The sequence below is a fragment of the Colletotrichum aenigma genome, assembly GCF_013390185.1.
Source record: "Colletotrichum aenigma strain Cg56 chromosome Unknown KSG_Cg56_contig08, whole genome shotgun sequence".
NCBI classification, from domain to species: Eukaryota; Fungi; Ascomycota; class Sordariomycetes; order Glomerellales; family Glomerellaceae; genus Colletotrichum; species Colletotrichum aenigma.
The window spans coordinates 988,376-1,058,364 of record NW_023500914.1 but is presented as its reverse complement, the minus strand read 5'-3'; the positions used below and the strand labels follow the sequence as shown (position 1 = coordinate 1,058,364).

The 69,989-nt window shown below is 51.2% G+C and overlaps 10 protein-coding genes across 10 annotated transcripts in view; 8 read left to right on the top strand and 2 right to left on the bottom strand.

Moving 5' to 3' along the window:
* Positions 1-13,322: 13,322 nt before the first annotated feature.
* On the top strand, positions 13,323-14,152 carry radR-0 (Transcription factor radR; the record flags this gene model as incomplete). The annotated part of the gene is made up of 3 exons (XM_037327075.1): positions 13,323-13,476; positions 13,543-14,054; positions 14,114-14,152. The coding sequence occupies 3 exons, from the start codon at positions 13,323-13,325 to the stop codon at positions 14,150-14,152; spliced, it is 705 nt and encodes a 234-aa protein (XP_037173960.1).
* Positions 14,153-26,385: 12,233 nt separating this feature from the next.
* On the bottom strand, positions 26,386-28,823 carry aclQ-0 (ABC transporter aclQ; the record flags this gene model as incomplete). Its single annotated transcript, XM_037327074.1, has 4 exons — positions 26,386-26,536; positions 26,582-26,752; positions 26,799-26,990; positions 27,040-28,823. 4 exons carry the CDS (start codon positions 28,821-28,823, stop codon positions 26,386-26,388), a joined length of 2,298 nt encoding a protein of 765 aa, XP_037173959.1.
* Positions 28,824-35,494: 6,671 nt separating this feature from the next.
* Positions 35,495-36,000, top strand: CGCA056_v011829 (uncharacterized protein; the record flags this gene model as incomplete). The annotated part of the gene is made up of 2 exons (XM_037327073.1): positions 35,495-35,785; positions 35,833-36,000. 2 exons carry the CDS (start codon positions 35,495-35,497, stop codon positions 35,998-36,000), a joined length of 459 nt encoding a protein of 152 aa, XP_037174549.1.
* A 7,035-nt stretch (positions 36,001-43,035) lies between these two features.
* CGCA056_v011828 (Uridylate kinase) lies at positions 43,036-44,418 on the top strand (the record flags this gene model as incomplete). The annotated part of the gene is made up of 5 exons (XM_037327072.1): positions 43,036-43,191; positions 43,244-43,346; positions 43,392-43,736; positions 43,783-44,066; positions 44,347-44,418. 5 exons carry the CDS (start codon positions 43,036-43,038, stop codon positions 44,416-44,418), a joined length of 960 nt encoding a protein of 319 aa, XP_037174217.1.
* A 4,825-nt stretch (positions 44,419-49,243) lies between these two features.
* ESL1 (EST/SMG-like protein 1) lies at positions 49,244-51,076 on the top strand (the record flags this gene model as incomplete). Its single annotated transcript, XM_037327071.1, has 2 exons — positions 49,244-50,004; positions 50,050-51,076. The coding sequence occupies 2 exons, from the start codon at positions 49,244-49,246 to the stop codon at positions 51,074-51,076; spliced, it is 1,788 nt and encodes a 595-aa protein (XP_037174323.1).
* Positions 51,077-53,184: 2,108 nt separating this feature from the next.
* CGCA056_v011826 (uncharacterized protein) lies at positions 53,185-53,865 on the top strand (the record flags this gene model as incomplete). The annotated part of the gene is made up of 3 exons (XM_037327070.1): positions 53,185-53,260; positions 53,311-53,537; positions 53,587-53,865. 3 exons carry the CDS (start codon positions 53,185-53,187, stop codon positions 53,863-53,865), a joined length of 582 nt encoding a protein of 193 aa, XP_037174334.1.
* Positions 53,866-61,465: 7,600 nt separating this feature from the next.
* Klc-0-0 (Kinesin light chain) lies at positions 61,466-63,456 on the bottom strand (the record flags this gene model as incomplete). Its single annotated transcript, XM_037327069.1, has 4 exons — positions 61,466-61,989; positions 62,047-62,187; positions 62,221-63,137; positions 63,194-63,456. The coding sequence occupies 4 exons, from the start codon at positions 63,454-63,456 to the stop codon at positions 61,466-61,468; spliced, it is 1,845 nt and encodes a 614-aa protein (XP_037174098.1).
* Positions 63,457-63,704: 248 nt separating this feature from the next.
* CGCA056_v011824 (uncharacterized protein) lies at positions 63,705-64,811 on the top strand (the record flags this gene model as incomplete). The annotated part of the gene is made up of 1 exon (XM_037327068.1): positions 63,705-64,811. One exon carries the CDS (start codon positions 63,705-63,707, stop codon positions 64,809-64,811), a length of 1,107 nt encoding a protein of 368 aa, XP_037173857.1.
* Positions 64,812-66,779: 1,968 nt separating this feature from the next.
* Positions 66,780-67,321, top strand: CGCA056_v011823 (uncharacterized protein; the record flags this gene model as incomplete). The annotated part of the gene is made up of 2 exons (XM_037327067.1): positions 66,780-67,260; positions 67,314-67,321. The coding sequence occupies 2 exons, from the start codon at positions 66,780-66,782 to the stop codon at positions 67,319-67,321; spliced, it is 489 nt and encodes a 162-aa protein (XP_037174091.1).
* Positions 67,322-69,142: 1,821 nt separating this feature from the next.
* CGCA056_v011822 (Serine/threonine-protein phosphatase 6 regulatory ankyrin repeat subunit B) overlaps positions 69,143-69,989 on the top strand; it is a gene marked incomplete at both ends in the record, with an annotated part of 6,203 nt that continues 5,356 nt past the window's right edge. Inside the window, one exon of the mRNA XM_037327066.1 lies at positions 69,143-69,989. This exon is cut by the window's right edge and continues 369 nt beyond it. Coding sequence (XP_037174314.1) covers positions 69,143-69,989 — 847 coding nt within the window.

Here is a 69,989-nt window from a genome sequence, read left to right as displayed (position 1 = left end):
GCTGCCAGGAGCGTGCTGCGCATCGCTAGTAGTGTTGTCGTCCTGACTGGCAAGGCTTACTTCAGCCCCTCCATTCTGACGATAGATTATGGCATTGTGTTCTGCCAATTTCTGTCCGAGTTTTGGTGTGGGGTCTTCGGAATCATGTCTGCACTCTGCAACCAGCAACGAGATGCCAGCGGCGGACGCCGGTATAGACCTCAACTGAATTTCGCGAGCCTGAACGTCGTTGTGAGCCAATTTGTAGGACACAGGCGACGTTCGCCCGCTCGTCGTGAGGATTGGCAATGTCATCTAGTGTTGAGGTAGGCTTTGACGAGGTGATGGTCTTCTTGCCCATATCTGAGAGCGAGGTACAGCCTTCCGAATAAGCCGCTGCAGGCACTTCAGCTACGCTGCTGTCTCCTGATGGCGAGAACAAGTTATTGACAATCGGACAGGCTGCCTTGAGACTACGCACCACTCAGCTGATGCACAGCATCATGGTCGCCGGCGGCTGATGGTTCTCCGTTTCCCGGCGCCTTTCTGGAGCCTCCCATCCTTGTTTTCGCATCAACCTCGTCGCAGCCAGGCGTTTCAACTTCGCACCTCGCGGTTCCGACGTCGTCAGTCTCGTTGGCATCGGCGCTCGTGTTGGAGGTCTTCATAGCGAGGCTCCTGCTACAAGGTCGTTTTCTCGAAATTTCGGGCTCCTCTTCAGCTGGTCTCTTCCGTGATGAGACGGCAAGAGATCCGGGCTGCACAGAGCGGTCGCTCAGCGGATCGGCCCCATCTTCGCGCGAGGCTGGAGAGTACTGGGCGGCAGGAGGCGGTGCTGGCGATCCACGCCTCGATGAACTTGACACCCACGTATGCACAAAATCAACCTCCTAGGTCAGCGCTAATTTCCAAACCGGCACGGACGTTGCCTACCAGCTTTTGAGTATCAGGCAAAGCCGACACTTCATGCCTTTCCTGAACAGCGGCATCGTAGCCACTCTCAAGTTCTGCCAGTCTTTTGGAAGCGGCTTCCTGCTCCTGTTCCCATTTGTGCATAAGGTCTCTCAGCAGCTTCAAACGTGCTCGATTTATTGAGATGTTTGTTTGCAAAGCAGGCTTCTCTGTGTCAAGGACACTCTTGGCAGCGGTTTCTCGTTCTGTGGCACTCCGGCGAATGTCATTCAGAGCAGAGCCGAGACGCTCGACGCAGGCTTTGATTTCGGAGGTAGGCTGCATGGTAAATTCGTAAAGATGACATGCTCCTGGCCCCTCCCGCCGTGCTGGTCACAAGAAAGGGACGAAGCTGAATGATGGAAAGTAAAATCGACTTGAAGAAATCGAGCAGCCCTCTGCGAGTGCTGCATGCGTTGTGAGCTTGTACAGAGCCACCGCCATTTTGAGCAGGTAATTCTGCCATTTGTGTTGGTGTCAGGTGGTGTTATCAGTGGGTTGAATGTAATACCAATTACCACCCCATTTGGACGACGCCCCACCCACAAGATTGCATTTGATAACGATCAACAGCTTCACTTGTATCCCACCTGCACAAATATTCAATGCTCACCAGTAATGCTTTTTTTTTTTTTTTTTTTTTTTTCTTTTTTCATAAACGCTGCTCCTGCCTTCTCCCCTTGTCTGTTGGTGCTGTGTCGTGATTCTTCGCTTAAAAGACTGACATCCAAGGGACAGTTGCGCTCCCGCAACGACACGGCCGAGTGCGTATGATGTGGGCTAGGAGGTGTTCGAAGGTGTGGGTGGACGTGGAGGGTTCACCGCACCCAACTTGCATCGAGCACAGCTATCCATGGAGAGGGCGTCCGTCGAATTGTGTGCACGGCCAGAGAGTGGCCCGATTCTGAATATTTCAACGTAACCCTCCGAGTCCTGGACTTGTTGGTCCGAAGTTTACGCATAGTGATACGCCCTCCATGGTAATTGAGCGAGAGCTTCTCGCCATTTCTCACCCCTGCCTCGTTTCTTATCCTTGGCAACAGCTGCTGCCCCTCTTATCCCTGTCTGTCTGTGGTTCGAGAACCGCTTGTTTGGACATGCCTGACATCCCGCCAAGGCCGCATCACGACTCTAAGATGTGGGCATGGCGGCCGCCTAGATTGCCGGGGGCTAACGAGAACAGCGGCCGCCAGCCAGGGTCCTAAAAGTCCAGGGCTAACTGTTACTGCTTCCCAGGCTCCGGAAGGAGATTGAGAGTTCCGCGCCGGAGCCCTTCCCCGGCTGCACCCACATCCTGGCGACCCCAAATTCCTGATGGTTTGCGACCGAGTGCGGCGCGATAACACTAGTACCTGATGGCGTGATTATTGATTGTGGCCTGATTTACGGCTCTGCTAATACCAGCAACCAATACATCTCAACAAATATAGAGATGCTGTTGGCGCCCGTCTGGCATTTAAGGCTTGCAATGACGGGAGGTATATCACAAAGTTATTTGGGGGTACAGAGAGTGCTCCAGATATGATCAGCCGAGCTGGAGTGACTTACGGTTACATTGCGTGACCAAGATGCGAATCTCGCCGCCTCAGCCATCTCGCAGTCTTGGTCGTGTCTAAACCCTCTCTTAGATTAGGTGGTTCCAGACTTGTCTCTCCTCTTCGTGAGCCTGTGTTGGCCTGCAGGCTCCATGCCTGGTTCTGTCTAGTAACATGGCCCGAGAACTTGCTCACTCAACCGTCGTCGTCGCTCAACGGCGAGACCAAAGCAGTTTCAACGTCGAGAGAATCGAATGGACTTGCCGGACAGCCGTTTTCCTAACAAGTCGACTCCTGGACACCTTGCCAATCCAAACCAGTCTTCTCTGCACCCACACTTGAACGTGTCGTACATGGACGATAACGAACTTAGGCGCGGCGATTTTTATTCGCGACGGCGGAATGGGGGCAATTGTCTGTCTCAGGCTTAGCTACGTCAAAGATGCAGTCAAATCTCGAGATGTGTTTCATATATCGGCTAGCTAAGGGTTCAGTCTCCTTGCCGAACATTGTGTCTTTTGGCCTGCTTTCTCTGCCACAGTCAACCTAACCATTTCCAATCCGTTACTCGTGCTCATTGAGCTGAAAAAGCCACTGTTCTACCACTGCCCCTGGCCCAAAGCCTGAAGCAACAAAGCAGCATGCTTCTTTTCATCGTACTCGCCAGCGTCGATTGCATTGCTTTCATCAACTGGACCAGGTCCGCTGGCTGCTTGCCATTCTGCGTTCTCGCTTCGTGGGATCTTCGATTCCAGGGCTGTAAAACTCTCCAGACCCTCAGCCCCGTCCTGATTCTCTCGTGACGAGCCCGCTAGGAACTGGCTTGCCCATTTTTCCGAGTTGCCTCGACCTAGTACTGACGCTAAGGACGATCCAACGTAGAGGGGATTCAACGGGTCTACCGAATAGTCTTCCACAAAACGGGTCATCTCATGGCCCGCTTGCCAGTCGTTGTACTGTTTGATCGTTAACGAGGACAACCCTTCTGAGGCTCCACATTGTAGGCTCACCTCGGACAGTGCAAGCGACTCGGGTTGTGGCGCCCCGGATCTTACGAATAAGGACGGGGTGACCTCTTCCGTAGACCTTGGCTGGTGGATGACAGTCGACAGGTCCTCGGCATCGTCACTCTGCAGAGCATACATGAACGTCTCTTGGTCTCCTTCCCCACAGTATGAAGATGAGGTCAGCCTGTCAGACCATTCCGGCTCAGATCCAAGCAAATTCCCTGATGCCTCACAGCAATCGCTAGCTGAACATCGTAACTCTGGGGATAAAACCACCATACTTTCCACCAGAATCGATCCTAGCGTAGTCGGTTGTCTACTAACATTCCTTTGCATCACCGTAACGACCTTCTCACACCAAGCCACCCCGTTCTGCTTGTACTCGTCCTTGTGTCGTGGTAGACCGTACAACAGTCGGAATGCCACCACACCAAGAGACCAGATATCAACAGCCTCGGTATAGCCAGCGTGTGAGCGCATGTCTGAGTAGACCTCCGGGGCGAGATAGAGGTATGTGCCACAGAAAGTCATCAACTCAGAACTATGCCGCGACAGTCCGAAGTCGGCCAACTTGACCGAGATGCTACCGTTAGATCGACTCTCAACGAGGATGTTGGCCGGCTTGATGTCTCGGTGCGCAATTGGCGTCTCCAAGCCATGCAGGTATGCCAGAGCCGATGAGCATTGATGAACAATCATCAGGGTTTCTTCATATGTTATGTCCTTGTGCTCATCTAGGGACCCCAGAGGCACATACTCGAGGTGTATCTCGGGGTGGGGTGCAGAGAATGACTCGATGAATCGCACAATCCGCTCCTGTTGGGCTATCAGATGGGTGTGGCAAATGAATGGATGGTGTACAAACATGCGAAACCAGGCCCATGATGTAAGCCTCCCGCTCCCACGCGCGATGATTCAGCTGTCCGTTTGCAATTGCCTTGGGGCTAGGCGTTTTCACGACGCGCTCCTCCCCTGTGCTGACGTTCCAGAGATGAGTCACGACACCGTAAGCCCCCTCTCCAAGTCTCTTTCGCAGGTTGATCTCTCCAGTACCGGGTGTCTGGGCTCCTCTCGTCGGCGGATATGAGAGACCTAGATCCTCGAGGAGATCCTCAGTGGTCGCGGCTCCCTGACGAAACCTGTTGACGCTATCAACGTACTCTGAAGATCGTATGTCGTGAGGTAGAATGACGATCTGGAAGGACACAGCGTTCGGCACCGTGATAATGATGCTTTTCTTCTCCTGAGGGATATGATGGCCGCCGACGATCCAGCGGAAATCCCTACGGACGCCCTTGCCCTTCTCATTGTAAGTAACTTCAGTACCTCTAAGTGAGTTCAAGTCCTGAATGATGGGGCGGTTGAAAACGTCAAAGGTCAGGCTAAAATGGATGTTCGAGACACCTTGAGCGCTCAGAACAACGTCGCAATTGGGGTTTGAACCGAAAATGAGGCCTTTATCAGTTCTGGGAATTTCACCGAATCTGGCCGCAAGGCTTGGGAGATAGTCGAGGGCTGATGCGCCGGAATTCTGCAATGGTTCAGTTGACTGTCGCTCGCGACGATCGCGATGTCTAGGCCGAATACGAGAGGGCTGCGGAAGCCGGGGAGGCACGTAACGGGGGTTTCCTTCGACTGCCGTTGATGCCCTTTCGCCAGCAGTCCCAGCTCCATGAGGGTAAATCAGGGCGAAAGTGTTTGCGTGTTCCATTTTGAGAGATACCAGGAGGAAGAAACATATAACCCAGGCCGTTTTACACTAAGGACTGGAATCGGCTTATATGATAAATGGGTTTGGTAACGTGATACCTGCCTGCTACAACCTTCAGCCAAACTGTAGCATAATATCCAATAAAGCACTACCCCGCACTTTTACCAGGCGCTTGTGGCTGTATGTGAGATCTGATTGGTCTGTGGGCTACTCGAGGCCTTTCACCCAGGGTACGACTGTATCCCTTGCATTTCCGCAGGCCTCGATGTACATATGTGCAAGCCCCTCTTTGCCCCACCGAAGAGCGTTTCTCCATCTGGATGCCTGAGGTTTCAATCTAGCCGCGCGCTAACGTCAACACCAACTCCCCATCATACTCTTCGTCCCCTCTGCATTGAACAACTGGTCATCTTGTTCGCGATTGCCGATAACATGGATTCTTCAGAAGCGGAAACAACGAGAGTGTCTGTGGGTGATGTTGCCGTCATGAGCGATGCAGAGCTCGCTCATTTCATGCGGAAACACCGCCTACCCAATGGTGATTACGATCTACCTGTCGACGGATGGGACAAGCTGTCCAGAGACGATCGCAGCCGTCTCGCCGGAAGGTTAGAGTGAGTTTTTGCTAGCATACTCTTTGCGCACTCTCACCGGTTTCGACTGACAACACCATAGAACCCAAAAACGCAGCCTGAGCTTGAGCCCTACGGCGTGCTCTCGACCACTTGATCTCGATGACCTCGATGCACGCCTACGTCGAGTTTCGCCTAACGAAAGTTTCTCACCGCGACGACAAACCGGAACCAGGGCTCAATCCAGGTCTCCTACACCACCTTATGACCCGACGGAACTCGAAACCGAAACTTACCACGAGCTAATACGAACCGGCGGCCGCCCATTGTACCCTATCGAACTCATTCAGGATGTACAAAGACAGCCAGATAACTACGCTGAGATGCTACGGCCTTGGCAGTCATGTCTTGATCAAGTGTGGGCTGAGGACATATTCCAAAGACAGCTGCAAAGATGGCAGGACTTCCGCAAGTGGCAAAATGATAATCGAGGTCGCGAAGATCAGGACGGCGGTTTCCCAGCCTATGTTGAGCGGCAGAAATACATCGTACAGCGGGACTGGTTGCGCAAAACACGGGCCAAACGTTTAGCCGAGATCGAAGCAGACCCGTCATGCCTGAAGTCGGGGTGGAATATGCAACAATCACTACGTGAGCGACAGCGACGCCTCTGCAGAGAACACGGGTGCAGAGGGTTTCGCCATTATGTGGACGCGGTGAAGCGCCGGCTTGCATCACACGACTTCACGCGACCGTTCGACCTTGACGAAGATCCTAAGAAGCAGGATACGCTGACAACATGGATCGAGTACCTCAACTACGAGTATTGGTGGCTTGACAAGTATACCAGCGACATCGAACGCTTAGAACCGGAGCATGACAAGTTGTGGCAAGAGCTTGTTGAGAAGAGAATACTCAGACCTCACGAGACGAAGGAGTTTGTGCGGACGATGGCGTCGCCGATGGAGCGTCAGTCAGAAGAGGATCAAGCCGAGAAGGTTGTTCGGGGGACAGAGTCAGAAGCGAAAAGGATTTTTACTTTAACCCAGAAGCATTCGAAACGCACGCGAATTCCCCAGGCAAAGCGGATATCGATGTTAAAAGTGTGCACAGAGAGACTGCTTGCTGCAAAACGACGGTTCGAGCAGGTCCAAAGCCGAAACAATCAGATTGGGGATTTCATACGAGCCACCTTCGATTATGATGAAGCTCAGAGAGAAGCCGCTCGTCAACGCATCCTTGTGCAATGGGTTCTGAACCAGGTCGCTTTGATTGAGGCTGAGACGAAACCGTCCAAGTCGAACAGAGCTAAGCCTGGCGCAAGGAAAGGAACGAAAAGGCAACGCACCATCGACGACGTAACCCCAGAGACGCAGGCGTCAAAAAGAGTGAAGTTCGATCTTCTCGAAACAACGCCGGTCAACACAATGGCTTCATCAGGGGCTACCGATATGCAGCCAGGATCCGGTACGCTGTGCCAAGCGGCTCAAGATGCACAATCTGACAGTTTCATCGCTCGCGGTTTTCAGCAGGGGAACAATGCAGTGCAGCGAGGTGTCCGGCGGAGCGCGCGTATTGCCGCGCATCAAGACGCTTTGGTGAAAGCCCTTAACCCTAAAGCTCCCGAACACATGTCGCGCTCAAAGACGGAAGTAATAGCCGCTCAATCTTCGAGGCAAGTCCCAATAGTTGGACATGTGGAGGCCCGTTTGTCAAAGACACAATCGCGGCGGCAGAATCAAGACAGTGTGGCCAAGCCCGGTAGGAGGTCGCAGAGGCTTCGATAAGGCAGGGTAGCCGATGAAGGAAGGGCTTTCAACCATACAACTTATTAGTTGCCTGCTAATAGAGCACTACCCATACCTGGACTCCAAGCCTGTCGTGTTTTGTATCCTAGTTTGCGGCAGCCTGTTTTTTCTTCCTTCACAGTCTCCTCAACGCGTCATAACAAGGCTAGATCTTCTGCATCCGTCTGCCACCTGATGAAACGAATAACGATGCCCAATCCGTCTGGAAGCAATATCGAGTATTTATGCCAGCGTTACCAAATTGCTGAGCCGGATTCTTATACTCAGCTGTGAGGATTCTCGGCACATTCAGCATTGCGAAGGGGTGCAACGGGGCCAGAGACTGACGGTGGTCTGCCGCCGAGTCTCCAAACGTACTGGCAAATGACAGATAAGTCTATGGATGGGGCTAGGTCCAACATAAATGTGAATGACCATTCTCGAGCCATCCCACTCTTGAACCCTATGAAACGTAATAGGTATAACCTGATAGCATCGTTTGGGGCCCCCTCTCCCACTGGAGGTCATTTTCAGCGGACATGCGCTGGGCTCTGGGTGATGAAGGTTCTTCGTATTGAAGCGCGCCACTCTTGGTGGGTGCAGTGGCTTCTGCGAGTTGACACAATTCCTAATCGCTCCAGTACATAGCATATAGACACAGTAGTTCACTACGATAAGGTGACCTTGGAGGCTTGGAGGCAGTTTGGTCTTGATGGGCAGTGAGGATTGCGACCGCTAGGTCGGCAAGAAGTTGGGGCTACATAAATAAGTTGTAAGAGGGCAGTGAGCAGCGGAAACAGATAAGTTATTTCTAGAGAGGTGATGCTGTTTTATCATGGTTCTCTGGGAACGATGCGCTGTGGTGGATGTTGTTGACATAGTGCGGTCTGACTCATCCTGTCCTTCTCGAGATGTTCTGCAAAAAGCACGAAGTCAACTGTCATCTAATCAATAGCTTACGCGTGTATGTGACTATCGCGTGAAGACTCATCAGTCCAAGACAAATCGAAAAGCTGTTTGCGCGTTTCACCCATCATAATTCGTTTCTAGCGACAAAGGACCTACTACAGGAGGCTTACCACTGACCACTGACCAAGCTGGACTTCAGTTTCATGATCACATTTGAAATAATGTCAAATAAACTGCAAGAATGACTTTGAATATCATATGGTGTGTGTTTCCAGGTATTAAGACGTCCCGTTCTGCATCGTTGCTTTAAACCCGTGAAAACTCGGAATCGAATGTAATGGGTCTGATATAATATAGTAGACCTATCTCAGGCAGCCTTATGAAGGGGAACCTATTCAAATACTACGGTACTTGCTGCCAAAGTACCAAAGACACGGAAAAGAACAAACTTATAGTCCTGACTCCTCAAAGATCAGTTTCCAACCAGCGCTGTCCTGTCGGCCTTGAGGGTCTTACGCCTCTTCTTCTTCTGGAGGAACATCTCATCGTAACACTTTGCAGCTTTCCCGTCGTAAGGCGTTCTTGTGGATTTTGCTTGTATGTGGAGAAGAAGGTGAGACTTGAAGTTATCGCGACGCCCTTTGAACGTGCGGCTACATCTTGCTGCGGGACATTCATAGATTTCGGAATCCTGCTTGTGGGACCTAAAAAAGCGATATCAGAGCAATTTTTATGGAGAGATAACATCATGAAAACCTACACTCGAACATGGCGATTGAGATGATCCTTATGCATGAAGGCTTTGGTGCACTCTGGGTAAGTGCACCTCTCTTGTCTGGACGGCACCTCTACAAGCCCGGCCGTTTCACAGTCACGCTCCAGATAGTTTCCTATCAAAGGAATCGATGCCGCTGTGCAATGTTGGATATCCTGAGCGGGCAGGGTTTTGCGATAAGACTCATGCGAACTACACTGAGGACCAATTTGAGTCTGGAACGTAAGTGAGCTTGGCTGGGAATGGGGGGCCGTATAGGGAAGAGGCCCATGCAACCCACATGGCGTATGAGGAGAGGATCCGCAACATTGGTGTGATATCGCCACGTAAGGGGATGACATAGCCCCCTGAGAAATGAAGGTATCCTGATACAGTAGTTGGTCGTGGCTGCGTGGAGGGGGTGATGATAGTGCCGCCGGACAGTGAAAGTCTGGAATCATATGGAAGATGCTGTCGTCACCATGATGTGTAGCATCTTTATCCATGATCTGTCTATCTGACAGAGAGAAAAGGCCGTTTCCAGAAACTGAATCGTCGTTCGTGTCGAATGTCCCATTCGACTGAAATGATGCGTCGAAATCGGCAGTCACTAGTGATAGTGGACTTTGGTAGCGAGGATTGTAGGAGCTTGAAGGAAGAATGAACGGTCTGATAGGTTCGCGAGTGAAGGAAGTGAGCGGGAAGTCTCGGATTTCAAATGAAACGAGATCGCTGTCTTGTATCACTTGCTCCGATTCAATAAGCGCCGTCATTTCGGATGTTGAGTGATGCGATGGACTGGGAATTTTGCAGCTTCCAGTGGTAATCGTGAAGACAACTATGGCAAGAAGTGGTAGGAAGCGGAGGGAAGAGTTGAGAAATGAGAGCGGCGGCGTTCGACCTCATGAGTGCAAATATTTGCTGTTTGTGACTTCAGCGTGACTCGCTAACACCAGTCTCATCCATATTCATGCCATCCAAGAGCAGACCTCCACAACGATTGAAACGTGAATGAGGGAGGCATTTGACCTGCTACCTTCGTGGAGTTGCCGCCTCTGCATTATAGAGCAGCAAACCCCCAATCAGCGGGTTGTTTTTGTCACTGACGCTGTCAACTCGCGCAACGTCCTATCATCCCAGTGATTCGGCCCCGTCTCCTGCATCGTAACTAGGTCAACGCGTGGGGGAGGGGCAACGCCAGTCGATGCAATAGACCCGATCCGTGTTTCGATGCGCTGTGGTAGACGTCCGTTGTATCGCCCATGGCAACCTCGATGGTCAAGACAGCCAAGCGCAAGGCACCATGTTCTGTGACGTCCGCTCCTGCTGCTCCGGCTCAAGTGGATGCAAACCCCGCCTATGTGAATAGCAAGATGTTTGCGGAGGATGGGAAAGCGTCAAGAATGGACATCACAAACCTAGTGCTACGGATAACGTTAGTATCTAGCCCTTTGGTGTTGGAGCGCTGCACCTGATAGCGGGGATCACCATCTGGCGGAGCTTGCAAGAGCTTGTACCAGTGACTTGAACGACGCACGGTACCTGCAAAGTCGTGCGGGCTAACAGATAGTTGTGGGACCCACATGAACCAGAAACCCGACTCAAGGTGCTTATTACGACTGCATCGCGCTAGCGCGAGTGTCAAAGACGTGTCGCCGGAGATTCTCTTTTGGTCGAGGCTTTCCCTGCACCAATACTTTGCTGACATGGGGTGACAGAAACGCCACCTCGCCCGTGACATACCACATACAGCTTGAATGATAGGTTGTTAGATCCTAGAAATGACCAAGAAAATTGGCAAGTCGTTGAGTGGCGCGCTTTCTCCGCTTCGAGATTACAACTGCTTTTGGTGTTGTGGGGTGGTGCCCGGACAGTATTATCAGTCGTCCATCCGGACGGAAAGGCGTATTGCAACCAATGATACATGAACATGGCAAAAAGTGGGATACGTCCCGGTTCATCATATTGGTTGTATCACAGCAGAGGCAGCCCATCAACTTATCGTTGCGCCGCTCTCACTTGCATCAGGCACTGCGCCCATTGAAGAAATCCACAAATGCTAGTCAAAACGCTGCCTCTCTTTCTCGAAAGACACCAATAACTCAGATACCTTCCTTGGTCCACCCTTCTGAGCCATTAGATACACAAGCGAGTAGACATCCAACTCCTAATCCCACAACTTTGCTAATCTTCGCTTAAGTGGCAGAAGCGCGGCATCAAAGGCCTGTATTCAGAGAAGTCCGCCATTTGCTCCGAGATGAGATACCTAGGAATTGCGAAACAGAGTTATTCGACAACGTTCGCGAGATGCTTCAGGAAGAGGTCAGGAGTTCATCGCAGGAAGTGCCCAAGACTTCTCTGATGAGAAGACTAGCTGACGTAAGACGTCAAATGTGTTTGAAAGCCATCGAAAAGTTCAAAGCAAAGCGCGCGAGCAGACGGGGTCTCCATCATTACCTACAACCAGAAGATAGTTGTAGTGAAAAGTGACATTTCATACTTGAGCGATCCCTTTTTGTTATCTTCTGCTGCGCAACTGCGGAGCGTGCGGCAAGAGTCCAATTAATACTCTGTCCAGCTGAAGGAGGAGGGCATTGTCGGAAATCGAGAGCTGATGTGTGAGAGCAGTCATGGCCGGGCATCTCAAAAGAAGGGTGAGGAAAACGTCGTGTAGAGAGGGAGCCTTCTCGATGTGGATCGTGATATCGGTAAACTCGGTTGCCTGACTGTGTTCGGTAATAACGTCTCGTCGGTTGCTAATGTAGGCGAGGCTCAGATCAAGTTGAACATCCCGGAAATATTCTAGAAGCAGGATGTATTTATCATTTCTCCGCATCAAAAGTTCGCTTTCGAAAAGACTGCTCTTCTCCACAAGATCAACTCGGTCAGGTTGGCTGTTATGTCGTTCCTGAGGTGAGTCCTGTTATGGAGCATTCTGGGGTGTAAGAATTGACGACGAAGTCAAAGTGGAGATTGGTATGTACTGAGCTGAGTATGAAGGCGGCAGTAAAGGGAAGGGCGTCTGTAAATGATGGCTGCGTTCCTGAGGATATCTTGGCACGTCTCTCATGACCTGCTGTGCTCGCCTCAAATGAAAAGAATAGCCTGCTAGCCAAGCGCTTCCGTCCGTCTACTGCCATTTGCGTGGAAACGGCACTAGCGATAGGTACCGCGAACTTTGCATGGATAAGGTGTAAAGGTGAGAGACAATTGGGGATGGTGGTCTAGTCATGCCACCTAAGAGGGCTTCCGACGCCACCCAGATGTATGCGCCGGCCACGACATCCACCGCTCAGTCAAGGGGCCCTGCTTCCGCAAACATACCTGCCCTACCGATATAACAGTCGTCAAGCTCGGTCGTTATGCCAATTTTGGTACAAAATCTCCGTTCCGCGCTGGTCAGGTCCGTCCGTAGGTGAACATATGAAGTCTGGCATCTACGTACATCCACACCACACCCACCAGCAAGCAAGCCGTGACTGCCAGGCGTGGTGGCTGGCAGCACCCAGGATACCTTCTCTCTGCATATGCATGAGGCATTGCCACCTAGTTCTCTTGCTTGTCACTACGTTTCAGTCGCTGCGGGCGCCTCAACACAACGGACACGCTCTAATCCGTCTAGGAATACACCCCAGATACACATTGAGGTGAATTTCCCCCGGTGCTGTCTGGACGAATCGTTTTCTTGGTGTGTACTGCAACAGAAACAGATGTGCAGCCAACCTCTTCATTTTCAGAGCAGGTAAGTATAGTTCAGCGCACCAGGTAGCATGAGATGCACATCCTATTGTCCCAGGTTGGCCAGGGAATGTCAGATAACTCAGTGATAGCCACATAAACAAAGCCTTCTCCATTCCTAGAAGGGTGCGTATCCCGCCCCGCCTATCTCCTCGAAACCCCATTCGCACGAGTGAAGGCTTTGGCCGGCTTCATTTAACCCCTCTCCTTCCCACCACCCTCGCTAGGTCCTCTATTTCGTCTATCGTGTCCTCACCTATTCTATCTTCTGATTATGTTATTGCTCTCTTCCAACCTGAAAAACTTCCGAAGACCTTTCAATTAGCCTCAGTCGAGCAACTTGTTACTTGGCGGCCAGCTCCCTTCGTCAACGTTTGCCATGTCTGAACATCAGCATACCTGCCCAGAAACTGCTCCAGCCAGCGAAAGCAGGGCTTTCCGAAACTCTATTAACCTGGAAGAGGACTGGACCAAGATTACCGACCTCGCTGGACGCCGGAGAATTCAAAACCGCATAGCCCAACGCAAACACCGTACGTCAAGCTCATGACGAGCCTCTTTGTATGTCACCAAGATTGCATCATAACAAATACTCGTAGGCAATAAGCTCAAGAGACGCCTCGAGGATCTCGAGAGACGCGTCTCACAGAAGGACTCAACAGCCGCCGCTCAGAAGCAGACGCCAGCAGAAAGTGGCAAGTACCAGTCGCAATCCTCAGTCCAGACACATATAATGCCAGCCTCAACGGAGACCCTGCACCGGGGCCTATCCATTTGTCCAAAACACGCCGATAAGGAGCTTCACTTCTCACAGACCTATAACGACGGTTATGGAAGGTCAAACGCTGATTCACAGTTGGATTATTTGACGTACCCTCTACTGCAAGAGATGCTCCTGGCTCCGTTACAAAACACTCAGCCATGCCCAATAACCACGGAGATCTACCCGACGCAACCAACGGCAGCCGTACCGGTGACACTATTCCCGGTGAATCACTTGAATGGTGCTACGAATGATGTCAGCAAGCTTCACTCCGGTGGCGATGATCGCTGCGCTTACATAAACTACAACTATGTTTCTGCTCCTGGCTTCTGCTCCCCGAAATCCTGCGTAGGTCATTTGCGAAAGTCAGACTTCCTACGTCTCCATTGCTAATGATCAATGACCAGAATCTTTCACCATCACTCTTTCAGCCACTCGAAAGATGATTACAACGTTGGCTACGAGTACACCATTGTCCATGCTGGCATCTCCTGGCATAATTCTGGGGTAAAATGCCGTTTGGCGGAGAGTGTTAGCGGGGAAGCAAGAATAGCAGAAAAGCCCTATCCATGGGCAGTTTTCGTCATATTCTTTCAAGCTGCGTTGGCACTGGCTCAACTTCTGCAAGGAAACTTTGGCTGGGCACTCGAGAGCATTGTGAAAAGTATGAGATGGTCGTCGGACTTGAACTTACGTGAAGATGGCGATGGAACAAGCGGCGGCGTTTCCAGTTTGCGAACATTTTCAGTGTTCTTTTTTTTTTCTCTTTTTACGTAGTCAGCAGGTCGAATAATTAGCGAACTTCTTTGTTGTCCCAAAATAGATCGGAACCTCGTTACGGGTAATGCGTACGTATTTCCATGAAGTAGGATTTGCGGTCTGATGCCTGTAATTCCTACTAAAACATCACAGCCTGTTGGACTATCTAGCGGATAGGAAATGGCTGCCATTGGTGCGGAGCTCTGACCATTGTATTTGAGATCAGGCATATATAGCAGTTTTGTTTCCAATGGTGCCTCGCTACCCGCCGCCAGTGAAACAAGTCCTGGCGACCATTGATGACCTTGCAGATAATCCCAGAGAGTTTGATAGGGTACAAAGACCCCATCCATACAACTGTGGGGATTTGCGTCGTTTCTAGGGCAATGAGCAGTCGGCATGCCGGCCAGGCGTGGTGAACCTAGAGGATATTGTTGACAGAATTCATGCAGACCCTAGCCCGATCGCTTACATGCTCATGTCAGCCTCGTCTAAGCGACAAGGGTAAGTCGATGACAATATAAGAACATTCTGGTAGCTACTTAATTTCCCATTCTGCTTCTACGAGTTCATTACGCAACTGAATCTGTCGCCGGTCAAATGAGTAGGTTACTTCCACCTATCACAGTACTTAGGTTGATTCAAAACGCTAGGTTCATCTCAGGACGAACAGTACGCTTTGCAGCCGCAGACCACCAGAGACACAGGTAAATGGTACCAGTATCACAAGGAAAAATTTGCTTAATGCTGTACAGGACAACCCTTGGCGGAGGTGCCACAAGAAGAAGTATTAAAGCGACCGTGTCTCTCAGGAGATGGTGCGACCATAGATGGACAAACTGTTGGATTTCTTCCAGCTAATTTAAACAAACGCAGTGCGCTGCTTGACATTATGCGTCTGTGGAATAACAGTGTTGGCGGGGGATGCAGCGGGAACATGCTATCTCTTCTTCAGGCCGCGCTCAGATTCTTCGGAACATTAGGCCCTGCGTAGGACGTGAGAAATCAATTTAAAAGGTCGCAGATGGATTTATCTGTTGTTTGGTTGCTCCTGTCTTTGCTCCTTTCCGTTCTCCAGTGACTAGAGTGTGGAGTTCAACCGTCTCCTCATATGCTGTACCTGGTGATGTTATTTGTAACACGCTTCTTAAACGGGGTCGGTCGAACCTAGGAAAATTCCGGAAACCCTTACGCAAAAGATTGAGAGACTACGGCTACCGCAAGATGCACATTTGGCGCTCCGATGCATGGATACATCAAGGCAAGCCGGGTCAAGAGTCCAACCATCTCGCACCTCTGAGCCTCAGAATTCAAGTTTTCGCATCCCGAATACAGGGCTTACAGTGAACAAAAATCAAACGCGGAATCCCTGGATGCTACTCAGATAGTTGACAAAAATAAGGGGCTGAAACTACAAAACAGGAGGTCGTCATTGCGAGAACTCTGCCACGCGGTCTAGACCAAATCCCGCCGCACCTTTTATTGCGACGTCCAAGAAAATGACATTTTACTTCGTACAAAAGGTAGTTCTGATCATGTCAGCTCGATTTACCCGCCTGCGCGAAATATGCTCGGTTGTCTCGAGCCACTTGGAGGTCATCTCAACATGATTCGATCCTTTATCCGGCCGCCCCCACGCTGGCAGCGAAGATGCTCCAGACTCGCTAGACTCCAATGTTCCATCATAAGTCGAGCTTGTCATCGTATGAGGCGCCAACAGGTCTCTGGGGTCTTGTGCCACAAATGCGTCGAGAGGATTGTAGGGCATGTGGGATTTAAGGAATTTCCCCAGTGGCTCCTTCTTTGCCCATGTGTATCGCTCAAGCTCTTTGTTGCCATGGTTGGTTAGTTCGTCGTCTGAGTATCTGACGCCAAGGAGTTCCGCGGCCTTTGCAAGGTGGTCATCGACAGTAACGTAGACCCCGCCACAATGGCCTCTCACTTCGAAGCAATCTTCGAGGAGACCACGAATCGAGGTCGTCAAGTCCAAAGGGCCTAGCAGTCGAAGACTCGAAAGATTGATCCACCCGAATTGGGTCTGATACGGTATCTTGAAGTTGATGGTAGCCACGAAGAAGAGAGACGTGCTCCTCAGCGTATAATGTTCTCGCCTCAACGAAGGCTGTAGGAAGATACTCAAGTTGTGATGCCGAGTCATGTGCAAAGAGAACGCGTCGAAATCGTTTTGTGACAAGTGGTCCCGAACGCCCTTTTCTTTGATGAATCGCCGCAGAACAGAAATGGCAGTCTGCATGTTTCTCTGCGCACTCGCGGGTTCCGCTATAGTGCTTGTCATGGCTGCCAGGGCGGCGAAGTCTTGGATGTCATCAGCCCGGTAACGCAAGATTCTGCCCTCGCGTTGATATCTGATCATGACATCTTTCGATACGGTGATTCGTTTCCAGCGTGCGTCGTCAGCGTCGTAAGTCAAGTCAAGCAGATTACAGACCTGCGTAACAGAATAGGGCCAAGCTCTTCCGCTGCGAAGCAGTCTCGACTGGTCCCAGAGAGAATCGAGCAACTCTATGGCAAGCCAGCCTTGGTGAGGGCCCTCTCCCAGGAAGTCCGCGACCATGTTGAAAATCGCGAGGCAGTCTGCTTTAGCACGGGTGGGGGTGAGCGAGGCTGCCTCGGAGAAACCGGCAACGTAGAGTTGTTCGCAGTCGTAAAGAGACCCGGAAAACACAGTCCGTAGACTCAAGTCGCCATGTGAGACCATGTAGCGTGTATGTAGCAGCGAAACAACTTTGAGTAGGCTTCTCAGGAGCTGTCGCGCGGCAGCATGGCGTTCCCTGGTTGTCTGTCTGTTTTCTTTGCCAAAGTCGGTGACATCTCGTAAGGTGTGAATGTTTTCCAAGTAAGGCGACAGCAGGTATACTGCGTCCTCCGCTAAGATGAGGGCGTGATCTTGTAGGAATGGCCCGGAATGCGTCTGAGGCAACGGCTCAAGAAGCTCGATCCGCTTTTGTAACTTGTCTCTGTCTGCAATAGGGTAGGCCTTCGCGACGTGAAGATCGCAGGTTCTGGCATTCAAAGCAAGAATCTTCTTCACCCCTGTCCGACTGGGAATCTTGCGATCCTCGAGGTAATATATGCGCAGCAAGCCTGAACCCCCGCCAAGATGGTTCGTTGTAGCGACAGTCGTTCCTTGGGACGTGTTATCGACTTCTGACAAGGTAGTATCGCGATTCGGCCAAAGATCTCTGAGGCGTGCTATATTTGGGTGTTGACATCGTATGAAGAGCGAAAAGGGCGGGTTGCCCAGACGTATCTCGCTTTCCGTTTCCGGGTTGAGTGCCATCAGGCTGTTCTCTCCTTGGAGGTAATCTCCGTTCACCCACGTGCCGTTTCGAGACATATTGAAGACGACACATTGGTCTTTGTAAATACCAACGGCGAAATGGTGTCTGCTGACCTGGCCGAATTTGGGCCCAAAAACGATGTCATTCAATGTCTTCTGGCGGCCGGCTAGGAAGCCGTCAGGTATGTTGGCGCGCAGCTTCTCATGGAGATTCTTCGGGCCTGAGAATAGAAGAACTCCGCCGGTCGGTCCAACTTCAGGGCCAGGAGTGGAAGACGACTCCTCGGAAGTGCCACAACTCTCGAATTCGTGAATCCTGCAGAGCCATCCCTGCGGTGTCTCTTTCGATGTTGCATTGAAGATAAGAGGATCAGGAATACGCACTCGAATGACATATTGATCCTCAAGAGCATCAGCAGCTTTCCATGGGTTCAGTGACGGTGCTGCCATGATGGAAATAGTGAATGGGAATGCCAATACAGACGAGAAACCGACCAGCCTCTAGTGAAGTACTGCTCGCCTACTTATCGTTCAGGCGCATCAACTCCAGTTGCATTTCAGCACGTATTTGAGCCTGTCGTTTGCCGCTCGTCGGCGCCCCGCAATGCAGCTAGGGTGCATTCTCCACCCACCTTGCCTTACATACGGATACCATGGCAATATTTCTCTACCACCTGAGGGGCATGTACATAACGTGTACCCGCAGAACGACGTTACGCACGCGCCACCATCTATCCAGCCCACCATTGCAGCCCGTGCCGCTTATTGCACCGAACCAAACATTGCTAAGCCGGGAAGTCCACAGCAATGCTGACTAAGTAACGCGACACGATAATGCCAAATCTCACCTCATTTCTCATTCACGTCGTGAATCTCCTTGTTACATCACTTTTGTTTGCTTGCCGCCCTTTTCGTTTCTGCCATAGAAAACAACCTGCGCGATGGAATATCTCGGCGACTCCGATGCGGAAACAATTGAAGATACGAACATAGAACATCATTTCGTTCTAGCCGAGCAATTCGTTCCTCAAAACCCTCATTTTCGTCCTCCGCTGCTTCGAGACCTGTGCAGTCAAAGTCCTGATCATTCTACCCAGCCGTTAACCCGCACTTTTGGGTCCGGTTGGAACGGCGGTCGGCGACACAGCCTGCGCTTACGAGCGAAGAAAGACTCATCTTCCCAATCAGCATCACGGTAATTACCACCGCACTGTTAGGACGTGATAGTTGGCTGACTCTAGTCAATAGTCCTCAGGTGTCAACGCGGAAATCAGCATCGAGATCACCAGCACGGTCGGTCAGAGGAAAGTCTTACTATCGAGAAGAAACCCTGACTCCGAACAGAACTGGGAGGTCGAAACCACTGAAACCTGCTATTACTCGACCACCACGGCGGAGGTCTCTACCTTCAATAAGTGGTTCGCATCCTGAGTCTCAGCGACCGAACGGCCAAGAGGCAGAAGCTTCAGATAGGAGCCCAGATGTTGGTCGACCATTCCTTCGCACAATACGCGACAAGGTACTCGATATGAACACAGTCAGTGCTCGTGTGAAGCGACGCCGGAGAACTTGACCAAATTCGGCCTTTTCACATGATCGATTAAGCTTGAAGTACGGGCGTTCCCACGAGTCACCAGGCGAAGGGAAACCTCGTGTACATGGAGCATGTCGCTTCAATTGCAACCGACATGTTCAACCAACACATCAACATGTACGAAGGTGTTCAACGTCTGTGTTCTGCGAGCTGTATCTAGCAGACCGCGAAAGGCCGTAGCAAACCGAGTTTCAACTTAGGCTGGAGTGGCGAGCTGAGAAACAGGCATAGGCATTTGGTACTCCCACTGCCATGAAGCGGCCTGCGGTCAGCTGTCTCCCAGCAGACTCATCCAGACTGCGCTGGCCAAGGATAACCAGGACGACGTCGAAAGTAGAAGCCTGGTCCCGTTGACACAGTTTGCTGCGAAACTTTGCGCGCCTTGCATACCTGACGCATCTTGCGGGTCACGTACCAAGTCAACAACCCTTCAGGCAGGGGTTATCTTTGACAGTGGAGGCTGCTCTGGACTTTTGAGAGCTGAGGGGGGTAAAGGAGACCGATCTCTATGCGGTAGTACAGCTTCCAGAAGCTGACCGTAACCTCAAGATCACTTTGCATTCGTGTTGACGTCTCGCAAGCCTGGCACTATTGATTCTACTCGCCAGGCCGGGTTGGACCAATTGCCCTTGGGGCGAGGCGTATGGCGGCATCAATGGGATTTTTGAGATCCTCCCAAAAAAAAGAAAGTAGTCCCCGTCAGCCGGCAGCTTTGCGAGCTCCACTGTGCCGTTTCCGGCTTAGCGGTTATTTTGGATGCAATATACCTAAAGCAGCTAAGCTGGGCTGGCAAAGCCGTTATGCCTTGCTCAAGTGGACTATGATTCGCAGTGTTGAGGCAGATTTCCCGATACTTACACAATTGATGATTTTAAACGTTTAAAAACATGTTGACAAGTACTTCTGATCGCGCTCCAAAATGCCTACGCATGCTACGTTATTTGGCCAACAGTACGGACAGTCTTATGCGTTTGGGAAACAACCTGGTAGGCCTACCGGCGGGAAACTAATCTCTTGCCTAAGCTGCGGCGTACCCGTCAATTCCTCGCGAGGACCTCTCAGCTTGGTGCTGCAGATGGCTACTGCATGTGCCGTCTTGGGGTGTCGAATTCGGTATGGATTCACTCACCCGGAAGGGCGTAGCAATCAGCCTGCACGCCAAGGGCCAGTCCCCGCTGAGTGCCCCCCCCTGTTTACCGCTCAAACCCATCTATGCAGGCACTCCACTAGCTAAGGAGGTGGGGGTAAACTAGCTCGCTGTATCTTACAAATGGATGTGTACTATATAGAAAGAGCATTCACCGTATGTATTGAGCGTATAGAACTTTCATAAGATTTTTCACTCGTCTTTCAAATTCTTGCCTCAACCATTTGAAAATGGAAGCAGCGTGTCGACGAATTCATAGCCCCCTGTCAGCAGCGATTTGCTTCTACTGCTCAATCCTTCTCAGCATAGCTTTGAGCCTGGTACCGTTCGTTCAGCTTTATTATTCAGCTTATCTCTCAGAAATTTTCATTATGGATCCCTCTGTACTCTCATCTTCGACAACTTTTGTTGCTGTACAAATCCAAAAAATGATGGCGCACAACCTTGTTGCGGCACTCGATTCAGGAACTTGCGACGCTATAATCCTCCAACGAGATGTTTCGACATTGCGGCTGATGAGGAAGTCAGATTCTCTCAATTCGGTGCTCAGAGTGGGACTTCTGAAAATACCACCGACCATCTGTCAGGTCATGATCATCCTTCAACGTTTTCAACTTGGACTGGTGGCAAACATGATTGTCTTAACGGCAGTTCTATCTTTCTACAGCAGCATTTGGGCATTTATTCTAGGCCCTCTATGCATGAAGTGTCAAGATGCTAAAAGACAGAGAACTGAGACATTGTATGTTCTCTCTCTCTTTGGCAGACAGAAGACTAATGACAGCAGAGAGAAAAGCGAGAACGAGTATTCCAAGCTACATACTCAAAAGACCTACGAGCGTGCTCAGGCTCGTCTGTCATGGGCCCTGATATTGTGGAGAAGTTTCCGACTTGTGCTCGCCGTTCATATTTTATACACTTTCAGGCAGCATGACTCTATAGGACTCTCGATGGCAATGATGCACGGCTATCATCAGATCGATTCTCTAGACGACGATTGCAAAAAGATAGCACAGAGCTTGCCAAAAGCGGTGAAAATTCTGTGCCAGATGAATGCTACCAATGGAATGTGGATGCACTTCAAAAAGGGCAGCACAAGTGCGTTTGAAGCATTTTGGAGGATCGACGAGCTTTGGAGAAGATGGGAAGAAGATGGCCAGGAGATCACTTCAGAGCAGACCCCTGAAGTTGAGGTTACATCTATTCAGGGGAAAGGAGATGGCTATGGAACCTTTTGGTGGACATCTAGCCACCTACGGGTTCCTCGCCGATGACAGATGGTGGCAGCGTCAAACTTGACCAGTGTGGTTCCAGAGCAATACGAGAGATACTACAAGTCTCAGGATATGGATTCTTTTCATATAAAAGCGCAAATGACCCCTGTTCGACTTAACTCTCGATCAAAAGACTGGTGATGGCCCGAACATCGAGAGATCGTCCGTTGAGTCCCCTTTCCAAGTATTCTAGGTACATGTCTCCTGCTGTCCATAGGCGCGAATATCGCGCAAGTCCTGTATGAAAATGATCCAGCCCTTCCTCCGTAAATGGTAGACGTTCCGGACTTAAGTTGACATTGCTCACAGCAAGAAAGCAGATGAGTCCTGGGTACGATCCGCAAAGCTTCAACAGCCAGCGACCAAGCTTGAGTTGCCGATGAAGTTTGTTTCGGTTGTGTTCATTGTTTTCGTAGTTCTTCAGGGTTAGAATTCTGTTGATCTCGGCTGAGTCTGTTCTTTGTCTCGCTGACCGTGCCCGGGTGCTATCAAGCAGCCCGGCTATCCGGGTTAGCCCATGGTACTGACAAATCTTCGCAAACCCAATTGCGCGCTCGCATTTGTCCACAAAAAGGCTGATTCGGGATACTGACTCATATACGTCTGAGCTTTCTTCTTGTTCGGCAAGGCAAGAGTGCTCAAGGGCCCTATCGTCGGATGTCGCTATTTGCATAACATGCCGAATCGTTTCGTGGCTCGTGAGCCGCTCCTTCAGTACACTCAAGTCCATCTTCGACGTTTTGGCTTTCTTGGGCGGGTGCGGCACAGAAGAACACTGCATAGATCTTTTCATGGAAGGCGCCGATTCTTGGCGGCCGTTGATGGACCCCTCACAGAGCATCGCTTGCTGAATGAACCCAATCGCCTTTTTCAAGGCGTCTTGTGACTCTTGCCGACTGGCCTGGCTCGCGAGGCTTTCCAGCTGAGTCCTAAGAACACCCAAAGGTGTGGACTTCGCGATGTCCGGGAGGAAGTCCGGCGGCTGATGTTCCTCTGGGAGACGGTGCTTATCGTTGATGTGACGTAGTAGCTCTTTCGACAGTCGAGCGCAGAAAGGACAGGCTTGATAACCGTGCTCCTCAGTGAGGTGGCTCTGTGCTTCTGACTCGGCGACAGCCTGGCCGCATTCAAGACAAGCTTCGGCCTGGTGGCTTTCTTCATGAAGGTTCTTCCGCACTTCTTCGGGGAACAATCCGGCGCAAAACCGACATTTGATCCAATGATGTACTTCCATCATATGTCCATTCATGCCGTTCTCGGTTTGAGGACATTGACATACGAGGCACGGCTTCGTCTGCGGGTGAGCATCCCGAAAGTGGCCGGGCAATTCCACTGGTGCAAAGGCTTCATCGCATAAAAGACAGAGAAGAAGGGCGTGACTGTCTTCAAGATGTTGCCGATATTGGATTTCCAGCATTGGCTCGTCGCACAGGGTGCATGTCGTATGGTGATCGAAATGCTCTAGGAGGGCGTCCTCGTCAGATTCTGGTGACCCACAGATGTCGCAAACGACCCAGTGGTGCTCGAATCGGAGATGAGTGGCGAGGCGATCTTTCTCATAGTCCAGCATGCATGCCGGGCACGGCTCGAGAGAGTGTTTCTCGAGTACGTGTGCGATGTCAAAAACCCTGTTTGAAGGGCACGATGGGCAAGTCTGAAGCCCGTGACCCTCAACCATATGGTCGTTGGCAAGACCCTTGTCTATGGTGACCTCTCCGCAGAGACCACATTTGACCAGGTGCCGCTCTTCACAGTGCTCCTGAAAGCCAGTTGAAGATATCTCCCATCGGTCACAACATCGGCACGGATGGAAGCTGTGCTCGTCCTTCAAATGCTGTAACATAGTTTCGTCGAAAATCATCTCTGCACACACGAGACATGCCGACGCAGGATGCATGGTTGTGATGTGAACTGCTGGCTCATCACTGAGATCACAGCCCGGGCAGCAATCAAGACGATGTACAGTTTGTACATGATCGAACAACAGGGCTTCGAATGAGTCGCACAAGGGACACACATGCCACTCGGTCATGTGAGTATCGTAGGTGTCGGAAATCATAGCTGAGCTGCAGGAGCGGCAGACTTGTAAGCCCGGGACGGTTTCCGCTAGATGTGTTTGGTAGCCGTCTCGATGGTCGATCTCTACATGCGCAGAGAGATCATGCCTGTCGACGACAACCAAACAAATGCTGCACTGCCTAAGGGAAGGTGGAAGGTGCTGTGGAATCTCGAAGAACGGGTTCTTGTTGGGATAAAAAGTTTGCGGGAATGATTTGAATCTCTCCAGCTTCGTATAGGTAGCGGTACCGAGGACGTCTAAGAGAAAGGCCTGGGCGTTTTCAACTTGCCACATCTGCGGCCAGCGGATATTCGATATCCCGTGACGCCGTTTCTTTTTCGTATCGGGATGGCACACGAAAGCTGCTTTCCTGAATGCCTTCTCTACTTTCTTAGCATCTAGATTTCCATAGGGAAGACCGAGTGCATCAAAAGGGCTGAAGAGCCACTCCCACTCAGACTGGACGACCATTATTCTATTATTCTTGTGTTAGAAGACTCCAGTAAATAAAGAAGGACTCACACTGTACCTTGTGGAAAAGATTCGTCAGATCTTTGAGGAACCAACAAGTTCATGATGCCTTGGGGACCAACGGTTGTTTAAATAGGTGCGCTACTTCAGCTCAGGTGCACGGGCCACAGTGACTGGGAAAACCACTAAGGCCCGTGCACCTACCATCATAAGTGAGGTAGGTATTTCAAGGTGAGTCCTCCGAGGTGCCTTATTGCTGCGCCGCGTTTTGGAATGTTGATTTCTTAATAGGGGCAGAACAGTGACCTGTCAAGATTGTGTGCGTGAAATGAGGCCCGTGAGTCACTATGAACATGCATAGGCTCTCTCAATGCCTCCTCTCCAAACTCGCAACTCACATACTATCGTCTTAGCGCGCCTCCATCCCCTTCCTTTCCAACCTAATCTAAGATTTAGTCTGCTTTGAGAATCTATAAACTTCCCCCTCAAAACTTTGCCAAAACTCTGCAGAAGCTCCAAAGTGCTTGACAGTGTGTTTCCAGAGCTGCAGCTCAGCGTATTTAGGCGCCCACTCTGTGGCTAGTTAGACCAAAATTATAACAAAAAACGTACAATACAACTTGCTCTTTGTCGCCCTTTGCATTCGCTGACGGAATTCCTCACAGGGTTCCTGGCTTATGATATCCCAGTGTGAATAGGAAACACTGTATTCTAAGATAGAGGTGGCTCTTTTAGTAGCCTCGATGTCTCCAGCTGTTGCGCTAGCCATCGTGCAATTTGGGCGAGGAGATAACATAAGTTTTCGTTCAAGTTCCGTGAAGAAAGCGGCCTGAGAGGTGAGATAGAGCATTTATTGTAGCTTGAAACGAGTCATTTGGAGCCAGTTCAACCTTGCTCTCCGACGCAAATCCCAGGGGCTCCTAGGCACATCAGGGCGAATAGATCAAGAACACCATTCTGCAACCGTGCCTGAGGGTTTATCATAGTTCAAATCGCACTACCTGCCTCCGGCATCTATTATCTGTTATCGGGCGCAGCTGGAACTAGGATGTACCGGCATGATTCAAAGCTCGACATCGACCTTGTTGTCAGGGCTTCGAGCTCCAATCAATACCCGTGCCCCTTTCATCTGCAGACATGTCTTATCCCGCGTTTCTCGACTGCTTCACTTTCATCATCCAAGTGAGTCGCGCCATTGATGCCCCTCGAGTGGATTGGTCATCGCGTTCTAGCATGAACATCGGTTGGCGAGGAACAGGGGTAACGAACACATGCTGCGAGTGACCCATAACATTGGGCTTTTCACGGTCAGGCGCAAAAGTGCGAGAGTGCCCCCACAGTACTAGGAAGTACCTGTCCCCAATGTGGATACGCATGCCATTTACAAGGACCTAGGATGCGATGAGTTTTTAATAATCGCACCCTACCGCTGAGCATCGTATACCCCGGCACAGCGTCAGTCTGACCATAATCTACTCATCAGAAAGACAGAGAAATCAAGAACGGATCGATGGCAGGCTTCCGTTCACTGTCTCATTGTAGCCAGTCGTCTGCAAACCTGTTCAGCCGCTAGTAGCCCCCGCCGCGATAAGGGACGTCTTGTTGACCGTTCTGCGGCAATATGAGGATTCATGGTCACAAGCACTCCGCGCAAAGCACGCTTAAGGTTAAGGTTATACGGTTGATAGGAGTTGCCTAGAACTTTTTGAAGTTTGCAGCATAAATACAGATTGGCGAGTTGACTGCTTTGACCAGCATGTGTTTTCATGTCCGACGTGTGAGGCATAATCAACCACTGTTGGGCCGTCTTATCTTTTGCCTTGCGCCAGAATGCCTTGGCCTCATTTTCAATTTCGTACCTCACATTTGACCTTTGAGCAACGTTTTTTTCAAACATGCTTTTAGCACGCCTATCCACCGGGAGACGAGGTCATCGCCTACATGTAGAAAAGCGCCCTGGATTCCTAAGCTAAGTGTAATAGGTTCCTGTCAGCTCCGGCATGCGGCAGCCTTGCGATCGCCGACAGCGGAATCTGAATACTACACTAAACTAGAATATCTCCCCGTGATTTGGTTAAGACTGCTCTCCCAGATGCTCCTGCCAGTATTCCCAGTACTTCCTCTTCAACTTCAAGAGTGTGTCATGAGTTCCACTCTCGACGATCTCTCCTTTCTCGCCGAGCACGATTATTATGTCTGCCTGCCTGATAGAAGACAGCCGGTGTCTAAAGGAATCAGCATCTAGCTACTATCAACAGGTGGTTACCCACGCTACGGTGACAACGGTGCGACTTTCGAAAGTCTCCGCAATGCTTCGCTTGATGAAACCTTCGGTTGCTGCATCCAGAGCGCTGGTACCTTCATCTATCAAGAGGATTTTTGGGTCCATGAGAAATAGCCGCGCGATTGTAATGCGCTGGACCTGGCCCCCAGAAAAGTGCCTCAAAACGATTAGCTTGGAATATATGGGCAGATCTTGCTGCTTACTTCCCGTCCACTCCGCACGGAGTTTCGTAGCCTTTCTCACGCCTGACGATGTCGTCGTGAATACAAGCTTTCCGACAGGCGGCTTCCACTTCCTCATCTGTTGCTTCCCGCTTCCCGTAGAGCACGTTGTCCTTGACCGTGGTGTCGTAAACGTGAGGTTTTTGTTCGAGGACGCCAATATGACTCGCGAGACTTTGATGATATTAGTCATATTTCAAGGATTGGCAAAAACGTAACGTACACATCGTGGTCAGCTTCGTTGATGTTCTGCCCATCCACCAAGACCTCGCCGCTGTCGGGTACAATTTGGCCGCTCAAGAGGCCGATTATTGTTGACTTTCCCACACCCGAAGGCCCAACGAGAGCCACCTTGGTACCGCCGGGGACACTGAGGTTGAAGTTCTCGAAGATTGCGTTGCCTCCGAGACTGAGCGTGATATCCTTAAGCTCCAATCCACCCTGTGTGACTGTCAAGCCTTTCCCTTGCGTCGCTCGGGGTTTCATATCCAGAATCTCCCCTGCTTTGGCAGCATCCTGAAAACTCTTCGAGAGGTTTTCCAGGGCTTTCAATATTGCAGTTACCGGGGAGGCCACTTGGTTCCAGTATGCAAGCCACACAAAAATATCTCCAGTAGTCATGTTTCCAGAGAGAACCTGGTCACATACAAGCAGTATGCCGACGTACTGTCCTACGCAGTCTACCAATAGATTGCTCGCCCAGAACCAGTAAGCGTGTATGAGGTATGTGTCCAAGGCTTGGCCGAGCTCCTCAATTCTGCTGTCGTTTGCACCGACAAGGTATCCTAGCTGCTGGAAGGCGGCTGCCGTTGCACGGCCTCTCACAGTGTCTTCCCGCCGCTTCTTGTGTAACTCATTGAGTGAGATCAGGACATCGTTAGCTCGGAAGAGTGCTGTGACCGCTCGTCTGAAAATGACATATTTCGTCATGAGACAAACTGCGATAAGGCTGAGTATTGATTGGTTAAATCTTGCAGCTATAACGGGAATCATGACGTAGATCATGAAAAGCCCATCAGCTGAATGTTCCACCAGACCGTCGAACGAATTCTCGACGCCCTTCGCTTTGTCGACGCTGTTGATGAGCTCTGTTGGGCTTTTGGTGGTATGAAAAGAGTGGTCTGCGTTCATAATGTTGGCATATGTAGCTTTGTCGAGCGACCTTGAGCGATAGCTTCTGAGCTTTATCCATACCCGTTGCTTTAGCCCGAGGAGGATAGGACTTGAGAATTCAAGCGCAAACCAGAAGATGACAGGAAAGACGACTGAGCCCCACGTCTTAGCAATTGGTAGTCGATCGATGAAGCGGCCAAGAGCGTGGGGAATCCAGAGACCAACTACTTGTATCCCTGAATTGAGCACTAGTGCGAGAATGAAGCGCCCTTTCATCGCCCTGTTGTTGCTCGGCCAGATAAATCGCCAGAAGATCTTGAACTGGTCGCGTAACTGTGATGTTTTGGCTGCTGTTCCCGGGCCCGTCTCAATGTCGATTTCGTCAAGTTCGGGTATCGTGCTTTCGGCGTCGTCCTGAGGTACTCGTTTGTACCTGTGGTCGCTGCCGAACGAAACGCAGCATTGTATACCGGCGTAGACTAGAAGCTTCCCTATAGCGAAAGCGAGGTCCAACCATGCTATGTAGTCGATATTTCGTCGGGAAATGAAGTGTGCCACGCCGATGGCATCACTGATACACCCCAAGCACCAAGCCCACTTGTAGGGTGTCCAGAGGCGCTTCGGGTCGTCGCTCAGCCTGTCTACCTGTAGAGTAGCTGCTATAGCAAAGAAAACAGAGTGCAAAGTAGAAAGGCTGTAGGCATTATGGTGAAGGATGGACAGAGTCCAGAGGAACACCACGTTGCTCCATGCCAGAGCAAACAAAGCGCAGCCAGCCCGGATAACGCTCCGTGCTGAAGAGATTTCGGCTCCCAATGGTGCCAGTAAGGATAGCAACGCCGTCAGGAGCGAGCAAAAAAGCCGCGAATAGTCGAAAATATTGGCGGGTGTCATGGTGACTGTGCTATGTAGAAGAAAGGCTTCGTGGGTGGAAGCATATGATGGGAAACGTACGCCCATAAAAGCCGCTGCATTAATGGCATTGACTTGCAGCATGGAAAGCGGTGGTTCGCCTATAAGGCAGCCACAAGTGATCCATGTCCATGCTTCTTCCAACTCCCCTCTCCTGATCAGGTTCCTATACACCACTGCAGCTCATTTTGCAATGCTCACGGCCTGATTTCATCAGAGACTGCGCATTTATGGGCCAGAAGTGAGCAGGAGACTTCCGCGTTTTTCTGGCATGCACTGGTCGACTAATGTGACACTTCCACTCTTGTCCGCACTACCCAGCGTCCCATGAGAGCCAATCGATAGATACTGCCTTAGAGACCCCTGCCGCTGCTTTGACCTGACGAGGAGAGGGCTTCGCCTTCGAGATAGGCAGCGGGCGTACAATAGGGGCATTTTCAGGGCTGTGAGGTACCAAGTCTGTCAATTCATGTCGTGCACTCCCCCCCTGCGAGAGGCCCCTATTGGAAGTGTGGCATGAGTTTGAGTCGCATCACAGAAAAGACCACGTCAAGTTTGCGCCAAGAAAGCGCCGGTCTGTATGGTCCTCCTATCCTTGCTTCAGTAAGCCTCTATCTCTAGCGAGAAAGATGGCCTGGTCAATATCCATGACTCTGAGGCGTTGATCACTGACCGTTTGCATGACATTGGCCGCGACGCTTCCCACTGACAGGTAGTAGAGGCTGGGCTCAAAATGACTCTAAGTGGCCTTCCCGCAGAAGTGAGTTGGCAATACGGGTCATTCTGCAGCTGAGTTTTAGAGCCTGATCCTAGGCTCGCCAACCTCAGATCTTTCGTATCACATCAGCCGCGGTGACACCATTGATTGGTTTCTAGAGCATGATACCATGTTCGCCCCAGGTTGACTCGCCGAACTAAACCATGGGTAGCAGGGCGCTCTGTTTTGGCGTTTCTACATAAAGGCTGATCGCGGAGCACGAACAGCCAGCAAACAGTTATCCGCATCATCACAAATTACTTCGCATATGATCCTAACAGGGCATAGTAGGCCTCTCAATCAGCTGGGATCATGAACCTCTTCCAACGCCTGCGCTTAGAAGCGTGGATAAGATTGCATAATTGGTTCATCATGACTGCACCAGATGAGAGCTCCGCGAGAGGAGTGTTTCGCTCCTTTAAACGCCGCTGGCCAACGGAGGAAGAAGAGGTATGCAATATCATCATGGCAAAAGATCGAAGGCTTACTGCAGCAGGATATATTGTTGGCAAGTTGGGCAGAATTACGCCTGGAATACCTCCAGAAGAGAGCCGTCTCCAGAGTTCAACCTGTAAAGAGCGACGATCAAAGCCAACCGTTGCTGGGAAGGCGGTGATAAGACATCTTCAGAAGATATAGCACCCAGATACATGAATAGACAGTGTCCAATCTCGCCACAGAAGACCCCGCCAAGTCCTTTGCACCAAAGCGACCTTCGCAGACATGCCCGCAATCGATCAGCGTTGCTCCAGGCTTTCCGGGGCTAGAATGCGGTGGCCTGCATGGTCCTTCCACCCTTGCTTCTGCATACCCTCATCTCCAACGAGAAAGAAGGCATGGCTACTATCCATGACTCTGGAGCGTCGATCTTGGGTATGGGTGGCTGAGAAACGCGACAAGGCCCCCTGTTGTCCTCGTTGAAGCACCCAAGGCTTTCAATGTATCCAAGAATGTCCTGGCTTGCCTGGTCTCTCGGCTCTTGCTTGAGCCAGTCGTCACCCTCCACGGAGGAGCCTGGTAAGTTCCCATGACTGTGAGGTGCCTGTTCGTGCAGTGGTCTCTATCGATAGGTATCTAGAGCCTGGTATCGTGCTCGCCTCGCGTTGCCTTCCGAGAGGGGTGGGGGGGTCCAGCAATCAAACTTGCCGCCCAGTCGTCCTGCGGCTTTGAGGCTGTACGCCTGACAATGTTGCTGCTCATTGCCAGCGCGACAGCACTTGTATGCAGTCCCGAGCCCAAAGATGCTCAGAATTGTGAAGGTAGTCTAGCATGTTTGTTCGCATCAAAGCAAGCAGAGGCCAGGACTTACCTGCGCAGGCTGCTCACTACTATAGATGAGTCATGGAACGGGAGCAGTCGCCAAAGTACAAATACGCGTTCTCACCCTTTTACTAGAGGTCATATCATCCAACCGACATCATTCCGTGAACTAAAGCCCTCCACAACCATACCAATCTCAGCCACAATGGCAAAGATGCTGCGAAATATTCTATCGTTTCTAGGCGTACCGTCAGTTTCATATGACGAAGCTCGACAATTCACTACTTTTGTTGCTTTTAAGCACTATGTGATTGAAAGCAAACTGAAGGGGGGATCGCTGTTACAAGCCCAATGGGTAGGCACTCCAAGACCCTCAGATTCTTATCCACTGGTAATGATGCTAATCGTACGCACAGGACTACATGGAAAAATTCTACAACGAGGCTCATGCCAACGTGGCCAACAACAATACGGAAGCCAATCCAACGGACAGCAACAATCCCAACTTACATCTACTCCAAAAGTAGCTCCAAGAATAATCCACGAAATAAATTACCAAATCATACACATCATGTAACTCCACCGATACAAACGTAGCATGTGTACATTCGATAGCCTAGCAGAGGCCTCCGTTCGTGTTCATACGTAGCGCCTTCCTTGAAGCCGGCCGAGGAGCGACAAACCTGCAAGTCGGCTGGCGTCGTCGTTCGTGATTTTCGCACCCCACCCCGGGTGTGCGCGCCAAGCGAGACCCTCCCATGACCCTTGACCGCCGCACGTATCCACACCCCAGCGGCGCCGGGGAACTCGCTAGCGTGCCGCTGGCTGTGCGAGGATCCCGACGCCCGCGCGTTCTGGGTACTTGTGTGCCCGAGCAAGCCTGCAGCCCTCCACAACCGACCCCTTCGAGGTGACATCTGATGCACGGTCTGTTGGAACGCCGATGTTCAGCTGGCAGCCCGTCCCAACGCATCAGGTCTGGGCCTTGGATCTGGCCGTTGTACCTCGTAACCGATAGGGGCATCACCACGTCGCATTGGAACAGATGGATGAGTGGAGTTGTATTGTGCTTAAGTGCGTTCTATCTCCTGCTTCCCGTTCTCCTCCCAGATGCTCCCGCCCCCACTTATCGGTTGTACTAGTCACGTCAGTATCAGCTGCTTACTCGATCGGCCGTTCACGTACCACGACGCAGTCCTCGCAGCGAGCGCCATGCACGTTGACCCAGCCCGGGCAGTCAACGCCGTGCTTGTATCTGTTGACGCAGGGATAGCGGTCCATTGCGGTGGTTCTTGGACGATGATTGTGGGTGTATGAAGGTGCGGAAGATATTATGGAAGCTGGAAACCTTTGAACATTTGCGAGGGAAAAGAGAGCTATTTGTATTCAGAGCGTATCCGCGGTGGCGGAGAAACATCCATACACATGCCGTTCACGAAGCCATCATGCCGTTACCCAATCAGTAGGCTAGGGTAAGAAGACGCCCGTCCTGCTGTTACGCAAGAATCTGCCTACATACGTCCGGCGCGGAGGGTATGTCCAATCTCAACATATTGTTGCACCAAGATTGCTCCCGGAGATGGTTCACCACTGACTCTTGCTGTTCACCTCTCATTCCGCAGTATTTGCATGAGAACCGCCTCAGATGCGCGTCGAGAGAGTTTCTTGAGATCCAACAAATTAGCGAATGAGCCACACTTGAGACATATATCATCAGCCTTACTGGTATTCTTCCACGTTCATTTCCGACTGGTGCATGCAATCAGACTTGGAGCGCCATAGACAGTAGTAATTTCCATGCTGATCGCGGGGTGGCTCGCAATCTGGATATCCCCCGTCCTCGGTGATTCCATATAAATACATCCATGGTAGAAGATCGTAATTGGAGCTCATTTGTTGGGTGTCGGTAGGGTATACAGCTAAGTCACAAGCCGTTGTGCCCGTTGGCGCTATCGGCAGTTCTGAATTGCTGTGTAGAAGGTATCGAGGATGCAACTGAGTTTCTTCTGTACTCCCGCTCAACTGACTCCAAGTCGCTGTCGCTGCACTGGTAGATTCCAATGCCTCCTGTTCCCATTCAAGGTATACAGCTGCTTCCGCTGCTGTAGCGCTGAACATGTTGCCAGTGCTCGTTTCGCATTGGCCATGCGATGGTTGGTATGTAGGTGGTTTTGGGAGCTCGGAAGGATCCAGCCCGAATACGTGGCATATGTCGTCGTTTATCTCGTCGGACGGAGTTTTCGGCGGTCGCAGGACTAAGTCTGTGAAGCCGCTCTGCGAGACAATAGACCACACGCGCACATGACTGCATTCGTATCAGCTGAATTGCTCGTAAAACGGTGCTCCGCATACCTACAGCAGGCAAATTTGGTCTTGAAATGGCGGAAATCGAACGGCCTTGGTGCTCGTCCCGCCAAGAGCTATACTTTGAGCTAGAGGGCCAACATAGCTCTCCTCAAATTTTTCCCAGTCGGTTCTGGGAATGCCCTCGCGTGGAAAGCTTACGGGGTCTCTGTCTAGCGAGTGCCTGAAGACTCCGGTTGTCTGGTGGTAGATGAGGTAGTCTGCCAAACAAATTTGGGCAAGTGCGCCATGGAAAGTCTCGCCTTGGCCGCTGAAGCCGTTTGTTGCGTAAAAAGGAAATCGATTTGTGGTTGACATCTTGGCGAAGCACTGAAAAAGTCTGCCGCTGTTGAAGGAGGAAGCTTGAATGTGCACTTTGGGAACCAGCCGGCCTATGTATGATCTCTCAGGCCGGCTCCAGATCGGATCAAATCGAGGCACGACATCGACCAGGATCCTTCAATCCCCAGTCAATTTGTCGTCGGCGAATGAGGATGCATCTTAGCCCTTGCTCATACCCACTGCCCCCAGTCACTGCAGTGCATCTACCCACTAGCAGGTGGGCGGAGATACGAATTGCCCTCCTTCACTGTTTCGAACGTTTTGCAGTGAAAAGGAATAGTATTCTGAAAGGAGTGTGTCTGTGACTATGCTTGGAACCATCCGTTCATCCAGGTAATGACTGTTTCCGCCCATGTACTAGTAAAATGCGTGTACGCGCTTGCCGCATTAAGCTGAGGCAAGACTTCCACAGACGCCTGATTTGCAACCTCTTGGTACTCTCCATTGCCCATCGACTGAAACAGCACCACATCTCCAAGCACAGGTCTCACTTCGGGTTCACAGCTGGCCGGACAAGGTACAGGGCTCGCACAACGCTGCGGTATGAGCGGCTTGGACTGAAGAGACTCCGTCGTGTTCCAGTCGACCAGGGGCGTCTCAGACGCACACGGGAAGGTTTCCTCACGACGCGTACAATCAGCGTCGCTCTGCCGCTGTCTTTTTGGTGTCGGGCCATCATCGTCGTCCGCCTTTCTCTTTCTTAAGTTTGGGAGGGATCTGGCAATCGTGTTCTTGACATCTCTCAGAGACGCCCGTAGTTGTTGGAGTGTTGAAAGCTTCTTGGAAGAAACCTCAAGTGGGACTCCAGGTTGCCCATCGTGCAATGCCGCAAGTCTCTCTTTTGTTATCGTAGCTTCATAAAGTGTGAATCTACCTCGCTCAATGGCGACGAGCCAGACGTGGGTTTCAGAAAAGACCAAACGCCTGAAAGGGCCACCAGTGTACAAAAGGTCCTGTGCCATTGCCAGAAGGATAGTTTCGATTCTTCCAGGTCGACGAAGGTGACTTCCAAGAACGCATCCAACTCTTGAGCCCTGCGGTGCTTCTGTCGTTCTCTCGCGCCATATGTAGGGTATGCAAAACCGGGACCGCGCGCAGCCTTCCTTGTAGAAGCTGAGATGTTGACTTGTTGTTCGGTGGCAGGTTAGCTTAAGGATGCAATCGATGGCCTTTGCTGCTTTCCTTGTTGATTTCCGCATACTATGCTTCATTGTCTTCGATCGAAGTGGCGGCGAAAGTTTCCGAAGGTTGTTGGTCAGCGATGCCGGGAAATGCGCATCCTCAGGGGCACCCTATTTCATCAAGTACGCGAAGAGTGCGATGATGAACAAAGGCAAAGGTGTGAGGAATCTGCGAGTCCCCGGGCGAAGACTCTTATACCAAGATGTAGCCGAGCTCCCAAAGTCGGAAATGAATAGTAGAGGCCGTAGAGGCAGCTGAAAAAGAGATGCAAACAGCAAAGCGAAGCACATTAACAGACAGAGCATAAGATCCCGGATGCCGCTTATGAATTCGCCTTTCTTGAGCCCAGTCACTCCGTCAGAGAGAAGCTCCAGTTTACGCCAGATCATCGGATCTGACATAGTTACGTCGAATGGGGTAGTAGTGGTGTTAGGTGTCGACTGCTGCGCGAGGGACGGCCGCCGGAGTTCAAGTAGTGCCCCGACTCAGTTCAGCCAGGGCCTAGCCCAGTGGCCAAGGGCAATGGAAGGGTTGGTGTTGGGCCGAACGATCCTCATCAAAAGCGGCATGTTCAACCAGGGTCTCTCAGTCGACCTGTCACCTGCAGTCGGCTTTATGGAAGCTGCGTGTGATGCTATCGAGACCCGCTCCGGCAATCATTTCAAGATTAAAGAGCCTTCGCTTCCCCCTCCACTCACGTCGGTTGCCTTCCTGCATGAGCCCATGCATCTCACACCCCATTGCCCGCATACATACTTCGGCGAACGCCATGGATGACTCTCAGATGCTCCGGGAGTATTACACGCCGCCTGTCAGGCGTTTCATTGAGGCAATTCTTCTCTCAGAAAACACTCCTAAGTCTCACTTTCGCTACTTAACCACGGTGATTGTGGGTCGTCTCTCAGCAGGCGATACAATCCGTAAGATCGGGTTACTCGTCTACTCGGAGCAACACAGGTTATCGGATCTCATGAAGCCGCGCTGGCGATGGTTAAACATCCACTCCCACATGATCGAGAGCTACGGTATGGAAGATGCGGTCTCTACGGAAACTGCCTTGGTATGTCTCATGCCGGTTTTGAAGTCTTTCGGTGCTAACCCGGACAGCTGAAACTGTGGAAGGCAATGATAGAAGTGACCGAGAATGACGATGACCTGACAACTGCTTGGGAATTTGCACTGGACAACTTTGACGACACGAAGGAGCTTTTGGACGCAGCCGAGTTGGATCGCACTGAGTTTCTTAGTTGTTTGCTGAGCGGGATGCGCATTTGAGCGAGTGGTACTCAGTCGAATTTCTCAACTTAATACGATTACCTTCGTTGTCTCAAGATTAATATTTGCTGCACACATAACACAACTGCAATGAATGAACTTCTGTTTGAAAGCCATAGCCTAGGATGGAACGTGCTATCGTTTGTCATAGCGTCCCGTTTGTTTAGGTCTCACCGGCATCGACAGAGGGCGACAGTTGCCTCCTTCTCGAAATCTCTTCGTCGCCCCTGAGTCTCCTTTACACAATGGTGATGACCTCGCTTGGCGCACGCGCCCCTTGCTCATAGATTGTTTCTGGCGTCGAAGACGGTGACTAGCCAAGTGATATGCAGCTGTTCCATAGGTGTAGAAATCGTCCACGACTTTTTCAGGTGTACGACTGTAGACGATGTCGTTAAACTCTGCAACGGAAAGTCTCGTTTCAGGCCATGTGTGTAAGATCATGAAGTCGCCTTCGGATCGGACACACAACTCCCCGGTCGATTTCAAGGTGTTGACGACGGCTTCGCGAAATTTGCTGCGCCGGAAGCCGTCTAGTTCGTGAGCTCTCATTTGCCTTGGGATCGGTCGTTCCCTGCCCAGGTTCAGTATGTAGAGATCTATTTCTTCCTGGCTTTGGGGTGTGTGAAAAGCGGAAATCGTTGGCTGAGAGGTGGCCATGGTGATTGCGAGGAAGAAAGTGCAATTTTGCGATGCGAACCATGCGGACCGAGCAAGTCTTCTGGTCGCCTTTTCATACATCGGACTTTGCACCAATCCAGGGACATAACCAAGGACAGGGGCTACGTAGGCATAGATTCCACACCCATAACACCATCGTGCCAACTGCAGGTGGGTTCAGCAGAGACCACACCAGGTGACATCCGCAAGGACTGCCACGATTGCCAGACTGGTTCCGCGTTTGCCGGGGGCTGGAAGTGGCCCCGCTCATCATGATGTGGCCGCTGTCTTGGGAGTGGGAGAGCTCTCCAATTGCGATGTCTCGGATCTCGAACTGGCAGCATCATCCGGTGGTGTTTCCATGGTGCTCGACGTCGGTGATGTTGAAAGAGCGTCAGATCAAGGTCGCTGTGGGCTCAAGGGCTGCAGGCACGCTAACGCAAGGGGGTGGGGGGCAGAGGCCAGGATCACGCCCCATAAATACCTCCATGGAAGCCATCAGGCGAGGCGGCCGAAGTACCCAACTCTTGGGGCTTGGCATGGCCCTCTTGGGCGTGGAGAAGGGCGGTCCGCCAGGGTGTCATTTTATCTCCGGTGCTTGTCTGCAATTAGATTGGACAGGGACAACACGTACCACCTGTACCAACTTACACCTTTCCACCTACATCTCTGGACACTTCGATTTCTGAGAGTACACTCATGAAGATGATCCGGCAGACGCTCGGCCTCGGGGTTCATGGCAGCTCCAAAGTCCGCTAGCACTATAGTTGATTTGCATCCTTGCATACAGCATAGCGAGCCCGTCACAGCCGAAAGAATCGGCGACTGTCGACAAACTCGGCAGATTTCCTGGTCAGGACACAGGCGTCTTGCGTACTTAGACAAGGTGCTGCCCTCAAGGCGCACCACGGTTGCCTTACACGGTTGAGAATTCGCTTCCGACCAAGCTGCGTCAACAATGTATCCCGTAACCATCTCCAATGTCGACAGTTGGCTAGCCCTAGGGATAGCAAATCTGATGGTCTTTACTCTTTACTTCTTCTACGTCAAAACGAATCACAAATGGCCATCCTTTGCTTTGGTACTCCGGAAACTGCCCGTGGGACTGGCCTTGCTTGGGTTCATACTCCTGACCACCGGCGCTTGCGCAGTCGTCGCTCAGACGATCTCTCCGGCTTTTACACATGTGTCAAAAGGCATATCTGTAATTATCGTCAACTGTGTGGAGGTAGCGTGTTGTCATCCGCAAAACGTACCAAGTCTGACGTCGTTATAGTTCTGTGAATTTGCGGTCGTCTTGCGCGAGGCATGCGACTCTCCCACCAACTATCACTTGACGCGACACATTCATCATATCATCCTCCTCTTCCTATGCGGACTCTTTGGCTTAGGAGCGTGGCTTCAGAACAAGTCAGGCCGTGACTTGATGCCTTTGTCGCTCGCTGGCCTACGGCTATTCATACTTTTGGCCTTCGCTCGACTATTCGTTCTTTTATCAAAAGCCCCAGTGAACGCAATAGACGGAGAGCAAAAGCGTAACAAACGGAGAATTCGGTGGCTGCTATGGACCTTTGGCTTTACGTTCTTCTCTTCGGCTGTTATCTTGGCACTTTCTGCTGTAGATATGATGCCGGTGCCCATAACAGTGCAGAGCCTGCTCTCTGTCCTGGCGGTGGGAGCTAAGCACAGTCCACGGGGTTTCAGCAGCACATCAGAAGATGGAGGAGACACCCCGTCGTTCACGAGTCTCGACTGTCATAATAACACCAAAGCCGGCGGACAATGAGGATCGCCTGGAGAGGGGCCCCCACCACAGGAGAACTTGCGCGGATGAGCTGAGGTTGATTTGCAAGCAGTTTCTAGCAAGGGTCCGCATTTCATGAATTATAAGCCGAACGAATCTTATCTTGCTTCTGACAGTGCCTTGGCTGGAAATTTTCAAGGAGAATATCTACTCGATGCTGGCAGCAGCTCTTTGTGTGAGATCTGGGCCTTTCTTGTCAGATTGCGACCGCTCGAAAGCTTCTTGCTGACTTCCCTTTCAAGCGACCTTCCTGGGTATCTGCGTGGCTTGATATGCCAATCAAGCTTGGTCACATATCTGCCAAGATTCGTATTCTAAGGAGTCATCAAATACTGCGTATCCGCCCACAGCGCTTGGACATATTTTTCGACTGCGAACCGTATGAATATGGACTGTCTGTATAAGCTTTAGAGGTGTGCGTGCCTCCTGCATAAGGTGTAAGAGTATTTGTAGATATCAGCTTGCAGATCTGCCTGGAGTGTGCATACTCTCTACGAGGTGTAAGAGTATTTGTGGATATCAGCTTACAGATCTGCCTGGAGTGTGCATACTCTCTACGAGGTGTAAGAGTATTTGTGGATATCAGCTTGCAGATCTGCCTGGAGTGTGCATACTACCTACGAGGTGTAAGAGTATTTGTGGATATCAGCTTGCAGATTTGCCTGGAGTGTGCATACTACCTACGAGGTGTAAGAGTATTTGTGGATGTCAGCTTGCAGATCTACCTGGAGTGTGCATACTATCTACGAGGTGTAAGAGTATTTGTGGATATGTGTCATGCTAGTAACGCCAGGATTCTGGTATCCAATCAAACTTCCTCAGAACGCAGAAGCAAATCAGATACTGGGAAGAGTCGTTTGCTTACCCACGCAGGAGACTGAGGAAAATTGGAGAGGAAAATCGCGGTCAAAAAACGCATCTCGGCGTCGAAGGGATGCAGTATTTCCGTACTTGTATATTCATCTGGGGAAAAATTAGTCGAGATGTTGGAGACGTGGGATCCGCCTTCCCGTCACAGCTTTGACCGATCAGCACCTAAGGCGACCCGAGTTTTGCGGTCCGGCCGGCTACCCCACTTTCTCGAAGCTGAACTGAAAGCGCTGCTGCCAACAATGTCAAACTATGCAGGTATTGACGACAGCACGTGAACGGAGACTGGACGATTGCGCAGCGATCGCGCAATTACACACTGCCTTCAACATTGTGATCGTGGGATGCTTTTCTTGACTCAGAGATGATGTTCCATCAGCGCATGAGGATGCGATGTGGAAGTCATGCTCCTACAGCGACAGCGTGGCGGTTAGGTGCCGAAGTTCTTACCGAAAATCTGCACAGGGGCGCGTCTAGACTTTAGCATCATTGGTCAGAACGCACGCAGTTATCCATGACCAAACAAATGAATGATCCGGTCGACGCGTCTTCACGGATTAATTGTCGGCCCATTCCATATCGACAACGCGTCGTCTGTCAGCCTCATGCGTCCACCCAACGACCACCCTATCAGTGAAACGACAGACTGACTCCGGCACTTCGCGTTGAGCAGCAGAAGACATTCGTAGCCCACAATGACCTTGCATCAACACTTCCCATGCGACTGTGGTGTTTCTTTCGCTAACTATGACTCATACCGGATGCACGTCACAGAACATCAGGCAGGTGGGCGATCCCCACAGGCTAGGCGTACCCGCTGACAGTTGCACAGATGAGGAGGCAAATATTGCTCAGCGACTTATCTCTTTCATTGAACCACAGCGAGTGTAAGAGCACTTGTCCGCTCACTGTATTGAGTAATGCTAACTCCGGACACAGGTTCGCAAGACATCGAAATATGCGTTTTCTGTTTCATGCCCTTCTCAGAACCGGACGCTTTTATCCGCCATGCTCGGACCTCTCACCAAGACGCTGCTGACCTGGCCAAGTCTATTTACATGGAAGCGATATGTCAAAGACTTGAAGTCCATCCACGAAGCTTCCAGCAGCGGTTTCAATCACAAAGCTTTGACGTACAGGAGATACAACTCAGCCAGCCCGGTGACATCAGATCGGGGTTGCCGACAAAGCCACTGCCCGACATGATAAAACCATGGAAGCAGCAGTGTATTCAGACAGCCCAACTGCATACCCTCTTCCCCGCTACTTCATCGATCCCAACATCAGATACCGTCGCCTCGAACGCAAATGGCCAGGTGACGCTACCACATAGCTTTCCACCGGCGTTGAATTTGGACTTGTGTACACTGGAGCCGCAGGGCGGCCTTCCCTTGCCACCATCAAATATTTGTGGATCAACTCCGAACCCCAACTTCAAAACTTTGCAGACAAACCCGGTCCAGCTGCCGATTTTGTCACATCGAAAAGCCAACGGTTTCGTATACGAGGAAGACGACTTGGACGCTTACACAATGAATACAATGTCGCATCTCACCTCACCTATCTATCATTCATCTGGTCACCCCGCTTCTGCTTCCCCTGGTCTGCCGCCGAAGCAAATGGACGTTTCAGAGAACCGCGCGGATGGCCCACCTGGCACCTCCCAAATCCTCCTGTCAGCCGTATCTTCTCACGACCACAACACTCAAAACTTAGCTCTGTTTGGCGTGTCTGACTGTACAACTGATCAATCGGCTGTATGTCCTCTGTCTGGTGGCAAAGGCGGCATTGCTGAAGGCTGTGTTCGCTGCAAAGCACAGGGGCGAGAGGTAAGACTTCCATCCGAAAATATCTGCATTTTGGGTTCTAACATCATCGAGTGTACTATGAGGATCGATGGAACCTGCAAAAGATGTGACGACGCAGGCCTCCGATATATATGCGTGAATATCCAATTGAGTAATTACCGCATATTCCAAAAATGTGAGCATACGTCCGGATTTTGAGAAGAAGATCTGACTAGGGCATAGGGGACATCAATTGCTATAAATTGGAACTACGTTGGCCTGGTATTGAGAATCAAGCTCTTGGGAACTTGACTCGGCTCAGCCTTTTTCACATGCCTGGGGGACCCTGCCTAAATGTGTACGGCAGGCAATTTACGCCAAATAACCCGGAGCAGACGAGACTGTGGGGAAAGACTAAAATTGGATGGTCTTCCGTAGAAACGGCGCCGTTTTATCTTGAGGCGTTGGTCGACGGCGAGCTCGCATTGTACATACGAAACAGCCAGGAATCATGTGTTACGGCAGAACGCGATGGGCTTCTGAGCGCTCTATATTCTACTTGCGCCGCGGAGCAGGTGAGTGTAATTCTCCGTCGATGAAATTCTTGTCACTGACTTTCGAATAGACTCTGGTGTCAAAGGCATTCATGCTTTGGACTGCAAATAGACTGCTCATGAAAGGATGGCAATGTGAGGACGCTCCATTGATTTTGGACTCGTCGAATCCATATGACTACTCACAACCAGCCCCTCGAGTACTACAGAACCAGCTTGACCAGCGTCTTGAGCAATTTATTACGGCGTACGAAGCAAAACTGGTCCCTGAAATCGACAAGAGGATCAAGAACTGGCAGACATCCCAGGACGCTTTCTTGGCAAGTATTGTTCTGTTAAAGATAGTGGAGAATGACATATGGAGGCTGATGTACTGGGTGCGCCACAGAACCCAAGTGAGTACTTCTCATGTCAGCTCGACAGGCTATGACTCTCAATTCATTTCATTAATAACGTACAAGGCATACAAATGGCGACATCCCGAAAGCCCGGACGTCTTGATACAAAGAGGGGTCTTCTTTTCAAGAATACTCCTCGCGCATATTGTCAAAGAAAATATGCCCTGGCCTAATGGACTGGATCATCATATCGAAGAAATGAGACGTGCAGACACATTGCGGTATGACGAAGTAGACGACCGAAGCATAAGCGGAAGTCTGTTGAAATACGCTTTTGGGATTGGCTGTGATCTATCCGACGCAACGATATTTGAAATTGCAAAGTGACAAGGAGAGGCTTAGATAATTGTTAACACGGCAAAGGATGGTGAGGCGTTTGGTATTTGAGATTCCATCAGTTGCCAATTGAAATATAGTATATAGGGCCTTAGTCCTGTTTAGTCCTGTTCACCATAGTAAACAGGACTAGTGAAAAAGCAGCGCGAATTTTCAATAACGACGCTGATGCGATATGATTTGAAGTATCCCATCGAGTGCGAAATAACATGAAAAAATCAGGCGGGTTTTCCTTTTTTTTTTTTTTTTTTTTTCTCCCCAAATTCTTACACATCGGCGTTTTCTTAAGTGGCACAAACAAGAAGTGTCAGTGTAATGCTGTAGCTATCGATTGGTGTTCTTATCACCTTGGCAGTTTTGGCGTCAGCTCGCACTTGATGGGACAATCCCATCGCCGTCAGATTCCAACTTCCCACTCCACCTTTACGTAATGATTTGGCTACAGGTTCCTGTGCGCCCAAACAACAGCTGGGCTACAGAATAATGGGGCAAGGCGGCCGGGGTAAAGTTAGTCCGAATGTGCGGGGTTTCTCCGTCTAAAATTGTGCCACTATTCCCCGCACCCAAAGTGAACCTTTCTCTCCACCGAAGAAGACCTGGCCGTGAACGCCCTACGTCAAATCAGGATGGAGCGTTTGACATCACCGCTCCCTTTCCTCGAGGCCATTGAGAGTCTCAAGAACCTGAAGCGGACCGGGTGGTGCAAGCGAGATGTACGCAATCCAGAGAGCGTGAGCGACCACATGTATCAGATGGTTTGGTTTTGTCTGGCGCATCCAGAGGTATCGTCATTATTGACATCACGTGGCAGCCGTTTCGCTGAAAGTTACGTAGCTGAAAGACGAGGACGAGATGGCGGCGGTTATGATGTGTTTGATTCATGACATTGGTGAAACGACCGCCGGGGATATCACACCAGCCGACGGAGTGGCGCCAGGTAGGCTAACTTCAGTGGGTAAATGACCGACACTAATTGAAGCAGAGAGAAAGCATCTCGAGGAGAAACTTGGCCTCCAATACCTGTCCTGTCTTCTGAAGACCTCGAATCCTTCTTGGGCGATCAAGTTGCCCGAGATCTGGCTTGAGTATGAAAGCGGGGAGACCCGCGTTGCAAGACTGGTCCGTCAAGTGGACAAACTGGAGTGTCTTCATCAGGCCTACATGTACCAGAAGCGGCAGAAAGGCAATTCTAGGCTTGCAGAGTTCAAGTACCTCCGAGAAAGGATGACTGATCCCTGGCTACTGGACCAGGCAAACCGCATACTCGCAGACTGGGAAGCACTCGATGCGAGCCAGACTGCTTCGACTGGATTGGTGTTTGTGATCGGTAAGTTTGCTTTCCTCGCATGCCACGAGATTCTGACGCGTGTCAGGCGGTCCGGGAGTAGGCAAAGGAACACAATGCACTCGTGTCGCAAAGGATTTCGATTTCCAGCACGTGTCTGTGGGAGATTTGCTGCGGCAGGAGCAAGACTCTCCTGGGTCCCTTTTCGGCGATTTCATTCGCGAAAGCATTCGGAATTCGGTGATTGTGCCTCCCTCCCTCACGATGCTCCTCTTGAAGGAAAGAATTCAATCCATCCAGTCGATGGGTAAAGGGGTGCTCATTGACGGATTTCCGCGTAGCGTGAGCCAAGCCGTTGCGTTTGAGCAGGAGGTACGTTGCCAGTCTTGCGGTCTTTGCACGCTCTCACGATGGAAGGTGTCCGACAATTATTCAACAATCTATCTCGAAGCATCAACAGAGTCGATGATTGGACGTGTTTTGGAGCGCTCTTCAGTCTCTCAGCGCGACGATGATAATGCAGATGTCTTGCGCAAAAGGATGGATACTTTTCAAAGCAGCAATCAAGCTGTACTGGACTACTTGTCTCAGAAGCCACTGTGGAAGGTACGGAGCTCTATGTGCCAAGTAAACTACGTCTGACTGTGTTCAGGTTGATGCGACGGGATCTGTCGATGAAGTATATGCTTCAATCACGAAAGTTGTGAAGGAAATGAAGGGCTAATGAATACTCTACGGTGTGAAAGAATCTAAATATGTTTTGTCTGATTTGATTGCTGAAGCCCTCGTCCTGAGCTGAGACAGAGCCGGCCACACGCCGAAGACTATGTCGTTACTAGATAATCCGGAAAACCTAACTGAATGCAATGGAAGACAAGGAATGGCATCAGATCAATGCAGGGGGTCAGCTGTTCGGCGATTGAGACTAATAGGTATATGGAGACGCTCGAACCCTCGCGGGTCAGAGAAGCCAGCCGTACCTTTGCGCTGTTGTCATTTTGGCCGTGTTGTACAGGATTCTTCGTCCCGCTCCATCGACAGGTGCTTGAATTATTCTATGTGCCCATCAAGGTTGGGCCACAAACCCGGACGACGCTCATTTTCGCTAGACTGCGCCGGATATTCTTTAAGTGGTGTTGTTGTTAACGTCTTTCTTCCCTTCTAATTAAGTTTTCTTCTTCGCAGTTTGCCGCCTGGAGGCGCACCTGGTTGACTGCCGTTGTTGTTAACGTACTTGGGGGTAAAGGCTGCCTGTGATCGTTACAAACTTGGTGATTCCGGGCTGGCATGCCATCCTGCCTAATCATCTGAGGAAGGCAAGCGTACAAGGAGCATGAATTATGCCTCAAGAGTCTACAGGGTTTCTGATGAATCGTAAGTCACCATGGATCACCTGCGCCGTTGTGCCATGCTGCCCAGCATCGTCGGTGAGATACATTGCCTCAAAGTGCGCATTGATAGACTTTGTCGCGAACGCGTCTCTTTCTAGGGCCCAGGAGACAATTCCGTAGCAAATGAACTCGTGGATCTTGACTCCTCCTCAATGTGTTACTGATGTTTACTCCCCAGAGTCTGCTTCCAACGTGTTGTTGTGGGCAGTCGTTTACACGCCTTCATGACGAGCTACAACTCATGCATGGTTAGTAAGTGCGACATGGGCGGGTGGATGACGTTTGAGCCAACCGAGTCGAACAATGTAGGAGGGTGCGCAACTTCCCTCTTCCCCTCATTTCTCCCTTTTTCTTGGAATTTCTACTCCAAAGATAGTCAAAAGACTGAGCTCACTATCACATCGGTAGGGGAGGCCTGTTTGCGAAAGCTGGGCTCCTCAAGCTAGTGGTGGATGGCGACTGGCAAACGGAGCAGTACGGGCTGGCCAGGCAATTCCTTGCAGGGAGTACGATGCAGCAAATACGGGCGGCGGTTCATCACATGGGGCTGTCACACACAACTTCCTGCAGTCATCACTCATGTCAGTCACCCTGCAGCAAGAGTCAAGGCTACGGGAAGATACAAGTCCTGCATGCCAACGTTTTCATGGACTTTAGACTGGGTAAGTAAACCATCTTTAGAGGGTGAGTTCAAATTACCCGAAAAGCCGTCCGCCTTGCCACAGCGAAATATCATATCTCTGTTATTTTGACACCACATGCGAATGCGCTAAGAAGCTGGTGGTGTGAGCTCACTCCATCATATGTGGACCTCCTCTTTCTTTCCTTTCGTCCTTTCTATGGCTACCTGCCTATTTCTAACCGACTTGCATGAGGTACTTCGACGACGTTCAGTATGGTATGTACTGTGTGCAGGAAACTGCTCTGAAAGAGCCAGTAAGACCGCACAAAAGTCCTTCACTATTCACAGACAATGGAGGCAGTGAACATTCCTCGCTAGCATGCAAATCTCCATGAGCGTAGACGTCGAGAGGCAAGTTCTCTGCTTATGGCCTGGCCCCGCTACACCTTTGAGGTTCAATCCTTATCATCCAAGTACCTAGTGTCTTCAAACTGTTCATATAAAACGCGCTCGCAAGTCCTATTGTCTCCTGTTTCAATTTCATTTCTTTTACAACAGTTCCAAGCTGAACACTCCCAACAAGTACCAGTCGACAACCAGTCTACCCTCAGGTGAGAAACAGATTTTGCTTCTATTGCTGGGTACGATAATTGACAATAAGTAGTTCTACCTTCTTCGATCACTCAAGCTATTGTCAGAATGGGCTCATCCGGGAAGTCGGAGATGGTCAACGCCTCCTCCAACAGCCTCTACACTACCTGCTGTAGGCTCGGCTGCAGCAACTCGGTGAAGCGCGGAGAGAAGTGTACGTGTGGCCAGCAGAATTGATTCGAAGAGAAGGGCATTACATTGTGGGGTCCGTTCGCGAGATGCCTGATTTCTTGCGAATCACAGGGGCAATCCATTTTGTCAATCATGAACCTGGGTTGGGTACTAGCTTTTGTTACCACCGAATGGACAGATGCGCAATTAGTAGAATGTAGCTGAATGGGCGTATTCCAACATCGCCGCTCTTATCCAGACACAATAGTAGGCTAGGTGCAATGATGCTTCATTGATACTCGGGCCCCTCTGGTGGTGCTACGCAGCGCTGGATTTTGCTACGCCCACACCCTTCAAGCCGCCAGTGATGGTGTCCATTCCTTCCACAATTTTGGGCTAGTGTGATTCTTGGGGGTCTCTCATTCGGTCAAGGTACCTGCACTAACGTGGATGAGCGGGGAATATTTGTGATGCGGTCTGGATCTGTTAGTGAGCGCTGGCCCCACTGAGTGGAAGCCATGTTTAGATACCTAGGCCAAGCAAGGACGAAAACGGCGTTGACAAATCGCGGCGATGTGCGCCGATAAGCGCCGACACATCGGGTCTGGGAATACCCATTGCCTATTGATAAGCAGCGATTGGCCCAGTTTTATTGCTCGAGCCATTTCCCACACAGCTCGACCGATTCAAGATCTCGACACTCCTGCCGCACTGTCACCATATTATGGAAAGCGATATCATCGACAAGAACTCGGTTGGTGGTTCTCGAGCCTTTTCAGGGTACCGGTGGACGTACTATGAGTCTTTGCCCGAGGGCCCGATCCGCTCGCGAGCAGCGGACTTTTTGGCGTTTGTACGTTGGGAGTCACTGCTGCAGTACGCAAGTTTGAGGCGGGATTTCAAGAGCTGCCACCTACTTCCTCACGTTGGCCTTGGCCACAACCACATGGTCCGCATCATCGAGTTTGTTGACCGCGTACGATGGGCGGCACGTTTGCGACTACCTCCTCTAGGTTCCCCAGACCCAGCAGGATCTTCGGAGGACTCAACAGGTTTAGCGGAGAGTTGCGAGTACAACGCCATGTCTTTGGTGCGACAACAGACCAACATACCAATTCCCAAAGCCTACGCCTTCGAGGCGAGAGGGAACACTGATGTGGGCGCATCATTCATGTTGATGGAATGCCTACCAGGAAATGTGGGAATGGACTTGGGCATGACAATACCACCAGAGTACATGCCCATGTTTCTTCGTCGCACTGCACAGATACACGTAAGTTGGTGATTGACTTTTTCAGATGCCAGTCAGCTAACTGAACACAGGTTCAACTATCCACGGTGCAACTACCCATGATTGGCACGATCATCTCGCGAAATGATGACGGCACATACGAGCAAGGTCCTATTCGGGGCATTGGTGGACCGTTCGGTACAGCGACTGAGTTCTTCAAGGCATGGGCAGCTAAATGCAGCTTTGGCATGCCGGCTGACCAGCTCCAAGTTGCATGTGGCGAGTATGCTCACGAAATCATTCCCTCAGTCGGCTCCTTTCCCAAATCTGTCAGCAACCTTGCTGAGAGGCTTTCAACCCGCGATTGCGGCCCTTTCCCTCTCTGTCATGGTGACTTTGGCCACAACAACATCATCTTTGATGATGAATATCGCATTCTCAGCGTGATTGATTGGGAGACTGCATTCGCTGGGCCGTGGGAAGTCTTCGCAGATTATCCTTTAACCCTTTCAATAGTTCCACCAGCAATGGACGCGCCGTGGAATTACGAACTAGGCAATCCTATTTCTCCCGATCTCAAACAGAAGCTTGCGGATCAGAAGGCTTACATTGAGGCTGTGAAACAAGCAGAAACTGAGCTGGGAACTGGAGGCCGTTTCCTGTCTGAAGCCTTGGGTAATCAGAAAACACAGCAGTTGATGACGGGGATGAGATTGTATGAAAATGGCAAGGTGGGATGGTATTCTAAATTGATAGAGAGTTTTGCTTAGATGCGTAATGTTGTGGTTGGATTATTCTATCTACTGCAAGCGCTACAACGAACCTGAGGCAAGGGGGTTAGAGTCTAGGTAGGCAGTCAAATACCAGACACTGTGGACGCCGAGACTACCAAAGCGAAGGCCGGGCTTCCGGGACCGCCGCCGTCAATGGGCTTCCTCCTTGCGCGCCGCGCTCGTCCCTTCCTGACACCTTCTTCCCACCCGCGCCTGCCCGCCCCTCTGGCGTTGATTCGGCCGATCGCCGAAAGGGCAGGGGCATACGTGAACAGATGCTTGGGATCGTTTTGTATGCATCCTAGACTACGTCAGCAGAGTGCCGGCTAATCGGACGACACTCGCCCCGCGTCCGCGCACAACAGCCAGGTTCAAGGGACCAGCTGGGCCACGTGCCGCAGAGTCACGGAGGGGTTGTCATCTATTGTGATAAGTCTAGTGCGCGAACCATCTTCAGAGGTACTCTGCATCTCCCAAGGCAGCCGCTAAAATGCTTCGCCATCTCGCCTTGGCCTGTTGCTGGTCGACAGAGAACTTAAAGAGCTGGACTTCCTCGGCGAGCCTGTTTGTTCTGTAGTACGGTCGCCGACGTGACGACTCTTGCGTTTCAAGCGTTTGTCTGTTCTGCTAGCTTTCTGCACCTTTTCCCACACAAACAACATTGAGTCTTCTGCATCTCCGCAGAGAACTCACAGTCGACCAAATACACGAAAATCACTTGATTCGACACTCCAAGCATCGCCCCCACTTAGGGAGCAAAGAGACCCGCCATGACTAGAAAGACGCCTAGTCAAAGACTGTTCAACAGCCAGCCGCACTCGGTTGACTGTGTTCCAAAAAGAGGCTTGAAAAGGAAAATCGAGGATTCGTCTCTGCCCCCCAAGCGAAGCCGGGCTCTTGCGCCGCCACGAGCCGGCAATGCCGGCGAAGTCCCCAACAACGCACACAATCCTGCAGACCCTTGGTCGCCCGAACGCAACGCTTCAGAGAACACCGGCAAACCATCTGGGCCGGCCCCTCGCTCGTTCGAACCTCGCAGCCCTGAAGTCGACCAGACAGGGGTCTTAATAAAGCAGCCGGAAACACGCCCAATATCCCAGGAACAGCTCGTCGCCGAGGTCAAAGGCATATACGCTGGCCTTTTGATGGTCGAGAGCAAGTGCATCGAGGTCGTCAATGCGCAGGGTACTAAGGAGCCGCGGCCGAAGCTAAATAACGAGCAGTGGCAAGCTTTGGTCGCGCTCCACCGAACGCTACTTCATGAGCACCACGACTTCTTCCTGGCATCGCAGCACCCGTCCGCGAGCCCCGCGCTGAAGCAGTTGGCGAGCAAGTACGCCATGCCGGCGCGCATGTGGCAGCACGGCATTCACTCGTTTCTAGAGCTTCTGCGGCACCGCCTACCTTCGTCTATGGACCATATGCTTCACTTCATCTACCTGGCTTACTCGATAATAGCGTTGCTTTATGAGACGGTGCCGATATTTGAGGATACTTGGGTTGAGTACTTGGGTGATCTTGGGAGATATCGGTACGTTAGTGTTTATGATATTTGAGTAAAAACTAACCTGTTTAGTATGGCCATTGAAGGCGACGACTGGAAGGACTGTGAAGTTTGGACATCCAACAGCATGTATTGGTATTCAAAAGCAAGTGATAAGGCACCTACAGCAGGACGACTATACCACCATCTTGCTATTCTTGCGCGGCCACATAGGCTCCATCAGCTCTTCTATTACTCAAAGAGCCTCTGTGTCCCTATTCGCTTTCAACCAGCCCGCGAGAGCATTATGACTCTTTTTGCCACCCAGCTCCAAGATACTGATGATGCTTTTATCCAAGCCCATGGTATCCTCTTCTCTGGGCGTAGCCAAGAACTCGCACCCCCTGTGGACAGGTTCATCGCCAATCTTGATAACTATATCGGACGGACGACGCGACGATGGATGGAGAGTGGGTGCCATGTTAGCATCACACTTGGCTGCTCCCTTCTCGAATACGGCAGCGAATCTAACGTCCTTATGCGATCGATCAAGCCAGGGGGTACACAGGGAGGTCACGCTGCCGCCCCATCCCAACAGTTTCTTGATGCCCTGGACTTCACCTGCCGCACACACGACGTTGTCTTTCGACGCTTCGGCGACCAAAGCGTTACCCCTTATCTCCACGTTACCCTCTCTTTCCTCTACTACTTTTCAAAAGTCGCCGCCATTACTTATATCGAAGCCAAGATCCCCTGGAAACTTATCTCGTCTATGCTCAACGCGCTGGTCGGTACCTGTTCAGACTTTGATAGCATTAAAGATACGAAGTTTCCCCCGAGGAAAAGCCCACGACCATTGCCGGACGACTTCGCCCAGCGCGGTCTCATTTGGGCAGAGAACTACTACCCCGACGACTGGTTCACTGCCGCGATCGATTACGACGAGAAGTGTTTCGAAGTGGCATCCATGATGGAAGAGAGACAGGACCGATGTCTATGGTTAGGACATCGCATAGCAACATCAGCCTCAGGCAGGTGGCTGACGTACGACAAGCATACGAAGCAGTTCAGTGTCGCGGCGCAGTATGATGTCGACATTGACGGCTTGACGACGGTCTAAGGGACAGAGTTTGCCGCAAGTCAGCTGGAGAGACGGGGGAGCGGGGACGACGATGGTGTGGATATTCCGGATGCGCCTGCTTAAGTGCTTTGTCAGCTTGTCGTTAGAGGGATCTTGTGGCCGCACTTTGAAGAGGTCGATTGCCAGAGAAGGCCATGGGCCAGCGGAGTTTAGGCGTCTAATTTGGCATAATACAATTGTTTCGCAGTCATGAGAAAGTGCCCAGATTCTCTGTCCAGGGCAACGGCCTTCAGCCACGGCTCGTTCAGTGATGGTCGGCTACCAGGCTCCAAGCCCCATGTGCTGGCTGGCCACGGCTGGCATACACAACCCTGAGTCTTCAGGCCTCCACAAGCCGGTCGCCGCCACATGACCCAATCATTGGCCGTAGGTTTCGAATCTTCTGCGGTTCACCTCGTGCGTTCCCATGTGGTGATGGAAACGAGTATGGCTTTCGAGACACGACGTCCCTACGAGGACGCGGGATGACAAACCCCTGTTAGCTTAAATGTGGAGCTATGGAACCATATCCAACCATAACGGCGAGGGGGGGCGTGTTCGACGAGAGCGAGGCCAACCATTGCAGGTATTCGCCTGATGCACGAGCAGGCTGTGTGGGTGGCCGAACGTGGCCACGGTCACGGCCGCTTGGAGATGGTGGTGTGGGACGACTGGGCCTGTGGCTTGGATATCCCCGCTGCAACGAGGGGATGTGGGTCGCGACAGAAATCGGACGGCCTAGCTGCTGCGTCCCGACAGAGATGCGAAGGCAACGGGCAACGTGGAGTACCTTGGGGTACACGACGGCTCGCGGGGGCACCGGTGGAGACGAGTCAGGGTTCGAACTGCTGCGCGCTAGGATAAACGCCCCACTCCTCGAGATCGCGCCGGATCTGCATGTCTAAACCCACGACGAGCCGCCCACGCGTAACGTCAGGTTATGTGCGGCCCTCCGTCGCAGGGTTTATTGATTCGATGAGCTGTTGTCCAAGGGGGGTGCGCGGATAAGAAGAACCATGCTGGGTTTTGGAGCACAATGGCTGGCAACGGCCTCAGGAAGAGGCCGTGGAAAGACTTCTTTCGACTACTGCCGTGCCTCATCAGCGCCTACAGCCATGTTGTCGGCACATGAAGCCACTGGCTCTCGAGGGGCAGAAGATCCCCTCGGAAATGAGTCAAGCCCCCTGATGCATACCTCGTACGACTTGGGAGAGACCTCCAAAATGCGAAGAGGAACCCTGACCAGTTGTCGGATTGGATGCAGCTGCAGACTGATGTCGAGGGGTGGCTTCCCAATGATCAGCTATGCATGCACCTACACGCCTCCAAGTGAATGATTGTGACGCCCAACGGTATCTGGTATCTATAGCTACTGTGTTTTCACCCTAGTACGAGGGGGATACAACTGCCACTCAGCATGTTGCTGCTTTGCCCCGTACTCCTACGTACCTGCCGAGAGAACCCTCTTTGACGCTAACGAGGTCGTTTGTGCGGCATACCCCAGGCTCGCAATCATGGACTGGTGCAGTTTGCCTCAACGAACCAGCACCAAACGAGCCCCGAGATAGATTGGCCGGTGAGGGTCCCTGCGACTAGCGGAGAACATCTACCCTGGCCACAACTTGTTGTCAAGTCGTGTGCCAGGATGATTATTCGTCATATATGAAACTTGGCGGCCAGAGGCCTGCGCTTGGTTGGGGTGGTTGGGAGACACTCAGAGTCATCTTGGCTCCATTCAGGTCGACGCATAACGAGAATGCACAAGACAACCAGGATTGTTACCCGCTTTGCTGGTTGGTGCCTGCCATCAACAAACTCAGAGGAAAGATGTTACATGCCGCGACCGTCAGAGGAACGATGGGGCCGGTTACAACTTAGAGCTGGCTTCACCAACCAAGCCCGTTGGTCCTAAGAGCTCACACGCTTCCACGGGAGGAGTGTGTCAGACGATTCCCATGTGGGTTGTGCTGTTGTAGGCTATTGTATTCGAAGTGACCGTGATGCCTCGTGAGGTGATCCATATGAAACCCAGATAAAGACGCCACAGATCTTTCACTTGCCGCCGTAATTTCTCCCAACTCCAATACTCTGGTGTATTCAACGCCAATATGCGAAGTCCAGCCCGTGGGCGAGTTCCAGCCGGTGGGCTCCCGCTCAAGTATCACAAAGGCGGCGCACGTCGTGGTGAGTACTAACTTCTCACAGAACTACGAACTTATTGACAAAAGCTTCAGTCAACCCAAAGGCTCTCGATAAGACACCCTATTCGAGATTAGTCCGCACTGTGTTCAAGACCCTTGGGCACGTACTCAGGAGATCGGAAATCTATCGATGGTTCGAACTAAACACGGACAAGCCAGCAATAAACAAAGAATGGAAAAGACACGTCGAAAAAGTTCTCATCGAACTTCCCTGTGTCTCATCTGCAGCCGACGCCAAAGGGAATGAAAAGTCGCTGCTCGTAAGTACTCCACGTCTGTCATTGGTCGGTAGCTTATGCGTTCCAATAGATTTGTGACACCTGCATGTTCTATGGAATACCTGAATGTGATGGTAACTTTCCTTGTTCTGCATGCTCAGAGGATGGTCTGTCGTGCGAAGGCGAAGGCGGAGGCCGTGGAGCAGAGTGGGCTGAGCATGAGGACGAGATCTTGCTCGGAAAAGTCAACTTAAGCATATACTGCAATACTAATGTACCGCGGATTACCGGGCGAACAGAGATAGCAGAAGTTCATCGTTGGATGTATTTGGAGAGAAGAAAAGGCCAACACCATTTGTGCGATTACTAGGATCTAGATAGTGCATTCAACCATTTACGTGGGAAGCGACCACAGAGAATGGAGGTGAGAAGCCAAGTCAAAATCTAGAGCCCAAGCTCATCGCACCAATGTCTTTGCTCGGTTCCACTGGTGGAACATCCTGAACTTCCAACCCATGCATGCAATATCTGGCTTCCACGACCACTATGTAAGCTATCTCCCTCAAGCTATTTAAATCGGTGCCTCCACAGGCCCGTCGCCGGTTCGGGCAGCCATAATGCATCACAGGAATCCAACGGCTTGTAGGAACACCGCCATCCTAGAAAGAAACCGAAAGGCCCAGTCCAGTCCGCTTCTATGATGTGTCCAAAGACGAGTCGAGGTGGAAGGTCCCAGAGAAGTGTCTTAGATGACGAGAGAGCCGTTGGATTGTCGATGTCTGGTCAACGCCCCTTGTCAGGCTCATAGGGAACCCTTGTGAATGCAGCATGGTTGCAGACGAAAGGGCGTGCACGATGAGAAAGGAGCTCATCTGAGTACTTACGATGTTCCATTATGGCGGTATTTGAATGCAACGTTTGTCTGGTGTCTACTACGTAGAGGCCCCCTTGATTGGCGTGCTTTGCGCCCGAGCATGCAAGGAATGGTAAGTGAGATCAATGCCCAGAGCCTTGATGGAAGCAGGGCCCCCTTGACGGAGCGACCGATGGCTGTGGTCTGCATGCATATCATCTGAATGGGGTCGACGACTGTGTCGGAAAGTCACTTCCGCCTGTTCAAGACTTTCCAATGCGGGGCGGGCAGGAGGCGTATCTCTTACCGGCATGACGATGGGTTGGAGGTTACCGTAGATGGCATGCGGAAGGAATGCTGGGCCATGCATGATCTTGGTTGGTTTCTCAAGACCGGTCCCGACAGCCTCGCTTAAAAGGGCCTTATGCATTTCGCGGTTTCAGAAGTCTGCCTAGGTTGTTAGATTGAGGTCTTAGGGCCAATCGTTATGATTCCAACCTTACACCACCATGCGTTGGCCTCAATATGGTGCAGGATACGGAACAGGACAGATTAATCCATCCATCACGCCTTTATCGGTGGCTGGGGATACTGCAGAATGACACAGACATGGATGAGGTCAGCATTCGTGAGTAACGCTGAAGTCACAGCCGTGAACACTCAAACACGCAAGGCAGTGGGAAATTCCAGAGGCTGGTTAGCTAAGAAGCCTTTTTTCTCGTGTCTCATTTAAGCTCATCGGGACCTAACCACACATGCGTCTCATCCATTTTCATTACCTTAGATTCATTCTACTCTAGTCAAAGATCCTCTTATCGTTACGCACAGAGAATATGGCGTCCACCAACAGTGGATATGTATTTGATCCTGAAGAAGACTTCAGCCCAAGCCTTGTTGAATGCCAACCTTCATGGACAGCCGCACAATCTGACGTTATGAGGCAACCGCAGTGGCAACCTCAGACAAAATTTGAAGAAGTAATTTCACAAACGTTAGCCGCCCACACCAAAGCTTACAGTGATACAGCTTCTTCAGGCCGAGAGCAATCCTGTTGACGATGTTCCGTTCTCTCTGCCTTCTTCAGCATCACTTTTGCACCAGCCAACTAGGAGTCACGGCCCTATAGAATATGTGATGCACCCTGATAAGGTCGCATCTCAAGCCGAAGTGGAGCCCCTCGAAGATCATACAGCACCCCCTATAACCCAACATAGGGCTCGCGAGGCATGTCTCGCATGCAGAAAAGCAAAAGTGAGACCAAGACCTCTGTTATATCCCGAAAATACTAATCGCCTACGTCTAGCAAAGATGCTATGGTGTCGAAAGCTCACGCTCAGGTGTTTGCAGACGCTGTAGCATGCATGGAAGGTTTTGTTCGTTTCAGCCTCAATCTGAAGCCAATACCCAACGTAGAAAAAGTCGAAAGGCGTGTCTCGAATGCGGAAAAGCCAAGGTGAGGCTGAAACTTCTGTTCTATCCCCAAGTTACTGATACCCTACGTTTAGATAAGATGTTCTCGCGTTGAGGGCTTAGATGCTTGTGAAAGCTGTAGTATATTGGGAAAGTTCTGCTCGATTAAGCCTCGAAAGCCCTATACCAGGAAATCGAAACGAAATGTCGCTAAACAGAAGTTTATGCCGACTTCTTCTGAAGTAACTTCAGCGTTATATTCGCATATCACAGCATGCGACTTTTGCAAAACTGAAGAGGTCAGAACTATCTTCAGTACTATCAGAGAGATTTCACTAACTCTTCTGGTCAAGGATCGCTGCCAAAACATTGGAAGGCACCAGTGTGACAACTGTAAAAAACATGGGCAAAGATGTCTGTTCACCGTTCAGTTCCAGTTTGAGGAGGATGCCGGCTCAGGCCCAAACTCAGTGGCAATGATTCTTATGGAAGATTGAGACAGGTCGACGGGAGATTAGTTTAGGAATATGTTGGGCATCTACTTCTCTTTTAGCGGCAATACACAGTATCAAATCTGTTCAGCAGTCGTCTGCTATGCTACAGAGCACTTCAATCATTTCAAGTGCATATCCTCAGCATCCACCAAACCGACCGCTAGTCGTCTTTGACTTGAGTGTTGATCTTAGTTCTCATGAGATATCTAGTAAACTCAGCAAAGACCAAGCTTTGTAGATCGCTTGCAATTTCGCTTCTCCTAAAATCAGGAGCCATTTGTTCTTCCACTCGCCTGATTTCTGTCCACGATATGAGCCCCGCCGCGATAGATCTCCTTTTGTAGACCTGGCGTCCTTCAGGGGATCTGTTGCGGAAGGGAGCAGACTGGCGTGCAATCGTTGAGTAAGACGAATACAATTCGGCCGGGGTGGTCGAGGACCAAACGGTTGCGCAGCGTTGCAGTCAGTGTACAAGGCAGGTCCCAGGGTGCTTGCTCTCAATCGGGTGAAGCATGCAGCAGAACGGCGAAGACTGACGAGTGACGTGTTTGCTGCGTTTGCGTTTCCAAGACTGAATAGGGACTAATTCCTTTAGGAGGAAGCAAAGGGCGAGAGGTGGCGTTGCCTTCCTGTGGTCGCCTGAGGCTATTGATGTTGAGAAGGGCCCCTTGTCGCGTCGGCTACAGCCAATAAATAAAGCCAGCATTCTACTGGTGGCTGGCACTCAAGCAATGATCACAGTCATCCTGCAGCTCACGAAACAACAACTTCCAATCGGCTACAGCAGATCCAATCGACTGACACAAGCATTCAAGTTGTCCGGCCAGTCTTTGTAAAAACCCTTGCGCACGCTTGCAGGTGACTGCATGCTCAATCCTGGTGCAGAACGCAAGTCAAATTCCGCGGGCTGGCCGATTGTCCAATGACCCCTGATGTTCGAGGGCGGAGTGTGATAACCCTGGTAGGACGCGGTTCCGACGTAGATGGAAATTTCGATACGTCGCTTGTACCTTGAGGAACTTGCCATGACACCTCTCCATGAGATGAATGTGCTGGCCCGTATGATACGGCACGCCTCCCGACCACCCTGGGCATGAGCTGCTGTACTACAAAGTACTATTATCAAATGAACAAGGTCTAACGTGAGCGACTGTGAAGACACTTAGTTCCATGCCTTTTCTCAACTTACATGCATCGATTCCATTCATGCAAAATAGATTGTTTCTCGGCGACCCGCGAAAAGAACTCATGGATGCTTTTCTCATCCAGATTCCCATGAATCCTCGCGCAGAAATTTTGCCTTGCGACCACTAGTTATCCAAGCCGGCAGGAACGAGCTCGGAGCGATCTTCACGCGGCAGTCTCTCTGGAAAGGCACAATGAGGCGTGGTGTGTGGCAGCCATCGAATGGCTGACCAATGGCAAGTCCGTGTCTGTCGACCACTAAAATCAACTATTTATACTCCGCTGCTCCCAGTGCTCATTTCGTACCTCTGTCCTGTTCATATCCTTTCTGCTCCATTCCCAACTATCCTTTACTATGGTTGTCGTAACTCGCAGCCAGGCTCAACGCCGTGATATCTTTTTTCCCTTCCGAAGACTACCTACTGAAATTCGTGTTATGATTTGGAAAGAAGCTCTGCCTAAGAGGCAAATTCTTCAAGTCAAGCATATATCATTACAACCAGGCCTTTTTATCTCATCGTCAATGTTACCACTGCCCAACGTCTGCCAGGAGTCTCGCAATGTTACGCGAAACCAGCTGCAACTCTTCCAACGTTCTACTCTCGACAAAACGAAGTCACTGTATTGTAACCCAGAGACGGACATTCTTTGGATTGACGACTTCGCTCCCGCCGACTGCATATGGTGTGACCGAAGCCGGCAATGGCACCAACATTTGCAATTGCTCTACAAACTTCCGCTAACGTCGTGTATCAGGCACGTCGCTGTCTGGTCGCTACGCCTCGATTTCAATGCCTTCGGCGGCAAGCTGCCAGCATTGGAAGACATCCTTCTGCATAACTATTCCCTACCGCAATCCAACCCTGCGCCAAGTTTACCATCCAGCTATGCTTGCTGTCCGCCGAATATTGTTTTGATGAAAAACGGTCGCTCGCTTGGTTACTTGCCGAAGAGACGCAATAGGCATGTTGGGACAGGGTGCCTACATGGTCCGATCCATCGTAAGGTGGTTGAGATCGAGATGAAACTAGTTCGGTGTAAACTCCATGGCAACGGTTACACTCTCGACGGCTATTACTAGCATATTCTTGCTATGTGGAGATGTGCATCAAGCATTTGGATGTACTCATCGCAGACGCTCTAGTTATTGAATTCACACCGCGTCATAATCGATATTTTGGTTGATCACCCCAGCGTTGCTGTTGACCGTGTCATTGGACTGAACTCAACGCCGTGCACTTTCAGAAAAGATCAGTCGTGAAGAAATGTGTCTGCGAGCGGAGACTTCTCACTCGAATTGAGGATTGACTGCAGTTTGGCTCTTCGATGGATCGTGGATGATATTGAGGCCGTCGGGGCGAGAATTTCGCTGGCCTGACTTGAGCCTGGCAGCGAACGGGGCGAAGGATCGGTGCGCTGTGAAGAGCAATAGGACAGTTGCAGCTAACCACATGGTCCACGACGGCCAGATCATGATTGTGAGGGACACCATCACGGCGGTATAGCAGATACATACACGCCGCTTTGCTCGGGTTGCAGATAGGCCTACGGTGACGATGGAGAAATCACGGCACGGGCGGCGGTACACATCTTTGTGTGCCTCATTGAGAAGCTAGGAAGCGACGTAAACTTGCGTCTTGTCTGCCTGGCGCCTTGCTTATGTGCAGGGGTGGCCGGGGTGGCCTCTACGCGCCCTGGCACGAGGAAGATACCCGCGCAGGAAACTAGCAGGCGATCTGTACCGAGCCCCGTTTAGAACGCCCCGCCAGCACTAACAGCTCCTTCGAATTTTGGGAGGGTGGGTGTCAGACTAATAAGCAGCATCCAGCTTCGCATCGCCTTGGGCAATGCAGTCGGATGAGACACCCGTGGGTCCAGATAGATCAAGTTGGGGCCGACATTGGCAGGGGCATCACAATTTGGCATTGCAATGAAGCTGGGCGTAAGGAGGAAAATGAAGGGCGAGACCGCGACCCTTCAGCCTTATGGTACCTAAACCTGCGCCAATGGAGGTGGCCGACCTCGCTGTCAATACGGAGACTACCGACCCCGAATCCACTTCTGCCTCCGACTGTGGTAGCGCCACCGTTTCAGTCGCTACGGGCGCTTCAACACGATGGAAACGCTCCAATCCGTCCGGGCATACAGCCCGGACACATACTGAGGTGTACTCCGCCCGGTCCTGCCTGGACATTTCTTGGTGCATGCTGGACCAGAAACAGACGTGCAGCCAACCTCTTCATTTTCAGAGCAGGGATTATTGCACAGCGTCGGCTAGCTTGATGACTCGCCAGACGAAGCCTGTGCATCAGACACACATCTCGTTGTCCGAGTCTGAATAGGCAAGAGCAGAGGATCTACTGGTAAGCAAACGAACGCATCATTCTCCATTCCTGCAGAGGTGCATAGCTCGCCCCGCTCATCTCCTTGGCCCGACGGTCACCGTAGCGTCTCATGAAAGCAAGTTACTAGGTTCTCATGTGTCCCCTTTGACGACACGGGACCTTGTTAATTTGTACTTGCTCCAGCTCGTCGGCCGCTCTTCTTGGGCTGGACTGATTATTAAACGAAGCCTTTGGCCGGCCAAGTGAGTAGGTTACTTCCACCTACCACAGATCCAGTGAAAGTCTGAGGCGAGGTGAAGAACACTGACGACAGACCATTGTTTTCTATGAGATTTTGGGCAACAAGCCTCTCTCGAAGTAGACACTCAACCAAAAGATGAATTCGGGAAATCCCTATGCAAAAGAGGGAGAAGCTACGGCTACCGCAAGATACATATTCGGCGCCACGATGCACGGGCACATCAAGGCAAGCCGGACCAAGAGTCCAACCATCTCGTTCCTTTGAGCCTCGGAATTCAAACTTTCGTATCTTGATCACATGGCTAACTGTGATCCAAATCAAACGCGGAATCTTTAAATACGACTCAGATAGTTGTCAAAACATAGGGGCTGAAACTATAAACAAGGGGTCATCATCGCAAGAACTCGGCCACGCAGTCTGAATGAGATCCCGCCGCGCTTGTTGTTGCGGCTTATAAGAAAACGACTACCTATTTCGCACAAAAGTTGGTTCTGAGTATGTCAGCTCGCTGCACCCGCCTGCGCGAAATATGCTCGGTTGTCTCGAGCCACTGGGAGGTCATCTCCGCGTGATTCGACCCTTTATCCGGCCGCCCCCACGCTGGCAGCGAAGATACTATAGATTCGCTAGAAGACTCCAAAGTTCCATCATAAGTCGAGCTCGTCATCGTATGAGGCGCCAACAGGTCTCTGGGGTCTTGTGCCACAAGGTCGAACGAGAGGCTGGCTGTGTTCTTTCCGCCTCGCCCTGCTGTCCCCAGTTCTTCAGAAGTCAGGAACCAAGCGCGGGGCGACAAAACTCCAGCCCCACCACTTGCGTTCGAGAACGAGGAAATCCATGTATATAGTCTTTTTTCTCTCTTGCTCACTATTCTTCGTTTTCTCTCACTCTCTATAGCAGAAGCTGTTGACCTACTACTCTTCGTTCCAGTTCACGAACCGTCAGTCAGGAGAAGAGGTTTCATCTCGGAACGCGTCGAGATTCCAATCGAAGGTGGAGACATACTCAGGCTATTGCCGGCCAATCAGAGGCCCTAGGGAACGCGTCGAGATTTCCAAGTCGGGCAGGGGTGGGCAAGCGGGGCTCCGGACGGGTCGGGCCAATGGCCGTACACGGATGGCCGTATCTCGACGCGTTCCGGCATGGAATAACTGAGTAGTTCATCGTGGACGTAATGTTAGTGGCAGAGCTGTTGGTTTTGTTCTAGGCGCGAGGGGTGTCATGTGCCGAGTCAAACGTAGACACGTGATCCTCCACGCCCGATCCCATCCATGGGATCCTGCCACTTCGATGTGGGTGATTGCAGCGACTATACCAACAGATAGTTCTGGACGAGACTGGAATCGGCAGGTAAGGAATTCTCCGTTTTGTCCTCTATAGCTCAACCCATCGACTGTATTGTCCTGGGTCGGAGTACGTCCACGGACGGGCGTTATCCTCGTTTAGGAGACATCTCGCTGTAGCTCCAGTACTTCGACCTTGATCTTCTCCGCCTCGTTGTACCGTCCCTGGTTGTGATATGTCGCTGCGAGTGAAGCCATGCTCCAGATTGTATCGGGATGCTTCTCGCCAAGAACATCTCGCTGCAGCTCCAGTACCTCGACCTTAATCTTCTCCGCCTCGTCGTACCATCCCTGGCTGTGATATGTCGTTGCGAGTGAAGCCATGCTATCAATTGTGTCGGGATGCTTCTCGCCAAGAACATCTCGCCGTAGCTCTAGTACCTCGACCTTGATCTTCTCCGCCTCGTCGTACCGTCCCTGGCTGTGATATGTCGCTGCGAGTGAAGCCATGCTCCAGATTGTATCGGGATGCTTCTCGCCAAGGACATCCCGCCTTAGCTTAAGTGCCTTCTCATCAACTAGCTCCTTTTCTCTCCATCTCCCTCGGTCATAGAGATAGTGTGATACTTTGGACAGTAGTTGGGCAGCTTCTCCTTTCCTCCTACTTAAACTTGCCCACTCGCCTATATGCACCGCGTGTGCTAAGTATCTCTCGCATCTTTCCCATGTTTGCGACCTACTTTGCGGGAAAATGTCCGTGACAATTTGCAAGGCCGCCGCTGCGAAGCGCGTTCCTTCTGAGCGGCTCTCTTTTTGACTCATAGAGCCCTGGGTCACCTGCTGTACTAGCATGTGTATGGCGTACGCCCAACTGTCTTTACCTGTTTTCACCCTAGTAAAAATATAGAACTCACAGAGACGTGTTACCGCATGCAGGACGTCTTCATCGCCCTCGCTATCGCTTCCGCTCGTATCGCCTTCGCTTGTATCATCGTCAGTTGAGTTACCGCTCCTCCTACTGTCGTCATGCTGAGTCCCGCCTTCGAATTGTCCCGCTTTCTTGACGATCTCCCAAGGAATGTTCTGCCCATCTAAGAAAGCTAGGATGTGTAGAATGTTATATGCCATTTTGTTCTCACGTCGGATGTGCTCGATAGAGATTTTCCACGTCTGGAGTACGCTGTTGGATACATGTGACCTTCGATGTGGATCAGCCTCTGATCTCTGGAGAACCTTCCGTTTCTTGAGTTTCGACAAGTACGCTGGAATCGATGTCTCCGTTCGTCGCATGTAGGCCGCGGCTTGAGAAATGGCAAGTGGTAGCCAGTCAAGCTTTGCTAAAAGTGTCCTACTGTCGTTCGCCTCTTTTTCATTAACTGCACTGTTTCGGACACGCCCCAGCAAAGTTTGCGCCTCATCTTCCGTCATACGAGCTACGTCGATAGCCCTCCCCGGTCCAACAAGGCTACCCTCAATCTGTTTATCACGGCTTGTCCACAAGACCGTTCCGGATGGCCTCTTGGGTATAAACCGATCGAGGTAGAACGACTGATCGGTCGACGGCTGAACGGCTGGCGGCTGACCAACGCCGAATAGTCCCAAGTCATCGGCGTTGTCGAGGATGAGCACCCAGTCTGCTTCCGTCTCGATACGGTACCGCACGGCTGTTAATAGCGCTTCGCCATCCAAGTTATCCGCCACGCCCAACCTCCCTGCAATCCCTTTGTAGTCCTGAACGAAAGTCGTCTCGTTATCGGCGTGCACCCAGAAGATGGAGCACGTGTCGTTGGCGCATCGTCGGTATGCATACTCTAGTGCGATCTGGGTTTTCCTAGGCTGGTCAGCGGAGCCGAGGAGAGACAAAGAGAGGCGACTAGGATCACCCACCCCGTTCCACCAAGGCCGCATAGGGCGGCGGTCTGGCCTCTTCCACCAAACGGGAGAAGCCGCTCAATCTCGGAGAATATATCTTCGCGGATGACGACGTCTTCGTTGCGGGGAAATGGGAGCACGCGGATAGCAACCTTGGCCGTGGCCGGTACGTCCGGCGCGTGGTAGTGGACACTGCCGTGCACGTCTCCTTGGTGGACATATGCACCGTCACCAAACCTGTTCCCCGTGATATCGCGTTGATGAGTACTGGGGTCCATGGAGCTCGTCGAAGGGTGCCTATCATCTCAACCTGGAATGTGTTGGTATGATTGTATCTAGAAGGTCAGAATCAGGCTGGGCGGTTACAGCCCCTCCTCCAGCCCTGCGGCTTTTACCGGGGGATCGGCGTCATCCGGAGCCCAACCCCTCACCCCACTAGACCTCAGCCAGATCACGATAACAGAGAAACTTCACCATTCATCTCGTGCAACATTCAAACACAGTTCACCACGCTGCACCAACAATCATGGCAGAGTTCCACCCGCCCTCTCGTCGTGCCGACTTCAAGATTGCAATCATATGCGCTCTGCCGCGAGAATTCGATGCCGTCGCCCTGCTCTTTGATCGATTTTGGGATGAAGACGGCGATAAGCTCGGTCGGGCTGCCGGAGACACGAACCATTACACGACCGGCCGCATCGGGGCTCATGATGTTGTTCTCGTGGTTCTTCCCAACATGGGCAAAGCGGGTGCGGCAGCGGCAGCGGCTAGCTTCCGGCTGAGCTATAATAACCTCAAGCTTGCGTTGCTTGTAGGCATCTGCGGCGGGGTGCCCAAAATCGCGGGGAACGAGGCCCTTTTGGGAGATGTAGTGATCAGCGAGACGGTGGTTCAATACGACTTTGGCAGGCAGTACGCGGAGAAATTCGTCCGCAAAGACACAGTTGAGGACAACCTCGGCAGGGCCAACAAGGATATCCGCGGTCTCATCAAAGCGCTTGAGACGACGAGAGGGAGACGAAGGCTCGAAGACAAGGCTGCCGAGCACCTCAAGGCCCTCCAGCGCATCGCCAAGGGCGAGAGAGGGAGTGCAAATTACCAGTATCCCGGCGTCTCCGAAGACAAACTTTTCGCGTCTGACTACGATCACAAGCATCAAGGGTTGTGCGACTTGTGTACTAGTGAATCAGCAACCTATTGCGACAAGGCGGCGAAGGCCTCTTGTGCCGAGCTGGGATGCGACGAGAGGAAGTTGGTCGTCAGGAAGCGCCTGCAAGCCAGACAAGACATGACTGAGCATGACGCACAGCGTCCTGGGGTTTTCATCGGGCGCATCGCTTCGGGGGATGGTGTAGAGAAATCAGGGAAACACCGCGATGAGATTGCACAAGCGGAGGAGGTCATCGCGTTTGAGATGGAAGGCGCCGGAGTATGGGACGAAATCCCAAGCATCATCGTCAAGGGAATCTGCGATTACGCGGACAGTCATAAGAACAAGAAGTGGCAGGATTTCGCAGCGGCCACAGCGGCATCTGTGGCAAAGGCGCTGCTAGAACGATACACCCTCAACGATATCGACGCTCGTCCCGGACCTGACCCCCGTAGGTCTCCATTTATCTCACACAGCCGCTGACTGCTCACATGGGAATAGATCAGACCCGGACGGCCTCTGGGAACCGTAGTATTTCGCACAATTCGTTCGGTAATAATTCCCTTATAAACCAAGGCGATGTGCAGGGGAATGTCAGCTTCGGAGTGAAATAATACTGCTCTTTCGTCCGCCACAACAAACCATACAGTTGACGATGTCGTGTCGCGCTGTTCAAATTTCCACAGCTCAAATACAGTCGTCAATACAGAGTCCATTTTAACCTAACACTCCCTGAAAGCTACGGCCCGTCCCTAGCGCGACAGCTACTATTGCATAAACTTAATGCGACAAACTTCTAGCATACCTATGCCTTTACTGTATGCATCAGATGAACCATGATCTGCAATTGAATTGATTCCAGGCAGGCCCTACACTCCCCACGTTATTCTGTGTCATCCGGTGTTACGACCGCTATAGTTGGGCCCTGTAGGCTTGTAACTATATAGTGCAGAACAAGGGACAATGACAACGGATTTGTCATTACCGAAGCTTTTGCTTTGTGCCACAGTTGGTTGCTGTCAGGCCCACATTGCATAACCGAGTCAAGCATCTCGACTATGCATCGGCTATTGTTTCCTAACCCAAATATGGCTTATTTGCATCTGTTTCATGTAGTGTAGCACATCTCGATGTATCTGGCCAATTGGCCACTGATCCTTTACAACAACATAGCCAATCAATCAAGACAGTTATGCCGTTACTCGCTGGTAGCCACGCTGTCGCCCTGACAGTTGCCCTGACCCGCTCGTAACACCCTCAAACTTGATTGATTGCCTTGGCTCTTTTGACAGGGATCACGATACGGATTAAATGAATATTCCACTGCCGAATATCCCTGCCCTTCCCTGCCCTTCCTCATCTGCCCTCCACTGCCCTCCACTTCTGATGGGACCCCCCTTGGCAGGGTATAAATTGCCCCCTTTTGCCCACTCAGCTTCTCTTTTTTCCCCCCAGTACAATGGTTGATGTAATGGTTCTGGTGATTGTTTGCGATCTTCTCCAGGCTTTGTAGGGGTAACAGCCAAGTCCCTTGAGGAAGTTGAAGGCCAGCCCTCAAGATCTTCCGGAGATTTGCATCAAAATCGTTATTTCACTGCTGTTATCCTCGATCTCTGTCATCCGTTGGCGTCCTTTGAATGTGAGGGCATCATCAGTTCTACCTTCTCTTCTTCCTTGCTCACCCTGTGCCAGATGTCTACCACACCAGCAGTCCTCCATTCAACCCCTACCCCTCCTCAGAATGCCTTCAGTCAACTCTCACGGCATAGATCTATCACATCACAGCTTGAGCAAGGCCAAAACCACCCCCTACCCGACCGCCCTTCGTTCGAAGACCTCTTCAGGGTCATGATAAATAATAAGGTGTATGTGCAAGAGTCGGATCTTTGGAGAAAGAGTGCAAGAGAGAGAACAAGCTGGATAGGAAGCCATGGATGGTATTTTGTTCTCTGCCAGCCAGATAGCCAACCAGGGGCAAGTTACTGGGCTTGCCGTTACTGTGGTCTCAAGGCCAAGCATGTCATTCTTGATATCAAAGCCACTTCTTCTGCTTCTGAGCATCCCAAGAAGAACCATCCCAGAGAGATACAGGCAGGTTCTGTTGGCTCAGAAGGTTCTGAGCAATCTGACGATGTTCTATACAAGAGACGTCGCCTTGACTTCCCTGGTTTGACGAAGAGCCATGCAAAGAGCATCCAGAAAGCTGCCCTTTGCTTGATTGTAGATGCCAACCTTCCCTTCACCATCTATGAGAACCTTGCCTTTCAGTATATGATCTCTGGGGCCAGTACCAAGCTGCAAACGTTACCATGGTCTGGCACTTCGATGGTTACTGCTTTTGAGGGTATATGGAAGCAACAGAAGATGGTCATCCAGCAGGAACTTCTGCATGCTGACTCTGAGATACATCTGGGCTTTGATCTATGGACTTCTCCAAGTCGCTAAGCCATTATGGGTGTTGCTGCACACTTCATCATCAAGGGGAAAGGCCCCAAAGTACGTCTGATTGCTATGAAGAAGCAAATTGGTGCTCATGATGGTGTCAACCTTGCAAACACTCTTGAGGAGATCATCAGAGACTGGGGCATCACAAATCAAGTGAAGACTTTGATCTCTGATAACGCAAGCTCAAATGACACTTTTATAGCAAGTCTGATCCCTCGACTTGACCCCTCTGTCAAGAAGAAGCAAGATATCCAGGCCAGAAGGATTCGTTGCTTTGGACACATCCTCAACCTTGTGTCGAAGGCCTTCTCGTTTGGCAAGGACTCTGAGAGCTTTGAGAGACAGTCAGATGCATATGTTCTTCTACAGCAAGATGAGGCTGACCTCAAGCATTGGCGTAAGGCTGGCCCTATTGGCAAGCTTCACAACATCGTGAATTTCATTAGAGCTTCGCCGCAACGTACACAGAGGTTCAAGATCCTATCTCGTGAGATATCAGAAGCTTCTGATCACTCTGATGGCTTTCTTCTCTCTCAGCAGACATCTAAAGAAGTTGAATTAATCCAAGACAATGCCACGAGGTGGAACTCTACATACCTCATGATTGAGCGTGCTATTCGGCTTAAGGATGAAGTAGAGGGCTTTTGTTCCTCTCAGAGTGCCAAAGATCCTATGCCAGCTCAAGCTATCTTGACTTCTGATGACTGGCTACAGTTGACAGAGATCATGACGATCTTAAAATACCCTTTGTTCTTGAGCACTCCGCCATCAAGCCGGATGTTATATGTACAGCAATTGGCAACTATGGCAACACAATCAAAACGTTCGGTTATGCGTCTCCTGTGAACATCGGCGATAATGATAGGGGATATGGAAGTTTGGTTTTCTAATAATAGCGAATACCTCCCTGCTATAGATAGAACCTGACCTGCGACCTACCTCTAAAAGTCACGTGTAGACGACAACGTTATGAATGCAGAACAAAGCTTCGTCACCTCCTCGGAAAACTTTATAGATTTGATGACTAGTTTGTGATCCTTGAGCATATGACAGGACTTGTCGGTTTGCTGAGCGAGTAAATCTCTGAGATGCTTCTTGTGAGAAGGCTTGGAACTCATCTGGTTGGGGAGCTGCAGTACGAGATGACTTGAGAATGAATTGCTGCTGCAGGCTCTGTAGTCCACCTGCTGAGATGGCGGCCGTCGTGTTCACTGCAGAGCCTTGACTACACCAGCTAACAACGGATCCTCGATGTGGGTGGGGAAGGGTGTGCAACCACTGCTAACGCTCGGCGGCGCTCCACAAAAGAGTTGAGGGGGTCTTCTGGAGACCGCCCACTGGCAAGTCTCTCCAAACAGGGCGGCTATGGTGCTGTCAGCCCACAGGTCACTCTACACAGAAGCCAGTCATCGTCGCATAAACAGCGCTAATGCAAGCTGTTGTCGAGACATGCATTATAGTCAAGCCAGTTAAGCCGAACAGTGACTGATAAGTAATTAGATGCTGTATATTGAGGTAACAATGCATATGCCGGTGAGACTTCCAGGCAAAATTCACCTATCCCCGGCTCTTGAGTAATTATTGGATGGTGAAGACTCGCTCACCGAAAAAGGGCACCAATCCCACTGGGCTTCTCCGACACCCTAAGAGAAAATCTGCCTTGCTGCTTTGCATCCTTGTCAGTCACTCTTTGCTGGTTGGCAGGCTTTTCTCAGCGGTCCCTCCAAGACCCCAGTAAGAAGCTCTTTAGTGGTTTTCCAAGGCGAAATGACCCGTACTACTGCGGAGGGGCAGCCTGCATCTGCACCCAATCGCCTCCTGCCACCACTTTCAGCAATCGCATTCAGGCCCAGTTGGGATTGATGCGCCCTTCAAGCCTCTTGAGCCATAATCGTCGGGCTTGGCCCAGGTTGAGTTGTCTCGTACCGTGATCAATTGCTCATCAAGCTACCAGAGATGCCCACTTGTGTGCACACTGTTGGCTTCGAGGCGTATGTCAACCAGGCGGCAGCTCTTATTTAACGTCAACTTATACTTCAAACATCTGGTTATGGAAAAATGGTAGCTGTAAACTAGTTTGAGCAGGGCTGCCAGGCTTGTTTCCTCCCTGAAGAGGGGGCGTGTCAAACGGCGTGTGGTCTCTGCCTTGGCGACGCCACTAGCTGCTGTTCTCCGCGACGCGCATAACCGCTATCACACGTCAGCATTGGCGATAAAACGCCTTACCAAAGCCTGCTGCTCTGAGATCAAGGGTAAGGCTGTGCCCTAGTGCCCACATAGAGGACGTCCTGAAAACATCTTTTGACAACAGTATCGCCATTCATCAAGCCTTAGCTACCATCAAAGTGCTTCCCCTCCACGAAAGCATAATGGCATCTTTGAAGCGACTTCTGAACCCCCAGATGTACACCATTGGGTGGATCACCGCTCTTGACAAGGAGCTCACCGCAGCGCAGGCTGTGCTTGACGAACAGCACCAAAAGCCGGAAAACTTCAGAAAACACCCAAAAGATACAAATAACTATATCTGGGGCCGGATCGGGGACCACAACATCGTCATCGCCTCGCTAGCTGCTGGAAAGTACGGCACCGTGTCCGCGGCCACGACCGCATGGAGCATGATCAGCTCTCTTCCACACCTTCGGTTCGGCCTCATGGTCGGTATTGGCGCCGGCATTCCCAGGCTAGCCGACAACATCGATATCCGCCTCGGCGACGTTGTCGTCAGCCAGCCGACTGGGGCAAGCCCGGGAGTCGTGCAGTACGATGTAGGGAAGTTAGAAAGCGACGGCCATTTCAAACGTGTCGGTTCTCTTGCTCCTCCGCCTGAGGTCCTTCTCAAAGGATTAGCAACACTGAAGGCCAAACGAAGACTCGGAGGACCTCGAGTACGCGGCATCCTAGACGATATGCTCCAACGCCATCCGCGGTTAGCAGAAGCAGATCCAGATGACGCTGCGTTTGTTCACCAAGGGGCGCAAAACGACCGGCTATTCGAAGCATCCTCAGTGCATGTTCAAAACCCGGACCTGCAAAGCGCAGTATCTTCAGCGGGAGCAGTTCCGCGTGATGTCAATAAGCTTTATTTTCAGTTGGCGCTGGCCTGGGTTTGGTCATTCTTCTGGCTGATCTTCGCCGCTATGAAAACGCCGGCCACTTCCAACATTACGAGGACAATCCCACCATCAGATGCAACCCTTCAAGAGCTTGGCCAGC